General features: G+C 38.5%; 2 protein-coding genes across 2 annotated transcripts; one reads left to right on the top strand and one right to left on the bottom strand.

Annotated features, from left to right (window-relative positions):
* The first annotated feature begins 6,604 nt into the window (after positions 1–6,604).
* Positions 6,605–50,204, top strand: LOC123510936 (C-factor-like). The gene is made up of 6 exons (XM_045266439.1): positions 6,605–6,751; positions 13,553–13,688; positions 20,983–21,034; positions 26,246–26,436; positions 43,258–43,407; positions 49,727–50,204. Exons 2-6 carry the CDS (start codon positions 13,557–13,559, stop codon positions 49,949–49,951), a joined length of 750 nt encoding a protein of 249 aa, XP_045122374.1. The 5' UTR covers positions 6,605–6,751; positions 13,553–13,556; the 3' UTR covers positions 49,952–50,204.
* Positions 50,205–51,236: 1,032 nt separating this feature from the next.
* On the bottom strand, positions 51,237–52,562 carry LOC123510711 (uncharacterized protein K02A2.6-like). The gene has a single exon (XM_045266045.1). It carries the CDS (start codon positions 52,560–52,562, stop codon positions 51,237–51,239), a length of 1,326 nt encoding a protein of 441 aa, XP_045121980.1.
* Between the last annotated feature and the right edge of the window lie 19,527 nt (positions 52,563–72,089).

The following is a 72,089-nucleotide window of genomic DNA, read 5'->3' on the forward strand; positions in this document are numbered from 1 at the left end:
TTACAAGTTTATATTATTTTTCTAATACTACAATGTTAATTCATTTAATAGGAGGAACTGCCTAAGTTTGGTCTTGAATGATTGAAGAGTTGTTGCTGTCTTTATTTGTTGGGGAAGTAAATTCCAAAGGGAAGGGCCTCGCACATGGAGGGCGCGACCACCAGACTCGGGATACGGAGATCATACCTTTGCCTGGTGGAGCTGCCTGTTGCGTCATTAACTGTCGGGAGGTTGACAATGTTTTGTGGGTAGAGATTATAAAGTTGTTTGTACACTATTACTGCGGTATTGAAGAAAGAGGTGTTTTTCACATTCAGCCACTTCAATTCTTGGAAGATAGGTGTGACGTGGTCATATTTACGAGCCTTTCCATCGGCAACTCTGACAGCAAAGTTTTGTAGTTTTTGTGTTTTGTTTATAAGTGTGTTGTTTGTAGTACCCCATATAGTGTTGCAATAATTGATAAGACTCAAGACTAGCGACTGAATAACTATAATGCGAGTTGGTTTGTCAAAACAGTGTTTGATTCTATTAATATATAATAAGGTTCCAATAACTTTTCTAGACATTTCGTGTATGTGTGTGTCGAAAGTCATATATTTGTCGATATGGATACCAAGAGTTTTAACTTGTGAGGAGGGGTATATTTTGGTGTTATGGAATGTTACAGATGTGTCTTCTGGTATCATGGGAATGAGTTGTCGTGTTCCTATAAAAATACACTGTGTTTTCTTTGTGTTTAATTTGAGACCGTTCATAAGAAAATATTCTCTGGCTCTGTGTAGTGTTCGTTCGGCCTCGGAAATTAAAAGATTTAGTTGAGAAGGAGTACCTGTGTGGATGAACTGCGTATCATCCGCGTATTGGACAAGGTGACAGTTTGTGACGTAATCAGACAAGTCATTCACGTAAATATTGAAGAGTATTGGTCCTAATATAGACCCTGGGGAACACCGAATTTTATGGCAGCTTTTGAAGAGATGGTTTTGTTGAGACGTACTGACTGCGACCTGTCTCCCAAATAGTCATTAAACCAGAATGTATCAATTGCGACTTTTTTAGTTTTTCTAGAAGAATATCGTGACTGACACTGTCAAACGCTTTTGACAAGTCACAAAGAGTTAAAAGAGATATACGTTTTTTGTCCATGTTTTGATATATCTTGTCTGTTATAATTGTAAGGGCTGTGGTGGTGCTGAGTTTTGGTCTGAAGCCATGTTGACTTTCACTGAGGATTTTATTATCTTCTAAATATCTTACCAATTGGTCAGCAACGATTTTTTCGAGGATTTTTGAGAAGACGGGAAGGAGTGAGATCGGGCGGTAATTACTCGTGTCTGAAGGATCGCCACTTTTATGTAGGGGGACGACTAGAGCGTGTTTCCAGGAACTTGGCACGACACCTGTTACAATTGAAGTGTTTATTATGGTGGTTAGGTACTGAGCGATAATACTGAGAGAATCTTTGATGAAATGAAGAGATATATTATCTGAACCGGAAGATTGTTTTTCTTGTAAATGTTTAATAGTGAGTATCACAGTCTTAACGTCTACAGGTTGAGGGCGAAATAGCGTGTTTTTACTGTTATTTGTATTGTTGATGGTCACAGAGAGAGAGAGAGAGAGAGAGAGAGAGAGAGAGAGAGAGAGAGAGAGAGAGAGAGAGAGAGAGAGAGAATGATTTATGCTAGTCTACTTAAGGTAAGTTGAACTTTTGGAATTAGTAAGCTTTTCATTGAACATTAATGTGTGCTGTGTAGTTTTTTTTTCTTGCCTTGGGATCTAATGATTATTTTCATCTTGAATATTAACAGATGTCGGTGGGGACCTGAAGTGTATTATAAATCATAGGAGACCTGCTGCTGAAGTTCTATGTACGCACGAACTTGTACCATAAGAGGTCTAAATGTGCTCCAGGAAGGCATCGGTATATATCCAGTTCGTGCAAAGGGGGCGTGGTATTAAAAAGGTTAAGAGCAACTACTTTGTACGTGTGAAATATGAGGATTTGAGTAAAAATTGGCATTGAAATTTTAGTTTGGCTGTAAATCTGGACGAACTTGGCAATAGTACACCAAAGACTATATATAAAATTCATATATAGTCTTTGATAGTACACTCGCGAGACTTGGCAACCTTAGTGTTAGTAGTCCACCGGGATGGGGCCACGCCCCGTTAGTGGGATTAGGTGTCATGTTTCAAGTTGTGTCGGCGCCATGTAAGTGACAGGAGTGACATGATCTCTGACCAACATTTTCAACCACGCACTCAATGCAGGCTACTTCCCACGAGCATTCAAGGGTACCATACTACAAGTGATTCCCAAAGCAAATAAACCAACAACAGAGCCTGTAAACTACAGACCTATTTCACTCTTGGAAGTACTGGGAAAAGTTTTAGAGAAAATCATAAACGAAAGATTAAGGACACATTTAGAGGACAACAACATTCTACCAGTTACACAGCATGGTTTGGGGCCGTCGTGGTACAGTGGAACCATGCGTGCTTTGGGGTCCGAGGGGTCTCCAAGCGCACGGGTTCGAATCCTGTCCACGGTTTGAGTGCAGGTTGGGCTTCCTCACTCAGGACAACGGTTTCCTAGCGGGTGGGCTTTGAGATAGGAGGTACCCTAAAAAGTATCCCCTTTAGCCCATAAATTCCCGTGAAAAAGCCCACATGGTATAAAAAAAAAAAAAATAGAGGTACTGACACAGCATTAGCACTCATTTCTGAGACAATAGCAAACACAGCAGGAAAAAGGGAAAGATGCTGTATCGTACAAAGAGACGTGTCCAAAGCATTTGATAAAGTCTGGCATAACGGGGTCAAATATAAAATCAGTAACATCGGCCTTCCCACCACATTTACCACACTACTCTGTAATTTTCTAGACGAAAGAACAGCACGGATCTCACTTACGAACTTCACAGGCCCCTCATTCTCTATTCTAAGTGGAGTTCCACAAGGCAGTTCAATTTCACCAACATACGCACTCTACACCTACGATCTTCCTCAGCCAGCTCCAGGTTGCGTAAATATCATGTATGCAGATGATATAACGCAAATCATCACCCAACCTGGAAAATCAAAGAGAATGTTAGCAAAAAAAGCTGAAAGAGAAATAATCAAAATTAATCAATATGAAAAAAAAAAAATGGAAGATAAAAACTAACACGGAAAAATTCACCATCATTCCAATAGCCATGAAAAACACCACATCCAAACGGTACAAACGTCCCTTACTCTGAACAAAGGAAACATTCTTGGCATGAAAATAACCACCACAGGCATAAACAGTAACATCACACACAACAAACAGTCAGCTATGGCTGCACTCTCACTTATTAAAAGTTTTTTTTACACTCAACACCAAGATTAAGACACACCTAGTTAAAGCATGCGTCCTCCCCAAGCTAACTTATCCGGCTTACCCTCTCAATTCAATATCTAAAAAATCAATGCTATCACTACAAACCGTCCAAAACTCATCACTAAGATTTGTATATTCAGAAAGATACCCTTACACCAAAACTACAGAGGAGATGCATGAAATGTCTAACCTAAACGCAATCAATGTAACCCTATATAATAGAGGCATTAAAACAAAAGATAAAATGATCAATTTATCACAAGATGAAAAATTCATAAATCTAGTAACAAATAACGAAGAAAATAGTCACCTGTTGCTCAAGAAACCACATCTACAGCTAAGAGAAAACGCCCCAAGCCAGCTGTATACCAGGAACAGCCCTAACTAAAACAAAAACGGGAACGGTACTTCCCCTCACTCACCTGCAAATCACGAAGATATGTAATAGTCCAGCAGATCTGTGAAATATTCTGGTAGTTTTGTGCCTTTGATGATACAAGCATGAAATTTGGTACACAGTTATAGCATACCCTTAGGAAACATTTTTTGGATATAGGGACATTCCAAATCACCCTTATGGTCAAAATGGTGGCCATTTTACAAAATGGCTAACACGAATAACTAAACTCTGCCTACAAGATCAGCAAAGTCATATGTGCTTGGTGCAAAACACAACGTATTGAGTATAATATGATTATTATCAAGTAGTATGCACATGCTTTATTATCTATTTCATATTTGACTAAAAATATGCATCTACGGTGGCCCATGAGGGGCATAGATAATAGTTTACCATCGCAATAATGCATGGCTGGAATAAGAGCTCTGAAACATAATCATGCTAGAAGACCCAGCAGTTATCAACACTGTACGCGAGATCGAGAAGCTGGGACAAGAACAGCATGACTCCTACGTCCATGAGAGACTTGTCAACCAGACAAAGCCAATCACTGACCCAATTAAGAGAAACAACCTCTCTCTTTTCAGCCGACCTCCAGTCAGAGATAAGTCAAGAACATAGATGCAGGTGTCATCTCTGAAGAACGACTGCTCCCTGTTCTCTAGGTTGTTCATTGCGTCCCAGATACGTGATGGAGATATCAATGAGTTCTTCGCACACGAGAACCAAGCATGTCCCCCTGCACTGTCACACATGGGCAAGATGAGACTTGGAACAAAATCTGATCTGGTTGGCTGCTTAGAAGATCTGGTCCGTCCACAGGAGAATGCTGCTACCACTGCCGCTGCTGCTGCTGCTAGTCCAGCAGTTGAAGTCATCATACTTGATGGTGCAGCGATCATCAATATGCTGCCACCTGGCCCAGCAAAGACCTTCAACGACTATGCATCACAAGTATTCTTACCATACATCACATCTCAGCTGTAGCATACGAGCAGGGTGGATATTGTCTGGGATGAATACCTCACAGACAGTTTGAAGGCAGGCACTAGGAAGAAGCGAGGCAAAGGTATCATGAGACGAGTCGAGCCATCTAGTTCCATTCCTGGAAACTGGCAGACCTTTCTTCGCACAGATGAGAACAAGATGGAGCTGTTTGACTTCCTAGCCACCAGGATAGCAACAACAGACACAGACAAACAAGTCATCAGCACCCATCACAAAGATGTGGTTTGTACACAGGCCCGAGATGTTACTGGCCTTGCCCCTTGTAGCCACGAGGAGGCTGATACAAGAATGCTACTCCATGTTGAAGACGCTGTGAGGCAGGGATACAGCAAAGTGTCGATTCGCACAGTAGACACTGATGGAGTGGTTCTTGCAGTGACAGCAGCTGGACATCTGGACATTGATGAGCTCTGGGTTGCCTTTGGCACAGGAAAGAACTTCAGGTTCTTGGCCGCTCACGAGATGGCTGTGTCGAGGGTTGCCATTCTTCCATGCCCTTACTGGATGTGACACCGTTTCAATCTTCGGAGGCAGGGGGAAGAAAAAAGCATGGGAAACCTGGAAAGCCTGTGATGAGGTCACTGATGTCACTGCAGCATTCTGTGCCTTGGCTGCCTCGCCAACTTCTTCAGCCATAGATGACCACATGGATGCACTGCAGTGTTTTGTTGTTTTGCTCTATGATCGCACCAGTAGTCAGGAACATGTCAATGAGTGTCGCAAGCACCTGTTCACCCAGACTGGCAGATCAATAGATGCTCTCCCACCAACCCGAGAAGCCCTGAAACAGCACATCAAGAGAGCTGCTTACCAAGCCGGCTACTGTTGGGGCCAGATGATGGTGTCCACACCAGAGCTCCCATCACCCAGTGACTGGGGGTGGGTTCACACCGATAATGGCTGGGACATATACTGGACAACCTTCCCAGAGGCAACTGAGGCATGTCGGCAACTACTAAGGTGTGGCTGCAAAAAGGGATGCAGAGGACAGTACAAGTGTGCCAAGGCTGGACTCCAGTGCACAGCTCTATGTCTCTGTGGTGGGGAGTGTACGAGAGAGTAGAACCATGTGTTGGGACAAGAGAGATCACAGATGCTAATTACATATATGTTAACATGTACACATGCATCTATGCATATACTAAATTTTGTTACCTGGATCTAGAGGTTTCAATGTATAATTTTGACTATGTAAGTTGATGTTAGGTTATTTGCTGTCTCTTATTTGCTACAATAAATATTTAGTTGAATAAAACCACTGGTATGCTTCTTCAATAAGTAAATATGGTTGTATTCACATGAATCCTAAGTCGCGTACAACACAAAATCAGCTATTTTGTAAAATGCCTGCCATTTTGGCCCTGGAAAGAATCTGGAATGCCCCTATATCCAAAAATCTTTGTAAGATACTGCCCTAGCAGTGTGCCAAATTTCATGTTTGTATCACCAAAGGCACATTTTTTTTTTACATATCTGCCGACTATAAAGACATTAACCAATTAGCATCTGAAAAGGAAAAAGAAACTTATTAAAATCAAACACTCAGCTACAAATAACGCATAAAATAGCACTTACAATCACCTTTCTACAACTAGAAGCGAGTAATAAAAATAAAAATTAAAAGATTATGAACAGCAAGACGGTTTGCCCGTCACCTTTATTCAACTATATTTCTTTTCTTCCATAACTGTTCTTTCCCTCCTTCACTCTTCTTTCGCCCAACCTATCCTATCACCCCCACCACAAAAAAAAAAAAAAAAAAAAATGTCTCTGATACGGTGGTTCTGGTCCATATGCAACATCACCCGTTCCTCGGGGCCCCCGCTAGCTAGGGGCTGTTGCCTACCCATTGCGACGTCTCGGTTGAGAGCATTAGTAACGAGGCGCTGTTGCAAAGGCAGTCTTCGAGGCTCCGACAATCATCAGCCTGATTTGACCTGGGATCATAGGCACTTGCAGAACTGAACTATAAGGTGAGGAATAACTTGAAAAATAATACGTGACTATTTAAAAATCTCAGCTAGCCATGGTCTAAATCTTATCGATGAAGACGTTTACGTGTGTCATAAAGAGGGCTTCCAGAAGTTGGGTCAGTTCGCCACCGGGGGTGTTCTACCTCAACCAGTTCGCTCGCTGATAGTTTCGCCTGTGATGGGAGTGGTTTCGCGGATCTATCCAAATAAAGTCGTTCCTCCTGCGTTCCTTGTTTCCCGAGTCTCCCTTCGCAGCTCTTTCACTCGACTGACATGACGTGTTAATGAAAATATAACCAAAACAAAGTTAACCCTAACTTTAACATAACATAACCAAACCAAGCAAACTTAACCTTAATACGCTATTAGTGAGAAAGGTTCTGAAGAAGTCATATCAGTGGTGCGTGTAGCTTCAACTAGGTTATGCTAGCTCGGTTAGGTTAGATTTAGTTAGATTAATGTTAGGGTAAGGTTAAAAATTACAGGTACATTAGTTTAGATTATCATATTTTCATTCCAGGTGATGTCTAATAGCACTAGTTCTGTTCTAGTCTGAATTCGTTCAGGGGTTGCTATAAAATTACCATTAAAGCTAGTTGTGATCTCGCTGAATGTTTCCCTTTGTGTCTCACAACTCAGTGGGGCAGTCTAGTCTGCCCACTAAAGATGACTCTCCTTCACACAAAACTACATGCAATTACAACACACACACGCACACACACACACACATGCAGCAGTGGTATGGTCTCCGAGCTCTAAAAGGATATAAGAAAATTTGAGTGGATACAGAAGATTGCTGCAAAGATGGTGCCGAAATTAAAGGACCTCACATTATGAAGAACGACTGAAGGAAATGGGACTGCCAGCCTTACAAGATAGAAGAGAATGCGGGGACCTGATAACAATGTATAAGATAGTAAATTATATTGAAAAGATAGACAAAGAAGACCTGGTGCTGTTGATGGAAGAGGATGGATGGACAAGAGGACATGAAAAGAATATCAGGATGAGGGAGTGTGTGAAGGATATTGGAAAATACAGCTTTCCACACAAAACGGTGGAAAAATGGAATGCATTGGATAATGGAATTGTCACAGCACATAGTGTGCATAACTTTAAAGAAAAACTAGAGGAATGGAGATATGGAGACAGGACACTATGAGCCCTGCTCGAACCCTGTACAATACAACTAGGTAATACACCCTTAACTAGAAATAAATTATGACAACTCCAGAACCAGCCTCTGAGTCTCTGGAATAATTATTATTTCCTTGTTAGAGACCCATCTTTGAGTGCTGAACACACATCAGAAGTGATAACATCTGCCATGGAAGTCTGCATTCCTAACTTTTTCTCAACCTGAACAGTTTAAACCTTAGTTTAACACAGTCTGTTCTTGTGCTATACATGATAAAAGAGGTTGCCCACTAAAGGTATTTGAGCCTTCTATCACCTAATCTCATGGGGTTTATATTTCTGCCTGGAATCATGCCAAGTCTGTTCTTCAACTTGCCAAACACTTCTTCTTAAATAGAAAATGTCAAAATCCTTCAAACTCCAACTCCACTCAAGACTTCTGGCATCTGGCCAAAAACATTTCCAATAACTTTATTTCAAAATTTTTCTTCCTTTGATGGTACTACTGCTATCACATCTATCTAGAGGTAAAGCTGAACTCTTCTCTCAAACTTTTGCTAATAACTCTACTTTGATTGATTCTGGGCGTGTCCCTCCTTCTCTTTATTTCATGCCATCAATTCATTTTCTTGATAATGATGTTTTCCATGCCCTTGCTAGCCTAAACCCTTGGAAGGCTTTTGGACCTGATAGGGTCCCTCCTATTGTTCTCAAAAACTGTGCTTCTGTGCTTGTGCTTGCACATTGCTTGGCTGGACTCTTTCAACTCTGTCTATCTACTTTACCTTTCGTTCTTGCTGGAAGTTTGCCTACATTCAACCTGTTTTCTAAATAGGGTGACCATTTTAATCCCTCAAACTACTGCCCTAGCTATAACGTTAATCTCTTGCTTGTCAAAAGTCTTTTAATCTATCCTCAATAGGAAGATTCTTAAACGTTTGTCACTTCACAATCTACTATCAGATCACCAGTATGGCTTTCTTCAAGGCCACTCTACTGTTGACCTGGCTTTCCTTACTGAGTCTTGGTCATCCTCTTTTAGAGATTTTGGTGAAACTATTGCTGTTGCATTAGACATATCAAGAGCTTTTGATAGAGACTGGCACAAAGCTTTGATCTCAAAACGGTCCTCCTACGGTTTCTATCCTTTTCCCGGGAACTTTATCTTGGTTTTCTCTTTTGACTGTTCTATATAGTGCATAAATAAGAATTTTTTGGAAATAAAAGTAAGAAAATTGAATATTTTCAAATTAAAATGGTTGCTCTTTCTAAGAAATAGTGTATTATTCCTAATTTGCTTCCCAATTGTGGTGCTCAGACTGAATGAAAATGAATTTTTGTTTCTCATTTTGATAAATAAAGAGGTAAATAAACAAAACGCCCTTAGTGTGTAGTGTGCCAACCAGGGTAGGGCATTACTAGGCTGTAGTAAAACTAAATTGTACTGACCCACAGGTTTTGGCTGATAATCTGTGTAACATTGCCATATCTCTCATTACTTCAAGGAAAATGGAATAACAGTTCTCTATTCAATTTAATGCATGACTTTGCTATAAAAAAGGTGCAGCAGAGGGAGACAAGAGACATAAAGATCTCTGCAAGTGATTATGTCATAAATAAATTAGAGTTTACTCTCGAGATACCCGGTCTAACATAATGAGTGGTGAGAAGAAACTAAGATGAGACAGCATTTTATTTCTGTTATTGCCCCAAGCTAAACTTATTTATTGAAAATCATTGGATGGAAAGACTTTTCCTTGATCTACCAACACACATTAAGACGGGGAAGTGTCAGTGTGTCCTTTCATTGTGGCAACCAGATAGAAAGTGAGTTGATTTGCATGTGTGTGCCTGCTGACCTGACTCCCCTCTTCCGTCAGGGAAAATTCCACCTCTGGTTGTGTGGCAACATTGCCTGACCTGATATGCCACATTGTCACACATGTAGTACTGTTGAACCTCGATAACTCAGACCCTGATAAATCAGATTTCGCGATAAGTCAGACTCTGACCGACTCTGGGTCTAAAGTCCAAGTTGAACTGCTCAGGTTTTTTTTTTCAAAAGTTGTTTTCACTTTCCTGTATGTTGTTTTCTATTGACATTATAAAAAATCTAATCCCAACAAAAAATTGTATTTTGGTTGTAGTTTAAAAATGATACCAAACAAAAGTCATTAGAGTTTATATAAATTTTTGTGAAAAATTTTGAAGTGTAAAAAAAACATTTTTTGAGGTATTTGCTTCTAAAGATTTTTTAGAATTTCATCCTTGTTTTGATATTTGTGTTCATCTGATTGACATGAAGGTTTCAGGGCATTTCTGTCTGCTTCCTAAAAGCAGAAAGACGAGGAGACAGACTCTTCAGACAGTGTGGATGAAGCAGTCTTGGACGATGACTCAGATGATTTCATTAAGATATAAAAGAACTTTGTGTGAAATGTCAATGTGATACAAGAGCAAAAGTGGGAATAAAGTATGGATTGTGTCACAGTTGGTGATATGCGGAATGTGTGAGTTGGGTGGATTTGAGTGGGAAGTCTCACGGAGACATTGAGGCAATGGATGTTGAGCTTTTTGTGGTATATGCAACTCTAGCTGTATTGCTACTGTTTAATGAAACTTTACATGGAGATTTCTACATTTCTGTTTCAATTCTGTTGGACATTTATTTGTTTACAATTTTCAACACTAGCTACCTGTTTCTCTCAGTTTATCAATACATTGTGTAAAAGTAAAATGCCAGTTTGCAATCTTTTTTATTTATTTATTTATTTTTTATATTTTACTCCTTGACAGTCAAGAGGAATTACTAACTACTTAATGACAATGATTTTGACAGCTTGTAGGTAAAAACAAAGAACTTAAGGCACTTGGCTCGTAACCCGATATCCATCCCATATCACACTGACCTCCCACTGGCGCAATTCCCTCCTCCACCTAGCACATAAACTTGGCTAGTAGGTGCACTGAGCCATCCTAACTTTCCTTCACTTACAGTATCCTTTTGTTGGGGAATAGTTCTTCACATATTTCCCCAATCTACCCATCCATCTTACCTCCTAATCGTCCACAATGAGATACTGTATTTGATGGCATTTAGGTTAGAGATATACCGATACCAAAATTTTGGCTGATTCCGATACCGATACCGATACCACCTAATTGGGCCGATAACGATACTACTACCGATACCAGTACTACTACTTGTAGTGATTACTGCACTGGACACCAGGACGAGTTGGTGGATGGTGAGCGTTATCAGATGGGAGGCTTTGTTTTGGGGGATGCTGTAAGTCCTTCTGAGAACGTTTGTGAAATAGGAGCAATTCTAGAAGCTTTTTGAAGCCATTTGCAAAGGTAAATTACTCAGTAATTGGAATGAATATCTTAGTCTTCTGATTCTTGTCAGTTATTTTAAATTCTTACTTCTTACTCCTTTAGCGACAATTTGGTCTTGTGCATTTTCATTATTAATTTTATTGACGATATTTTGGCGATCAAAAATATTTTTAAAATTATTAAAATTGTAAAACAGACACAAAATATTAGCAAAAGAAACTCATTATGTTGTGTATGTTTCTCTTTAATTAAATCTGATTATTATCTGATATTAATTCATTAAACATTAGTAGACCATTTCAGAAAAATGAGCTTTAAATTAAATCTTTTCAATTAAATAGGAAAAAGTTAAGTTTATTCTAAATTTCTAGTGTATTGCTATGATCTTAAATAATTAATATGCAACAAATTATACACAATGCACATGATTACAAAACAAAATCGTTACTTTCTTAGTTATGGAATTTCTACATCCTTAGGTTAACACAAGTAACTCAAATATTAAACTTGCATTAAAATTAATATACATATATAATTCGAGCTTCCACCTATTCCAGTATGATATCTTGGAAAAGGCTAGCAATAGCACTGTTAATTATAAATCAAATAAGAATATGCTGTTATTTACAATAATGCAAAATGCCTAACTATATATATATATATATATATATATATATATATATATATATATATATATATATATATATATATATATATATATATATATATATATAAAATCATTTTGTTGGATTCTCAATATCTGAAGTTTGACATTCTTAGATTATAGTTAAAAAACATAAGCTTTTCACCTGTGTGAACTTTGTGTGGGTGGAGGAGCAGCGTCTGACTGAGAGACAGTGAGTCGTGAAAATGCGTGGTGACTCATGACCGACCGTGTGACAGGATGCCGGAGTTCAGCCTATACGCGTTTCATACACGTCCAATTTAGAGGCTGTGGCTTATTACCACAGAAAACAGTATTCTATGACATACGGTAATCACCACGGGAACTTAATACGCCGTACTATATTAATTTGGTATCATTAATATCTTATATCGAATATATCAGTAAGTAGGAAATTCCTTTTTGGTATCGGAGGTATCAGCATAAAATAAGCTGATACCGATACCGATACCGATACCCAAAAAATGGGCCGATACCGCCGATTCTGATACCGATACCGATGCGGTACATCTCTAATTTAGGTTGCATCTTTTTTTCAGTACTTTTATCTACCCTAACTTCATGCATCATTATTTTATTGCTGGTATTATTATGATTACCAGTATTCTATTGGCTCTGTAAGGAGACTGGCAAGTGAGTGAGCTTTTTTACTTTATATTTTTCTTGCCCTTGACCAATCCTCTTCTGTTACATAAAAAGAAAAAAAGATCACTTTAAAAACAAATTATCAGAAAATAGAAAATAATCTAACCTGTGAGGCTGTGATGCATGTTTATAAATATCAGCTGACTGCCACTCTGACTCAATGCCATATAACAGTGAAAAGTAACACCATGTTCATAATCATAACACAACACATCAACACCATCACCGTTATAGCAGCAGGTGGTAAAAGATTGAGGTATACAATCTCTCATAATTTACAAGTGGTAGATTATGCCAAGAAACTTGGCAATAGAGCAGCAGCAAGAGCTTTAAGGTCACCACCTCTGAAAAATATGCTAAGTGTCTAGCAACAACAAGAAGCATTTTATTCATATTGTAATTATACTTGCTCTTATTATGTTGTTATTATGATTCTTGATAAAAAAAAAGTTAATATAGTATAAAGAGAGGACCTCTGTATCACAGTAACATAATGTGCCACCAAAGACTAATACATGGAGCTTTGATGTACCAAAGAAATGCCAAAGGAAGTACTAAATTGCCTGGACAGTATGTTAAGGAAGGACAGAAGAGTGCTACTTGTGAGAGATCTAAACTGCAAACATGTAAATTGGGGAGAAATGGATGCAAACAGTCATGCTGGATGTTGGGGGGAGGAAGTGGTACAACTGGCAATGGTAAAGACATTGGACCAATGGTTGAAGCACCGTACAAGATATAGAAGGGAAGAAGAACCATCAATGCTGGATTTGGTATTCACAAATTAAAACTGGAGTCTTGTCCAAACATCAAACTTTACTGAGTTAATTAATGGAAATAGGATATATGAAACACAAGATGAAATGAGTGAACTTATGAATGAGAGCATCAAATCAGTATTTAATGAGGAGGGAGAGTTCATAGAGCCAAACAAGACAAAATGTATATTATGTATGAGAGAGATGATAAAAAATATTCTTTTCTTGTTTTATTAGCAACATGGTGGCACGTGCTGTGTTGGTGACGGGCAGCAATCGAGGCCTGGGCTTGGAAATGGTGAGGCAACTGGCTCGACACGTCACACCTCCAGATGTCATCATTGCCACCTGTAGGAATCCTGAAGCTGCTCAGGTAACTAATGTGAAAATATTAACACACACACACACACACACACACAAAAAAAAAAAAATTTGTACCAATAAGACAACATAGAGAAGTTGGAAAGCAGGACTGGTTTAACGATAGATGTGAAAAGGCTAGAACAAGAAAAGAGGATGCATGGAAGAGGTGGAGAAGGAAAAGACGGATTAAGCAGTGGGAAAGTTACAAAAGAGCAAGAAATGAATATGTGTTGATTAGAAGAGAAGAAAGAAAGAAACAAGAAAAGGATATAATTGATAAATGTAAAGACCAACCAAGGCTTTTTACAGACATGTGAACAACAACATCAAAAATAGAAAGTATTGAAAGTTTAGAAGTAAATGGAGTATGCAGTGAAGATCCCAGGAAATGGCAGAGGCTATGAATGGATGCTTTCGGAAGGTATTCACAAAGGAGACTGCTTTTGACAAACCACTGGTAATGGAACAGAAAGGGATTATGAAGGAGTTTCAAGTAACTGTGGAGGAGATCAAGAATATGATGGGGAGTTTAGAAGTGAGAAAAGCTGTGGGACCTGATGGGGTATCAGGATGGATTTTAAGAGAATGCAGGAGCAACTGGCAGAAAAAGTTTGTGAAGTAATTGATGCCTCATTAAGGGAAGGTGTAGTGCCCCAAGACTGGAAAAGAGCTAACATTGTCCCAATCTATAAATCAGGTAACAAGAGAGACCCATTGAACTATAGACCAGTGTCACTTACAAGTGTGGTAGCTAAGATGTGTGAGAGGGTGGTGAAGAATAGATGGACAGACTTCTTGGAGAAAAATGACATACTTTGTGAGTGTCAATTTGGTTTTAGAAAAGGGCGTTCATGCACGACAAACCTGATATGTTACTATTCGAGGGTGATAGATGTAATACAGGAAAGAGATGGTTGGGCTGATGGAATATATCTGGATTTAAAAAGGCCTTTGATAAGGTACCACACCAGAGACTGATCTGGAAACTTGAAATGGTAGGAGGAGTGCATGGCAGTTTACTAAAATGGATGGAAGACTTTTGGTAGGAAGAGAAATGAGAACAATAATTAAGGACAGACCATCAGAATGGGGCTTGGTGGAGAGTGGAGTTCCACAGGGATCAGTGTTGGCACCAGTAATGTTCGCGGTCTACATAAATGACATGGTGGATGGGGTGTCCAGTTATGTGAGCCTATTTGCAGGCGATGCAAAATTGTTAAGAAAAGTGAGATGTGACAAAGATTGCGAACTACTCCAGGAAGACTTGGACAGAATATGGAAATGGAGCTGTACATGGCAAATGGAGTTCAACACGACAAAATGCAAGAAAATAGAGTTTGGCAAGAGTGAAAGAAGAATCAGGAGTATGTACAAGATAGGAAATGAAGACATAAAACCAGTCATGAAGAAAAAGACCTTGGGGTGACAATTACCAATGACCTATCGCCAGAGAGACATATAAACAAAATAATTGGAGAAGTATTGAACTTATTGAGGAACATAAGAGTGGCGTTCGTATATTTAGATGAAGAAATGATGAAGAAAATAATTACTGCAATGATAAGACCGAGGCTTGAATATGCAACAATACAGTGGGCTCGAACTTAAAGAAACACATAAGGAAACTAGAGAAAGTACAGAGGGCTGCAACAAAAATGGTGCCTGACTTAAGAGATTTGACTTATGAAGACAGACTGAAAAGAATGCAACTTCCGACCCTGGAAAACAGAAGAAAGGGAGACCTGATAGCAATATACAGAGTGATGATTGGCATGGAAAAAATGGATAGGGAAGATCTGTGTATGTGGAATGAAAGAATGTCGAGAGGGCATGGGAAAAAACTAAAATGGCCACTTATAGGAGAGATGTGAAAAATATAGCTTCCCTCATAGAAGGGTGGAAGCATGGAATAGTTTAGACGTGGAAGTGGTCAGCAAGGAATATTCATGATTTTAAGAAAAAGCTGGACATTAATAGATATGGAGACGGGACAACACGAGCATAGCTCTTTTCCCGTATGTTACAATTAGGTAAATACAATTAGGTAAATACACACACACACACACACACACACATGTGAAGAAAATTCTGGAGTTAGAAGGTAAAATTGAAAAACTGTTTGAAAAGTATGAGGGCCTGGAAACGAGTTATGACAATGTAAAGAGACTGTGCCGATATGAAGAAGGAAAATGCAGCACTGAAAGAGGAAGTTAAGCTAATTAAAGTGAATTGCGAAAAATGTGGAGAATCTCTAGGAAAAGTGATGGAGAAGCAGGCTGAATGGAAAAAAAGTCAGGAAGTGGAAAGAAAGGAGGTAAATTACAAAGTTGCAAGTCTGGAAAAGGAAATCAAAGAGTCAGGGGAGAAAACTTTGGGCCTTGCTGAAATTATAGATCAACAGATCATAGAAGAGAAGATAGCTGAGAAAGTGGTGAAGGTTATTAAGTCAAATGAGACATTGGTGAGGAAACTGTAGACAAAAGAGATGTGTGGTGATATTTGGTGTGGAGGAGGATAAGACACCGAGTAAAATGGAGAGAGAAAAACATAAAAAAGGTGATAAATAATATCATTAATGTGGTGCAGGAGGAGGGAAAAGACCTAGTACAAGAAATAGAGGACTTCCATAGAATTGGAAAGTTCACAAGAGAAGGTATGAGGCCAATAAGAATCAAACTTAAGTCACAAAAGGATGTAGATGAATTGGTGGAGAAGTCATGGAGGCTAGCCCAGCAGGAAACAACAAGGAAGATTTGGTTGAGAAGAGATCTCGGTGAAAAGGAAGAGAAATGTTAAATGAGTTGAGAAAGGAGGCTTTGAAAAAAATGAAGAGAGGACAGAAGAGGAGAAGAAAGAGTTTTCTGGAGAATCTTGGATATGAGACTGAGGAAGTGGTTCATAACCCAGAAAAGTACAGCAAGAAAGGACTAAAGAAACTTACATATGAGCGAAATGTAATGTATTCCAACATAAATGGAGTGATATCGGGGATTTTAGAACTCAACGATTACTTGAGGACAAGAACCCAGATATTGTGGGTCTTACTGAAACAAAACTGAGAGAGGAGAAGACCTGATGATGGTTGGAGAAGGGAAATATAATGTTTGGAAAAGAAATAGAGTAGGTAAGATGGGAGGAGGAGTGATGTTGCTGGTTAAAAAAGATATAAAGGTGGATCAAGTGAAAAAAGGTATGGGAAAGGCAGAAGTGCTAAAGATCAGAGCAGAAACTAATGAAGGAAAAAGAGGCACTACATAGTGGTGTACGTACCACCTAAGACAAATGCATGGTCAGTACAGGAATATGAAGAAATGATAAGTGATACAGGAACATGTCTGGAAGAAATGTTGGGTGGCTGTGAACGAACTATAATGATGGGAGATTTTAATTGTAAAGAGGTGTGTTGGGAGGACTGGTCAATGGAAGGATCAGAGACAACATGGGAAATACACTATTGACACTGGCAATGGAAAATGTGTTAACTCAGTGGGTCAAAGAAGATACTAGGTTTGGAGGAGAGGAGCATCGTCAAGACTGGACTTGGTCTTTAGTACAGAGCCAATGGTCATTGAGGAGATGAGGGTGGAGTGCCCTTTAGCAAAGAGTGATCATGCAGTTTTGGAGTTCAAGGTGATAGATGAAGAGAAATCTAGAAGAAATGAAGAATATAAAGTGGGAAGATGGAATTATGCCAAGACAGATTTTGGAAACCTAAAGAAATTCTTTCAAGAGACAAATTGGATGAAATTCAAGAGTGCTAAGGAGCAAATGAAAAGTGGAAGGAATTTATAAAAATATACAAAGAAGGTGAGAAAAATTTGTACCAATAAGACAACATAGAGAAGTTGGAAAGCAGGACTGGTTTAACGATAGATGTGAAAAGGCTAGAACAAGAAAAGAGGATGCATGGAAGAGGTGGAGAAGGAAAAGACGGATTAAGCAGTGGGAAAGTTACAAAAGAGCAAGAAATGAATATGTGTTGATTAGAAGAGAAGAAAGAAAGAAACAAGAAAAGGATATAATTGATAAATGTAAAGACCAACCAAGGCTTTTTACAGACATGTGAACAACAACATCAAAAATAGAGAAAGTATTGAAAGTTTAGAAGTAAATGGAGTATGCAGTGAAGATCCCAGGAAATGGCAGAGGCTATGAATGGATGCTTTCGGAAGGTATTCACAAAGGAGACTGCTTTTGACAAACCACTGGTAATGGAACAGAAAGGGATTATGAAGGAGTTTCAAGTAACTGTGGAGGAGATCAAGAACATGATGGGGAGTTTAGAAGTGAGAAAAGCTGTGGGACCTGATGGGGTATCAGGATGGATTTTAAGAGAATGCAGGAGCAACTGGCAGAAAAAGTTTGTGAAGTAATTGATGCCTCATTAAGGGAAGGTGTAGTGCCCCAAGACTGGAAAAGAGCTAACATTGTCCCAATCTATAAATCAGGTAACAAGAGAGACCCATTGAACTATAGACCAGTGTCACTTACAAGTGTGGTAGCTAAGATGTGTGAGAGGGTGGTGAAGAATAGATGGACAGACTTCTTGGAGAAAAATGACATACTTTGTGAGTGTCAATTTGGTTTTAGAAAAGGGCGTTCATGCACGACAAACCTGATATGTTACTATTCGAGGGTGATAGATGTAATACAGGAAAGAGATGGTTGGGCTGATGGAATATATCTGGATTTAAAAAAGGCCTTTGATAAGGTACCACACCAGAGACTGATCTGGAAACTTGAAATGGTAGGAGGAGTGCATGGCAGTTTACTAAAATGGATGGAAGACTTTTGGTAGGAAGAGAAATGAGAACAATAATTAAGGACAGACCATCAGAATGGGGATTGGTGGAGAGTGGAGTTCCACAGGGATCAGTGTTGGCACCAGTAATGTTCGCAGTCTACATAAATGACATGGTGGATGGGGTGTCCAGTTATGTGAGCCTATTTGCAGGCGATGCAAAATTGTTAAGAAAAGTGAGATGTGACAAAGATTGCGAACTACTCCAGGAAGACTTGGACAGAATATGGAAATGGAGCTGTACATGGCAAATGGAGTTCAACACGACAAAATGCAAGAAAATAGAGTTTGGCAAGAGTGAAAGAAGAATCAGGAGTATGTACAAGATAGGAAATGAAGACATAAAACCAGTCATGAAGAAAAAGACCTTGGGGTGACAATTACCAATGACCTATCGCCAGAGAGACATATAAACAAAATAATTGGAGAAGTATTGAACTTATTGAGGAACATAAGAGTGGCGTTCGTATATTTAGATGAAGAAATGATGAAGAAAATAATTACTGCAATGATAAGACCGAGGCTTGAATATGCAACAATACAGTGGGCTCGAACTTAAAGAAACACATAAGGAAACTAGAGAAAGTACAGAGGGCTGCAACAAAATGGTGCCTGACTTAAGAGATTTGACTTATGAAGACAGACTGAAAAGAATGCAACTTCCAACCCTGGAAAACAGAAGAAAGGGAGACCTGATAGCAATATACAGAGTGATGATTGGCATGGAAAAATGGATAGGGAAGATCTGTGTATGTGGAATGGAAGAATGTCGAGAGGGCATGGGAAAAAACTAAAATGGCCACTTATAGGAGAGATGTGAAAAAATATAGCTTCCCTCATAGAAGGGTGGAAGCATGGAATAGTTTAGACGTGGAAGTGGTCAACGCAAGGAATATTCATGATTTTAAGAAAAAGCTGGACATTAATAGATATGGAGACGGGACAACACGAGCATAGCTCTTTTCCCGTATGTTACAATTAGGTAAATACAATTAGGTAAATACACACACACACACACACACACACACACACACACACACACACACACACACACACACACACACACACTTAGTGATCATGTTTGTACATTAGAAATACAACTCCTTTAGAACATATGAACATGGATTAAAACTGTTAACTCCTCTCTACTGGGTTGATGAGAAAAAAAAAAAAAAAAATGGTTTAGTGTTACTCGTAGTATGAACAAGCTTAAGAGAATAAAACATTAAGCATGGAATTTATGGATAAAAAACAACAAAGAAGCAAAAAACAATGAACAATAACCTAGTAAGAAAGTGATATGTGAAATGAGAAAAGAACAGAAAACTTGAAACTTGAGCACAATGTAATATTCAAATGAAAAGATAATCTGAACTGTTTTTTAAATCATGGATTCCCAAGCTTTTCTCCATGATACTGTTTAGTTTTTTAAACTATTCAGTGTGACCACAAGTCAGTGTTTAAATATGTACACTTTATTGAACCTTGGTTACTGGACACCTCCCTTTTTGAACAAATTGGTTTTCAAACAAAATTTTTTAATTCATAATTGCTTTGGTTACCATACAGTAATTTGGTTTTAGAACAAAGTTACTTGTTTCAAATATGACAAGACAAAGCAAAACTTAACATGCCATTTATTACTAATTTCTACTTTCTAAAAATATTTTCATTAGTTTTATATATTTTGAAAAGACACAATGTAAGACATACATTCAATCTATGAAATATGTAAGTTAAAATGTGAATTGTTTAAGTGTTGGCTCCCTGCTTGATGAGGCAGCCTTCCTATCCATATTTTCAGCAAAGTGACAAGTCAACTCATGGGTTTTTAGTATACAAATGACAGTTGTGATGAGGGAATTAAGCCATGCTTTCCTTAACCTAACTCCATGACTGCCTCCCTATCCCCACTCCTTTCTTTCTACATTTCTCATACCCTATAAAGCATTCCTCATTAGCTCTTGAATAATTTAGAGACCAAAAGCACAACAATAAACTCACCCTCAGCTCCTCACCTGATGTGATCTGCTGATTGAATCAGAGGTGTGTTAACCCCTCTAGAATTTCTTTTAGATTGCTATACATCTGCTTTTAATTCATGTCTGATATATAATAATCCTTTCTTGCTTCAGACTCAAATGTCTTCTTTGCATCATAAATCATTCCCATTTACAGTGTTCTTTTACTCTCTTCCCAACACCTGGTCCATATGTGTCTTTCTCCAGGCTTACTTCTTCCATTTTTCAACATATCCAGAACATTGTATTATGTTTTGCCTTTTGGTTAAAATTGTTCTTAAAATATGTTCATTTTTACATATTAATTTTTCACCATATACATAGGGTTTTATATTTCTCAGGCACCAAAGTTTCATTATATTATATCTTTTTTTTTTTCTTCTCATGATCTAGGTCCATAAAATGGAACTGGTACCACACTGTAATTAAATGGTAATAAATTTTTCAAATATGAAAATATCTCATGCTCATTTTTTTTTCAGGAGCTTCAGCAACTCTCTAAGAGCCACAAAGAAGTTAATCTATTGAAGCTTGGTAAGTGTCATTTGATAAAAATGTATTAACTAGTTGGCATGCACCAACACTCTAAAAAGTACCATTATGGCCCTACACTAGAGGAAGTGCATGCATTCTGTTGTTGAGATGTGTTGATACTCATATTAAAAGCTTTGTACACTATCCACCAACACCATCCCTCTCTTGAGAATGTTGTTGTTGTTGTTGTTGTTGGTGGTGGTGGTGGTGTTAGGGCTGAAAAGATCTTTAGATCCTTATGACCCCTGGGGTAGTTCTATGTGGGTATCACAGACGTGGTAGCTGGCCGGTCTTCCTCAAGAAGGCACAGGTAAGGCGAAGGATAGCAGGTTGCTGGGAGGGGTGGATGCCTTAGGCCACCAGGAGGGTGGGCAAATCGAGTGTTGTGATGCCCAGAGTGGAGAGCTGGGAGCATAGTGCACTGTGGTGGGAATGGAAGAGTGGGCAGTGGAGCAGGAAATGTTCAATGGTCCCAGGGGTAGTCCTACATCAGGGAAAGATGGTTGGTGTTGCAGTCGAATGGTCCCACTTTGGCATAGCTGTAGGTGTCTGCATCCCGGTCAGCCCTTCTGCAGATTACCTCCCAGTCCCCCAGATGGAAGTGAGGCCCCTAGAGGCAATGTTGTTCTCTTACAAGGTCACAACGAGTGCTGAGCCGTTTTTTTCCTCAAGGAGGTACTTACCCAGGTCGGAGGCATAGAGGGCCTGGGAAATGCATGAGTTGGTAAACACCCTCGCCCCGGTGGTGGCACAGAGCAGGAAGGAAGCCTGTACCTTCTCTGGTTGATGGTGGTCGTTCTGGCTGGTGCGAGGCATTTTGTGGGATGCCCTGGGTGGAGAGGGAAGCACTCACTTGGTGGCAGTGGTGAGGAAGATTGGAGATGGAGAGATGGTGGTGTCCATTTGATCGTCATCATCAGTGATGGTAGCGGTGTGAAAGCACAGGAACTCTGTCTCCTTTCTTGAGAATCTTTGATTTAGTGTGGCTGCATGATGATGTGTCAACTCTGAGAGCGAGCAGACTGTAGCTCGTGAACTGGCAGTTACAGTAACATAATTCCAGTGAACCAAGAATGCCACCCTGCATTTCATAGAAATTCTGAAGGAATATTCTTGCTTATGGAATGTAAAAAAATAGAAAAAACAACGAATTCAAAGTGAAAAACATCAGAAATAAAAGTTTTGAAATAATTTTTAAAAATTTTGTTCACAGTAGCGCACATCCTCCCTCCATCTAAGCTGAGTGGTGACTGATGCCATGTACGTGTTACTGCATTAGTGTATTTTTTTATTTATTTATTTTTTTATGCAAGAGAGGAAGCTGGCCAAGACACAAATCTGTACTACAGCCTACACAAGAAATTGAATCCCTTTGTGTGATATTAATTTCTGTTGACATCACTGCCAGGAGAAAAGAGCACATTAGGCACAGGTTTCCTACTGCTAAACAAAGATGTAGTATTGTTGTTTGAGCTTTCCTCTTTTATTGGTATGGCTGTAGCTTCAGACCCTACTGTGGAGTTGGCTCCACTCAGGTTTAAGACTTAGATATATTTTGTACCTGATAACTTGCTCACCATCATGGGAATTGTAGTTCATCTATTCTCTTGGACAGTCATGCTTGGGACTTATTAAATGGTTAATTTATGATATTGGTTCACAAACAGTCATTATGATTCTGTCTCCACCAACTAGAATTAGTTTGTGATGCTTCCCTGACTAGTTGGGGTGCAGTAGTGGGGGATACCAAGACTGGGGTTCGCTGGGCTCATGAAGAACTAGATCATATTAATTGTTTGGAATTAAAGTCTTCCTAATGAGCATACAATCTTTGCTAGGATAACAGGGGATCTCATATCCATCTCTGTTGTAATAGTGTTACTGGAGGAGGTAGAAGACACCTGTGGAAATGATAATTACTCCCAGCGAGGTCTAATAGCACTGGTTCAGGGAGTGGTGTGAACTTACCATTAGAGCCAGCTGTGACCTTTGTGTCACAAGAAGCAAGGGAGCAGTCACAGTCTACCCTCAAAAAACAAATTTCTTTCTTCACACCAAACTAGATGCATCTAACTACTCATACATCATTCTTTATGCAAAAAAAAAGATAAATAAATAAAATAAATAAAATTTACCATCCTTGGAGTTCCCTTATAATTATTATCTATTTAACTTGTTTCCCCAGTGGGATTTTTTATCACAGTTTTTTGTTGCCCTTGGCCAGTCTTACATGAAGAAAAAGGCCTGGTTTGATTGGTGTGGCAATACAAAATGTAAGCTGTTGCCAGACACGTCAGAGTTTTTCTGTAGGTGGTGGCCTTAAAGCCCTTGCTGCTGCTCTGTTGCCATGCTCCTTGACATAACATACAACTTGTAGTTTGTGTAGCTGGATCTTTTTCGTCCTTCTGCTGTGAAGGTGAGGGTGTTGATGCGTTTTGTTATGATTGGATCGGATTGGATAGCGGCGGATAGCCTTTGCAATGTTCCTCTTCTTGTTGTTTATGTCTTTTGTTGTTGGTGATTTATTTATTTTTCCTGTTTTTCATAAGCAACTTTTATCTATTTTCTTCTTTTCTTTCCCTATCAATTTTGTGATCATGAAGTGGCTGTTACTTGTCACCGTCAGATGGCATTGAGTCAGGGTTCCAACTGATCAGCTGCATCACGGCCTCACATGTTAGATTGCTTTCATTTTTATGAAAATTAGTTTTTAAAGTAATAATCCTGGTAAGAATAACAATATCAGCAATAAAATAATGATGCATGCAGTTAGGGTGGGTAGAAGTACTAATTGTAAACTAGGTTAGTGAGCATCAGGGAGAAGATAAGCCTATGCAAGGCAATTTTTAGAGCCAAAATTTTGGGAAAAAGGTGCGTCCTATATGCCGCCAAATGTGGTAAGTGTTTTAACTCTAATGGTGAGATGTCTCTAGCTTTTGTTATTTTTGTTGATAAAAACTACAGAAGATGCTGTAGTATTTATGTACCAGCCTGATGTTCATACATCTATTGTTTCAAATCATCAATTTCTATATCTTTTTGATACAGGTTCAGTTCCTGGGTTTCTTCACTCTTATATGCCATTTCAACTAATTTTAAACTGTGATCCTATTGGAAAATTCCTTGCCTTACTTCTTGGTGATAAGAATACCTCAGCCTTCTTCACCTGTGTCTCTGAATATGGCAACTCTTTTGGGAGTTCGCTGTGGCTCACAAATGCCATACAAAACTTTACCATCTGGGAATCCAATCTGTAACCCAGCTTAGTGGATTTGTTGTTTACATCACAGCTATCCCTCTATTTAAGCCAACTATTAGTAGCATATGCACTACTGCTTCCTTACCCTAGGTAGTGTAGTGTCTAAATGGGTTTAAGTACTTAGGGTTATGGAGGCACAGGGATGTTAGTTAGTGTTACTGAGCACAGGTTGTGGGGACACCAGAGACTGAGGATGGAGAAAGACAGGCCAGGTTCTGCAGATTTTCATATATACTTAGTCTTTCACTTGTACAAACAGTATGTAATATAGTGAGGGTTTTACCCATATCACAACAGCTATAAACTCACACTGTCTCCTCTCATTCACAGCCCTGTCATCTCACCATCACTCACTAACCATCACTCATTTGCAGTCACCTTCTCACATCAATCTCCCTTGGGTCAAAGTGCCGCCTCGTGTAGGGGACTGTCACACAAACTTAGCTAATCCCTTGCTAACTCAAAGTATATGAAGGTACACTTCAGGTGAAGTCTTGAATTATCTTAAGTGTAAAGATGAACATGCATTGCAGAATTATCTATCTTATATATGTAATGTATTAGCACCATTAATATGTGTCAATCTCCTACTTCGTTATCAAGACTATCACTTGTCAAACCTAACCTTATTTGAGGTGTTTGCAAACATGCTTGAACAGTGAAATATATCTGATCCCTTACAGGTCTCAAGCATTAACATTGGCTTATCAGTAACCTCTTGTGATGTGGGTGACTGCCCTGTCCTCTCCTACATGTTTACTTGGAAGTAACACAAAGTTTTTTTGAGTTGTGGCAAAATTACAGAACAATCCTTATAGTACTGAGTTGGACCATTGTAATACAATCCATGCAGTAAAAATGGCTTGCAGTGTAATTATTGAGGTCCCAAAAGGCTCTACTTACTTAATAATGCTATTATTGCTTGACTTAATCTTTGGTATGCACTGGTGAGCAATATGAAAAACAAGGTTGTACATGTAGACAGGCTATTACAGTACTAAGTATTGGGAAGATATACCTGGGACCAGGTCAGAGGCTTTGACCAGTGGAAGAATGGAAATGGATACGGTCTTTGGTGAATGAAATGTGTCCTCTGGCAGAATTCTTCCTTGTAAGGATCTGGAAAGTAAAGTGAGAATAAGGGGAAAGGATAGAATTCTTTCTGGCAAGAGTCTGGAAATTATGATAAGAAAAAAGGGAAGAAGTAGTGTCTGGTTGGAAACCATAGTGACTGAGAACACATGTAAGAAGAGCAACATGTGTGATTGTGATGTTGAAGCAGTAGTAGTAATAAGTTTATTGGTCAAAGACAACTAGAAATGTTGATAGATGATAAAATAATGAGCAGATTACTATGTCTTACTTCTAGATAGTTAATTGTCAAATAGAGTATTTAATGGATATGTTACGGATGGATTTATTTAAGGGGCAGTGGGGGAAGTGATGGTAAACAAGGTAACATCTGAGTCTACTTAAAAGAGGAAGATCAGAGAGCAGCTAACTGCCTAACTTTTCACTGCTTCTGTCTACTTGGCAAACTCTACAGTCACCTGCATGTCTATTCATTGGTTTTCATCCTCTTTATTAGTATTTGCTACAATCTTAATTTTATTACAGCCAGAAAGAACAAGCACCTGGTATCTGGCATCAACATGTTAATATGAAGAAAAAAAAAAAGATATTAAACAATTTAATGTAAACATGCAACTTTTTAAGCTTTTGAACTTGAATCAAGGCACCAAAACACTAAAGCCATGTTATTCAGATGTAAAAGACCTAATAACTCTGTCTTGCAGTGCTGAAAGAAAGTTCAAAACAACCTTTAAAAAGCATTCCTATTACAAACACTGCAGTAGCTTTCTCATTCACTTCATTATTTTAGATTTCCTGTTAGACTCAGTCTGGATTTAGTAAAGATATTTATGATGACCTTGATATTGATTGTGTTTCAGATGTAGCAGATGAGGGAAGCTATGCTGCAATGGTGAGGAGTGTGAGTGAGATGGTGGGTGACCAGGGTCTCAACCTGCTCATCAACAATGCTGGTGTAGCTCCAAAGTCTACCCGCATCACTCAAGTGAAGTGGCAACAGATGGTGGATACGTTCCTTGTCAACTCTGTAGCACCAGTTATGCTTTCTAAGGTACTCATTGCTCATATGCTTAGAATGTAAAATATATTGATTGTGAGGTAAAAGGTATGCTCTACCTCTGGGTCACAATCTACCTGCTCATCTTTGTAGTATATCTGATTCTAGATAATGTTGCATATTTAAGGACATTTTTTATACATCACTTTGCAGTATCATATATTTTCATAATATGTAGAGTAACATTATAACATTGTATTCTTTGTAGCTTTAATGAAAGAAAACCATTTTAAGGTTGGAAAGTGTAATTGTTTCTGCATTGGCAAATATGTAATGATTCATAAGTGATTTTTTTTTCAACAATCTCAGCCGTCATTGTAAGGTTGATGAAAAGTATTTCTCTGACATTTATGATGAGTAGGCATAAGCATAGGAATTACAAACAGACTCAATTTTTTTTTTTTTTTTCTATGAAATCTGACATAAAACACTTTCAGAATATTACACTGATTATAAACAAAGCATGCAATCACAACTTGGCACTATGACATTGGGTTTCTACTACAAAATAAGATATTTACCTCTGTCACCTTCCTGCTTGTCTTTGAGTGGTGTCATTTAAGTTATGAGTGTTACCTGGAGGCGATACTGTACGGGGGCTGGATTCTCTAAGGAGTTACGAATCTCATAAGTGCTTAAGAAATGTATATGCTAAGAGCAATTTAGTGAAATCTATGAACTTACGTACCTCAGATGTTAGGAACTTTCTCAGTACCTATGAACATCTTTTCTCTACAACACAAACCCAGAGATGTAAACAATGATGAAGCCAGAGGTCATAAAACGTACTGTAGATTGAAATATGGAGCTACAGGTGACATTAACACATGACAGTGGCCAGTGGTGTAGTGAGAGATAAATTTGCATGGGGTGAAACTTGAAAATGCTGCCCCTGAAAATAATGAAAATGTGAGATTAGGTATAATTTACTTGTTTATTATGCATATATATATATATATATATATATATATATATATATATATATATATATATATATATATATATATATATTATACTTACATGAACTTTAAATCAATATTTTCATGCCTTTAATTTTGCAAAGTCTAAAGTGACAGTCTGAACATTAGTGTTCTCAGTAGCCTCACTTGTACCATCCCTGAGAAATGTGCCACCTGGGTCATTCGTCTCACTGGCCTCCCAGTCACTATGCTGGTGACAGTGGCCTGAGAATGGATGAAAGACTATACAGTCATATCTCAAGATATGAGTTTAATTTGTTCCGTGATGGAGTTCGTGTCTCAAATTGCCTGTATCTCAAAACAATTTTCCTCATTGAAATGCACTGAAATCCCATTAATTTGTTCCAGCCTCCCGAAAAGAGCACCCCAATTTTTTTTACATGTTTTTAGGTAAGAAAAAGATATGTATAAATAACAATTATTGAATGGAAACATGATAAAAAATAATGAAAGAAAAATAGATAGATAAGCCAGTTTTATTAAGTATGTTTATCTTGGAGGGATACATTCCATGGGACATTATCCTTCAGCATCTTACTCCCCCATCCTCACTTTTCAAGTATCTCTAGTTCTTTAGTAAATACCAAGTTCAATTGTGATGGCTCTTCATTTCCTCTATACCATGTGCTATCCTTCACCCATTGATTGAGTTAGGATATCGTCTACTGCTAGATTCAGTAATTTGTCCCCAAGATGTTTCTCCTCCCTCAGTTGTCAGGTCTTTCAAAAATATCTCTGCAATTAAAGTCACCCATCACTTATGTTTTTACTCTTTTCAATTAGTCTCTGTAAACATTTTCTGGTATCATTAAGCATGTTCTCCATATTCTTAATTTCCCCATGAGTTTGTTCTGGGTGGGACATAAACAATGGCAAAGTTCTTTTTTTCTTTCTCCTTGAGTTCTTACTTATGCTTTCAGCACTTCAGCACTCCCTTTCCCATAAGTTATTTCATCCACCTGCAGCTCTTTCTTTACAAGTAACATCACTCCTCCTCCCTTTTTTGTTTCTCTATTCTTCTTCCATATATTGTAACTATTTTTTCCCCAATATCCAATACTTCAAGTCCTCCATACAGTTTTGTCTCAGTTAATCCCATGATGTCAGGCTTGTTATATCTTAAATTATCATTCAAGTCTATTTTTCTTTTTGTCTTTAAAATATTATTTACATTTGTGTATGTGACTTTTACTACTCTTCCTCTTTTACAGTGATACTTATTTCCCTTTTGTTCTCCTTCCTTGTGTACCACTTCCTCAGTCTCATGTCTTTGACCTTCCAGTAGTAGGTCGTCCTCTCCTCTGCTGTTCTGTTTAAGTTTTTTCTTTGACTGTTTCCCATAGCTGCCTGAGTTTAGCTCTTTCCTCATCATTTAAATTGTGTCTTAACGATACATTTTTATACTTTTCTTTCCTTCCCAGCCTCCATGATCCTGCCAATATTTCCTCAGCGCCTGCTTGTGATCTTCTTCTAATCTTTAACGGATTTGTTTTTCTCTCCTCGTATTTCCCTACTCTATGATTTCTTCAGTTTCTTCACTCAATCTCTTGCCATCCTCTTCATCATCCTTACCTCCATCACTACTTTTTCTGTCTGCTTTGTCTCAGTATTCTTCTCTTTTTGTGTCTAATTGGCATAACTTTTTCCTTTAATCCAAAGATGACAACGCTTTTTTCTTTTCCACAGTATCCCGAACCAAATTTTCCTTTTGCTTAATTACCTTTACTATCACTTTGGCAACCTCCTGTTCCCTTTTCTTGGCTGATTCTTCTATAATACTTTTAAAAATTAACTTCCTGTTGATCCTGGTCCATCTTCTAATGATTTTGCTTTTCACTTATTTTCCACACTTGATCTTCATTTTCTTCCATTTTCTTTTCACTTGCACAAACTTTGTTCTTCAGGTCATCATAGTTTTTCTTTAGCACTTCTGTGTTTGCCTTCATGATCTCATTCTCCTTTATGTTTTTTAGGCTAGCCACTAGTTCTTTTACTTGATCCTCCAGGTGTATGACCCTCTTCCTCAATAGACTCTCTCTGGTGTTTCAGTCATCAAACCTGTCTTCCAGTCTGAAGCCTGAGAAATAATATTTAGGAAATTCAAATCTACCACTAGTTGTAAATAAAAACTCCTCGCTTTCATCCATTTTCTATCTCACTTTGTTTCTTGCTTCTTTTTCCATGTTACTAACATTTTAACCCTGCCACCTAGATGGGACACCACTAAAACATAGCTCTTACTTTTAGTTAACAATCTAAGTAAAAGATATTCTTGGTGGCTTGAAATAATATCAGAGCGTGGTGTGGACGTCTGTCTCGTATGATCTTGATTTTGTGTGTGTGTGTGTGTGTGTGTACACAATTTACCTAGTTGTATTGTACAGGGTTCAAGCAGGGCTTATAGTGTTCTGTCTCCATATCTCCACTTATCTAATTTTTCTTTAAGGCTATATATATTTTATGTGCTGTAACAACTTCATTCAATGCATTCCACTTTTTCAAGGTTTTTCCACCATTCTATGTGGAAAACTGTATTTTCCAATATCTTTCACACACTGCCTCATCCTGCTTTTCTTTACATGACCTCTTGTCCTTCCATCTTCTTCTGCCAACAGCACTAGGTCTTCCTTGTCTATCTTTTCAATGCCATTGACTATCTTGTACATTGTAATTAGATGTTCTTGTTCTCTCTATTTTGTAAGGTTGGTAGTTCCATTTCCTTTAGCTGCTCTTCATTAGTTCCAGCACTATCTGTGTAGCAGTCTTCTGTATCCATTCTAATCTTCATATATCTTTTATAGAACTCAGAGACCACACCATAGCTTCATATTCCAGCTTTGGACGTATCATGCTTGTGATGATTTTTTCATCATATCTTTATCCATAGATTGAAATGCCACTCTTATAATAGTCATCATTTTATATGATACACCAAATATCTTGCTTATATGCTTTTCAGGGTTCAGATTTTCCTGTATAAGCGCTCCCAGATCTTTTCCTGTTTAGTCTTCAAAAGAAGACTGGTATGGGACATACCAGTCTTCTTTACTCTTTCTTAGTTCCATTATGTGACATTTCTTGGCATTGAACTCCAATTTCCACTTCTTACTCCACTCATAGATCTTGTTTATATCATCTTGGAAGAGCAAACAGTCCTCCTGGGTTTTGATAACTCTTAGTAGCTTTGCATCATCAACAAATAGATTAATGTAACTGTTTATCCCATTGTGAATGTCATTTACATAAATCTGAAACATAATGGGGGTTAACACTGATCCTTGTGGCACTCTGCTTGTTATTTTACCCCAAGATGAGTATATATCTCTGATCATGGTTCTTTTCTTCAAATATACCCTTGTCCATTCTAACAAAGTTCCTCGCAGTCCTCCTATGTTCTCTAGTTTCCATAGTAGTCTTCCATGAGAGACTTTATCAAAAGCCTTTTTTATGTCCAGGTATTCTGTGTCCACTCATCTATCTCAGTTATCCAGTCCTTCTATTACCCTTGAGTAGAAGCTTAATAAATTTGACACACATAACTGTCCTGTCCTGAACCCAAATTGTCTGTTTGTTATGACTTGTTCTTCTTCCGGATTTTCAACCCATTTTTCCTTGATGATTATTTCACATAACTTTCCCATAATGCTTGTAAGTGACACCAGTTTAATTTAATGGCTCAGTTGCCTTTCCTCCTTTAAATATCGGTATTATGTTGGCTCTTTTCCATTCTAGTGGAACTTTCCCTTCATTTAGTAAACTTGTAATTATATCGCATATATATTCTTTTACCACCCAACCTGAGACGCCATCTGACCACATTGCTTTTCTGACATCCAAATTATCCAGTAATCCTCTAATATCCACTCTGTGTACTGTGATTTCCTGTAATCCTTGGCTATAGTCCTATTTGGTTCTGTAAAATCATCTTCTACGGTGAACACTATTTTGAAGCTCTCATTCATTATTTCATACATTTCCTTTTCTGATTGGTATGTCCTCCCTTCTTTAATTATTTTTTTTATTGTTTCCTTGTTTTTCATTTTGCATTTATAAATTTGTAGAAAAGCTTGGGTTCATCTTTGCTATTACTCACCACATCTTTCTCAGAGTTTCTTTCTTCCTCTCTCTTTACTCTAATATATTCATTTCTTGCATCCTTATATTGCTGTCTGTTATTGTCATTTCTGTGCTTTATGAGTTTCTTCCAAGCTTTATTTTTTACCTTTTTCACGTCTGTGCATCTAACATTGTACCATGCGCAGTTTTTTTTAATATTAAAAGGTACATATTTTTTACTCCATTATATTTCTGTAAGAATATTTCATACTTTCCTTGTACATATTGTCCTTTCGCACATAATATTTCTCCATTCATTGTCAGCAAAAAAGTTCCTTAATTTTTCAAAATCCACTCTTGCATAATTTAATCTCTTTTTTGTAGTCCTCTGTGTAAGTTATCCCATTGTCCTCCTGTGTTTCCAGCTCTGATGTCACATAATCACTTCTTTCCATTGGACTGAGGTATTGTATGCTGGGAGGGGCTCTGGCTTCTTTGTGAATACTAGGTCAAGTAAGGATGGTTCTTCTCCCCTGTACCTTGTTGACTCCTCCACCCACTGGTCCATTGTATTTACCATAGTCAACTGTAACAATTCTTTGCTCCACTGTCAAGCATTGTTTATTACTTCCATCTCTCTCCAGTTTTTCTGTTTTTTTTTTTTACAGTTAAAGTCTCCAACTAAAAGTATTCTTCTATCTCTTCTCAACATATTATCTAAGCACTTAACTACCTCTCTTTGTTTATCTTTGTTCCTCAGTTCCCCATGTAATATTTGTCTTAGATGGCACATTTGTAACTATGATTTTTCTTTTTTTTTAATTCTTCTGTTTTGATTGTTACTCCCATTACTTTTACCTTGCCCTCACCATATTTTGAGAGAGAGTGTGTGTGTGTGTATTTACCTAGTTGTATTTACCTAGTTGTAGTTTTACAGGGCCTGGGCTTTATGCTCGTGTGGTCCCGTCTCCATATCTACACTTATCCAATTTTTCTTTAAAACTATGTACACTCTTTGCTGATACCACTTCCTCACTCAAACTGTTCCAAGTCTCAACACATCTTTGGAAACTAAATTTTTAACATCTCTCAGACATCGTCCCTTCCTTAGTTTCTTACTATGCGATCTTGTGCTTCTAAAGTCATATTCTTCTCTCAGGATCAGTTTCTCATTATCCACTTCATCCATTCCGTTAATCAATTTATAAACTTGTATCAGATCCCCTCTCTCTCTCTGCTCCAAGGTTGGTAGATCCATTGCCTTTAGTCTCTCCTCATATGCCATCCCTTTAAATTCTGGAACCATTCTTGTAGCCATTTTTGTAGTCTCTCTAATTTTCTTATGTGTTTCTTTTATGGGAGTCCACACAACTCCTGCATATTCCAATCTAGGTCTTATTTTAGTACTTATCAATTTCTTCATCATTTCCTTGTCCATATAGTGAAATGCTACTCCAATATTCCTTAGCAAATTATACGTCTCTCTGAAAATTCTATCAATATGGCTAATCGGTTGATTATTTTCTTCCATTGTCACTCCCAAGTCCTTTTCCTTTTTTACTTTTTCTAGTTCTACTCCATCTCCCATCTTATAGATTCCCACTGGTCGTCTTTCACTTTTTCCCATTTCCATGACATGGCTTTTGTCCACATTGAATTCCATCTCCCATTTTTTGCTCCATTTCCAGATCTTGTTTAAGTCTTCCTGTAGTATTTCACAATCCTCTTTTTGTTTAATGACTCTGCACAGTTTCGCATCGTCCGCAAACAGATTTATGTAGCTGTTCACTCCCTCTGGCATGTCATTTATATATACGAGAAAAAGTATTGGTGCCAATACTGCCCCTGTGGCACTCCGCTGTCTACTGTTCTCCACTTGACTTCATATCTTTAACTATCGTCCTTATTTCTCTCCCCCTTAAGTAATTCTTCATCCATCTCAATGTGCTTCCTTTTAAGTGTGTGTGTGTGTGTGTGTGTGTGTGTGTGTTTACCTAGTTGTAGTTTTACAGGGCTTGGGCTTTACGCTTGTGTGGCCCCGTCTCTATATCTACGCTTATCTAACTTTTCTTTAAAACTGTGCACACTTGTTGCTGACACCATTTCTTCACTCAAACTGTTCCACGTCTCAACACATCTTTGTGGGAAACTATATTTTTTAACATCTCTCAGACATCTTCCCTTCCTCAGTTTTTTACTATGCGATCTTGTGCTTTGAATGTCATATTCCTCTCTCAGGATCAGTTTCTCATTATCTACTTGATCCATTCTATTCATCAATTTATAAACTTGTATCAGATCCCCTCTCTCCCTTCTCTGTTCCAGGGTTGATAGATCCATAGCCTTTAGTCTCTCCTCATATGTCATCCCTTCAAGTTCTGGAACCATTCTTGTAGCAATTTTTTGTAGTCTCTCCAACTTCCTTATGTGTTTCTTTTTATGGGGGTCCACACAACTCCTGTATTTTCCAATCTGGGTCTTATTATAGTAGTTATCAATTTCTTCATCGTTTCTTTGTGTGTGTTTCACTGTTTGATCTGCTGCAGTCTTTGACGAGACAGCCAGACGTTACCCTACAGAGCGAGCTCAGAGCTCATTATTTCCGATCTTCGGATAGGCCTGAGACCAGGCACATACCACACACCGGGACAACAAGGTCACAACTCCTCGATTAACATCCCGTACCTACTCACTGCTAGGTGAACAGGGGCTACACGTGAAAGGAGACACACCCAAATACTGTATCTCCACCCGGCCAGGGAATCGAACCCCGGTCCTCTGGCTTGTGAAGCCAGCGCTCTAACCACTGAGCTACCGGGCCTGTGTGTGTGTGTGTGTATTTACCTAGTTGTATTTACCTAGTTGTAGTTTTACAGGGCCTGGGCTTTATGCTCGTGTGGCCCTGTCTCCATATCTACACTTATCCAATCTTACCTTAAAAGTGTGCACACTCGTTGCAGACACTACTTCTTCATCTAAACTGTTCCACGTCTCAATACATCTCTGGAAACTATATTTTTAATATCTCTCAGACATCTTCCTTTCTCAGCTTTTTACTATGCGATCTTGTGCTTGGATGTCATATTCTTCTCTCAGGATCAGTTTCTCATTATCCACTTGGTCCATTCCGTTGATCAATTTATAGACTTGTATCAGGTCTCCTCTCTCCTTCTTTGTTCCAAGGTTGGTAGATCCATAGCCTTTAGTCTCTCCTCATATGTCATCCCTTCAAGTTCTGGGACCATTCTTGTAGCCATTTTTTGTAGCCTCTCCAATTTCCTTATGTGTTTCTTTTTATGAGGGGTCCACACTACTCCTGCATATTCCAATCTGGGTCTTATTATAGTATTTATCAATTTCTTCATCATTTCTTTGTCCATGTAGTGAAATGCTACTCCAATATTCCTCAGCAAATTATATGTTTCTCTAAAATTCTATCAATATGGCTTACTGGTTGATTGTTTTCTTCCATCGTCACTCCTAAGTCCTTTTCCTTTTTACTTTCTCCAGTTCTACTCCATCTCCCATCTTATAGATTCCCACAGGTCGTCTTTCACTCTTTCCCATTTCCATGACATGGCTTTTGTTCACATTGAATTCCATTTCCACTTCTTACTCCATTCCCAGATCTTATTTAGGTCTTCTTGCAGTATTTCACAATCCTCCTTTTGCTTTATAACTCTGCACAGTTTCGTATCATCCATAAACAAATTTATGTAGCTGTTCACTCCTTCTGGCATGTCGTTAATATAAATGAGGAAAAGTATTGGTGCCAATACTGACCCCTGTGGCACTCCGCTTTCTACTGCTCTCCACTTGGACTTCATATCTTTAACTACTGTCCTTATTTCTCTCCCCCTCAAATAATTTTCTATCCATCTCAATGTGCTTCCTTTTAAGCCACCCTTCTCCTCTAACTTCCACAGTAATCTTGCGTGTGGCACTTTGTCAAATGCCTTTTTTAAATCCAAATAGATGCAGTCAACCCATCCTCTCTCTCTTGTACTCTATCAACTATTCTAGAATAGAAACTCAATAAATTAGTTACACAAGACCGTCCTTTTCTAAAACCAAATTGGCTATTTGATATTAATTTGTTGTCTTCAAGGAACTCGATCCATTGTTTCTTTATTATTCTTTCACACATCTTGCATATTACACTAGTTAGTGATACCGGTCTGTAATTTAAAGGTTCTTCTTTCCTTCTGCTCTTATATATGGGAACCACCTCAGCTCTTTTCCATTCTACTGGCACTGTTCCATTTTCTATTGAGCATTTTATGATGTTGTATATAGGACTTGCTAGTTCTTCCTACATTCTTTCAGTATTCTGCCTGAGACTTCATCTGGTCCCATTGCCTTCTCTTCATCCAGTTCCTTCATTAACTCTTTTATTTCAAGCTTGGTTACTTTAATCTCTTTCATATAGATTGTCTCTCTATTACCCTGTGGCCTCTCAAATTTGGATTCTTTAGTAAAGACCTCCTGGAATTTTTATTTAATAGTTCTGCCATACTTTTGGGTCTTCCACCATCCCGTTCTCTCCTTTTAACCTTTCTATTGTTTCTTTTGCCTAATTTTTCCATTTATGAATCTATAGAACAATTTTGGTTGCTCCTTACATTTTTCGACAATATCTTTTTCAAGTTCTTTTCCTCTTCCTTCCTCACCTTAACATATTCATTTCTCGCTGCCTTGAAGTTTTCCTTGTTTGTTGGATTCTATTTCTCCTCCACCTTTTCCATGCTCCATCTCTTTTCTCCTTTGCCCTAGCACACCTTGCATTAAATCAATCTTTCTTTCCTTCTTCTTTTGGTCTATATTTTGGGACATATTCCCTGACTCCTGTTTTGTATATTTCCAAAAATAAGTTATATTTGTCTTGCATTGTCTCTGAGTTTTCCATCTCCTCCCAGTCTACGTTTTTAAAATAGTTCTTGAGATTTTCAATATCGGCCTTTCTGTAATTTATTCGGTCTCCTTTGTATGAATCGTCTCCATCTTCCTTTTTTTCTTCTATATCTATTTCTAATATTGCATGGTCACTCTTTCCCAATGGGCACTTCTATCTTATATCGTCATTCATTTGTATACCCCTTGTAAAAACTAGGTCCAATCTCGCCAGCTTGTCGTTTCCTTTGAATCTTGTGCATTCCTTTACTCTCTGGTCCATCATATTGTCTATCATTAGGTTTAAGAATCTTTCTCCCCAGGCTTCTTCCCCCATACCACTTTCATAATTTTCCCAGTCCACTTCTTTACAGTTGAAATCTTCTACTAATGTGTGTGTGTGTGTGTGTGTGTGTGTGTGTGTGTGTGTGTGTGTGTGTATTTACCTAATTGTATTTACCTAATTGTAACATACGGGAAAAGAGCTATGCTCGTGTTGTCCCGTCTCCATATCTATTAATGTCCAGCTTTTTCTTAAAATCATGAATATTCCTTGCGTTGACCACTTCCACGTCTAAACTATTCCATGCTTCCACCCTTCTATGAGGGAAGCTATATTTTTTCACATCTCTCCTATAAGTGGCCATTTTTAGTTTTTTCCCATGCCCTCTCGACATTCTTTCATTCCACATACACAGATCTTCCCTATCCATTTTTCCATGCCAATCATCACTCTGTATATTGCTATCAGGTCTCCCCTTTCTCTTCTGTTTTCCAGGGTCGGAAGTTGCATTCTTTTCAGTCTGTCTTCATAAGTCAAATCTCTTAAGTCAGGCACCATTTTTGTTGCAGCCCTCTGTACTTTCTCTAGTTTCCTTATGTGTTTCTTTAAGTTCGGAGCCCACTGTATTGTTGCATATTCAAGCCTCGGTCTTATCATTGCAGTAATTATTTTCTTCATCATTTCTTCATCTAAATATACGAACGCCACTCTTATGTTCCTCAATAAGTTCAATACTTCTCCAATTATTTTGTTTATATGTCTCTCTGGCGATAGGTCATTGGTAATTGTCACCCCAAGGTCTTTTTCTTCATGACTGGTTTTATGTCTTCATTTCCTATCTTGTACATACTCCTGATTCTTCTTTCACTCTTGCCAAACTCTATTTTCTTGCATTTTGTCGTGTTGAACTCCATTTGCCATGTACAGCTCCATTTCCATATTCTGTCCAAGTCTTCCTGGAGTAGTTCGCAATCTTTGTCACATCTCACTTTTCTTAACAATTTTGCATCGTCTGCAAATAGGCTCACATAACTGGACACCCCATCCACCATGTCATTTATGTAGACCGCGAACATTACTGGTGCCAACACTGATCCCTGTGGAACTCCACTCTCCACCAAGCCCCATTCTGATGGTCTGTCCTTAATTATTGTTCTCATTTCTCTTCCTACCAAAAGTCTTCCATCCATTTTAGTAAACTGCCATGCACTCCTCCTACCATTTCAAGTTTCCAGATCAGTCTCCGGTGTGGTACCTTATCAAAGGCCTTTTTTAAATCCAGATATATTCCATCAGCCCAACCATCTCTTTCCTGTATTACATCTATCACCCTCGAATAGTAACATATCAGGTTTGTCGTGCATGAACGCCCTTTTCTAAAACCAAATTGACACTCACAAAGTATGTCATTTTTCTCCAAGAAGTCTGTCCATCTATTCTTCACCACCCTCTCACACATCTTAGCTACCACACTTGTAAGTGACACTGGTCTATAGTTCAATGGGTCTCTCTTGTTACCTGATTTATAGATTGGGACAATGTTAGCTCTTTTCCAGTCTTGGGGCACTACACCTTCCCTTAATGAGGCATCAATTACTTCACAAACTTTTTCTGCCAGTTGCTCCTGCATTCTCTTAAAATCCATCCTGATACCCCATCAGGTCCCACAGCTTTTCTCACTTCTAAACTCCCCATCATATTCTTGATCTCCTCCACAGTTACTTGAAACTCCTTCATAATCCCTTTCTGTTCCATTACCAGTGGTTTGTCAAAAGCAGTCTCCTTTGTGAATACCTTCCGAAAGCATCCATTCATAGCCTCTGCCATTTCCTGGGATCTTCACTGCATACTCCATTTACTTCTAAACTTTCAATACTTTCTCTATTTTTGATGTTGTTGTTCACATGTCTGTAAAAAGCCTTGGTTGGTCTTTACATTTATCAATTATATCCTTTTCTTGTTTCTTTCTTTCTTCTTCTAATCAACACATATTCATTTCTTGCTCTTTTGTAACTTTCCCACTGCTTAATCCGTCTTTTCCTTCTCCACCTCTTCCATGCATCCTCTTTTCTTGTTCTAGCCTTTTCACATCTATCGTTAAACCAGTCCTGCTTTCCAACTTCTCTATGTTGTCTTATTGGTACAAATTTTTCTCACCTTCTTTGTATATTTTTATAAATTCCTTCCACTTTTCATTTGCTCCTTAGCACTCTTGAATTTCATCCAATTTGTCTCTTGAAAGAATTTCTTTAGGTTTCCAAAATCTGTCTTGGCATAATTCCATCTTCCCACTTTATATTCTTCATTTCTTCTAGATTTCTCTTCATCTATCACCTTGAACTCCAAAACTGCATGATCACTCTTTGCTAAAGGGCACTCCACCCTCATCTCCTCAATGACCATTGGCTCTGTACTAAAGACCAAGTCCAGTCTTGACGATGCTCCTCTCCTCCAAACCTAGTATCTTCTTTGACCCACTGAGTTAACACATTTTCCATTGCCAGTGTCAATAGTGTATTTCCCATGTTGTCTCTGATCCTTCCATTGACCAGTCCTCCCAACACACCTCTTTACAATTAAAATCTCCCATCATTATAGTTCGTTCACAGCCACCCAACATTTCTTCCAGACATGTTCCTGTATCACTTATCATTTCTTCATATTCCTGTACTGACCATGCATTTGTCTTAGGTGGTACGTACACCACTATGTAGTGCCTCTTTTTCCTTCATTAGTTTCTGCTCTGATCTTTAGCACTTCTGCCTTTCCCATACCTTCTTTCACTTGATCCACCTTTATATCTTTTTTAACCAGCAACATCACTCCTCCTCCCATCTTACCTACTCTATTTCTTTTCCAAACATTATATTTCCCTTCTCCAACCATCATCAGGTCTTCTCCTCTCTCAGTTTTGTTTCAGTAAGACCCACAATATCTGGGTTCTTGTCCCTCAAGTAATCGTTGAGTTCTAAAATCCCGATATCACTCCATTTATGTTGGAATACATTACATTCCGCTCATACGTAAGTTTCTTTAGTCCTTTCTTGCTGTACTTTTCTGGGTTATGAACCACTTCCTCAGTCTCATATCCAAGATTCTCCAGAAAAACTCTTTCTTCTCCTCTTCTGTCCTCTCTTCATTTTTTTCAAAGCCTCCTTTCTCAACTCATTTAACATTTCTCTTTCCTTTTCACCGAGATCTCTTCTCAACCAAATCTTCCTTGTTGTTTCCTGCTGGGCTAGCCTCCATGACTTCTCCACCAATTCATCTACATCCTTTTGTGACTTAAGTTTGATTCTTATTGGCCTCATACCTTCTCTTGTGAACTTTCCAATTCTATGGAAGTCCTCTATTTCTTGTACTAGGTCTTTTCCTCCTCCTGCACCACATTAATGATATTATTTATCACCTTTTTATGTTTTCTCTCTCTCCATTTTACTCGGTGTCTTATCCTCCTCCACACCAAATATCACCACACATCTCTTTTTGTCTACAGTTTCCCTCACCAATGTCTCATTTGACTTAATAACCTTCACCACTTTCTCAGCAATCTTCTCTTCTATGATCTGTTGATCTATAATTTCAGCAAGGCCCAAAGTTTTCTCCCCAGACTCTTTGATTTCCTTTTCCAGACTTGCAACTTTGTAATTTACCTCCTTTCTTTCCACTTCCTGACTTTTTTCCATTCAGCCTGCTTCTCCATCACTTTTCCTAGAGATTCTCCACATTTTTCGCAATTCACTTTAATTAGCTTAACTTCCTCTTTCAGTGCTTCATTTTCCTTCTTCATATCGGCACACTCTTTCATTACATTGTCATAACTCGTTTCCAGGCCCCATACTTTTCAAACAGTTTTTCAATTTTACCTTCCAACTCCAGAATTTTCTTCACATAAGCGCTCTTCTCCATTATTCCTTGAAATCCTGTGAAGTCTGATTCATCTTTCGAGTTCACGGCCGCCATGTTGCGCAGATGTAAACAAACCAGCTGATGGCTCAAACGCAGGCTACAGTTTATATTTACCTTCCTGGACATTATTTTGCTAATCAACAGTTAACATGACTATATGGAGACGGAACAAACATTACCAGCTCCTTTCCCACCTTGGTTACTCTTAGGCAATGGTAACTGTAGAATTAGAGATGATTGCTCTGGAGCTCAGCGACCACATCCGCCATCGACGATGTCCCGTGTGTGTGTGTGTGTGTGTGTGTGTGTGTTTGCCATGTATGTTAGGCGTTCTGAGGCGTCTCGCCAGTATTTCTCACCCCTCCAACTGCTAACTCTGTACAAGGGCCATATCCACCCCTGTATGGAGTACTTTTTGCATCTTTTGGGGGAGGTTCCACTCACATAGTTTAATTAAATAGGATGGAATCAAAAGCTTTTTGTCTCATCAACTCCCCTCTTCTGACTGACTGTCTTATGCAACCTCTTTCTCACCACCGAAATGTTGCGTATCTTTTTTATCTTTTATCGCTATTTTCATGCTGATCTTGCTAACTGCATGCCTCCCCTTTTCCTGCAGCCTCACTGCACAAGGCTTTCTTCTTTCTCTCACCCCTATTTTATCCAGCTCTCTAATACAAGAGTTAACCAGTATTCTCAATCATTCATACCTTTTTCTGGTAAACTCTGGAAGTCCCTGCCTGCTTCTGTATTTCCATCTTCCTATGACTTGACTTCTTTTAAGAGAGAGGTTTCAAGACTTTTGGCTAATTCTTTACTATTCTTTGAGGGAACTTGCATTCAAGTGGGCCTTTTTTTTATGTTTTGTTGCGCTTAGCAAGTTTTAGAGGGCCAGCCAAGGGCAAAAAAAAAGAAAGTTAGAAAAAAGCCCACTTGAGCGCTGGCTCTCCAAAGAGTACAAAAAGTGCCAAAACCGTCAGCCAGAATTAGGGGAGCAAATGCCTCGATACCTCCTTCTTAAAAGAAGACAAGTTGTAGGAATTTGGAAATACAGATGCAGAGAGGGAGTTCCAGAGTTTACCAGTGAAAGGGATGAATGATTGAGCATACTGGTTAACTCTTGCATTAGAGAGTTGGACAGAATAGATGAGAGGAAGAAGAAAGCCTTGTGCAGCGTGGCCGTAGGAGGAGGAGAGGCATGCAGTTAGCAAGATCAGTAGAACAGTTACCATGAAAATAGCGATAAAATATAGAAAGGGATGCAACATTTTGGCGGTGAGAAAGAGACTGAAGACAGTTAGTCAGACGAGGGGAGTTGATGAGACGAAGAGCTTTCGATTCCACCCTATCAAGCAAAGCTGTGTGACTGGAATCCCCCCAAACATGCGAAGAGTACTCCATACAGGGACGGATAAGGCCCTTATACAGAGTAAGCAGTTGGAGGGGCGAGAAAAACTGGCGGAGACGCCTCAGAACACCTAATTTCATAGAAGCTGTTTAAGCAAGAGATGAGATGTGAAGTTTCCAGTTAAGATTATGAGCAAAGGACAGACCGAGGATATTCATTGTGGAAGAGGGAGACAGTTGAGTGTCATTGAAGAAAAGGGGATAGTTGTCTGGAAGGTTGTGTCGAGTTGATAGATGGAGGAATTGAGTTTTTGAGGCATTGAAAACTACTAGATTTTCTCTGCTCCAATCGGAAATTTTAGAAAGATCGGAAGTCAGGCGTTCCGTGGCGTCCCTGCATGATCTGTTAATTTCCTGAAGAGTTGGACTTCTCTGAAAGAACGTGGAAAGATGTAGGGTGGTATCATCAGCGTAGGAGTGGATAGGGCAAGAACTTTGGTTAAGGTCATTAATGAATAATAGAAAGAGAGTGGGTGACAGGACAGAACCCTGAGGAACACCACTATTAATAGGTTTAGGAGAAGAACAGTAGCCGTCTACCGCAGCAGCAATAGAGCGGTCGGAAAGGAAACATGAGATTGCATATGTATAAGTATATTTGTTATTTATGATATTTAATTGTTTCTCATTTTATGAAAATTTTGTGAATATTACTTGTAAGATTTATGTAAGGAGTATATATACAGTACTTTTTTTTTTTTTTTCTTATTATCCACTGAAACTACCACTTGTCAGTAGACTATATCTGTCGATAGTTAGAACTTTAGCATACAAGATGTTGAGTGATTTTCAGAGTAGACGAAAAAATTGCATCTGATATATCTCAGCTAACAAGTCTCATAGTTCATCTTTTGATACGAACAAATACAAAATGCACAGTGGATGTTCAACACCTAACTCCCTTTTGGCCAGGGAAGTGGAACAAGGAAGGAAAAAGATAAGTTTTTAGCAACAATGACCATACAACTTTTGTGCCCTAACTGTTGTGTCCAAGTTGAGACTATATGAGTATATCTGGGAGTGCACTAGTTTGAGGTGGTACACATGAACCAAAGGAACAGATCAACTCATTTTGTATTGTGGAGAAAAAATTTTTCATCTTTCTTTTGATGGGTCAGCAAACACTACTAACTGTATGTCATATTCATGGCCAGGTACCTCTTTTATCAAACAAACATCTTTGCAAAATAACAGGTCATCCTTAAATAAGGAAAAATCCTGGAAAGCAATTACAGTTTCAAACTTTAACTATGGAGATAATTTCACAACAGATGATTTTTCCATTTTCAGGCATTTTTACCCATGCTGAAGATTGCAGCCACCCAGGCAGAGGGTAGTGGGCTGTCTGTAAAGCGAGCGGCCATCATCAACATCTCCTCAGTGCTTGGGTCCATAGAGAAGAATGACAAAGGGGGTATCTATCCTTATAGAGCTAGCAAGGTATATATCTTTTAAAGTGCTTGTTACATATCCTCTCACTATTCTGTGATCCTGAGATTGTAATCCCATCTTGTAGTTAGTAACTGAGAATGCTATGAGTGATGAATACTTTACTGATTTAGACATAGTTTAAAGTCTTTAGTTCAGCTGCTTAACAGAGAACTCTCAGATTCTTACTCTCTTATCCTTCTATTAATTGCAAAGTTCCACTGTGTTCAGCAGATTTTTTTTTTTTTTTTACCTCTGAAACTTCTTCCTTTTTTATTTCCATTTATACCTCTATTCTCTAACTCTAACTTCCTCTACTTCAGTCCCCCTTTTAGGAGGAGGCAGTAGAATTCTGTCGATATGATAACTTTTCCAAGTGAGGTCCCAAGCACTGGTTCATGGTGATCTCACTGAGTATTTCTTTTGTGTCTCAACACAAGGGGACAATCACAGCCTACCCTTGAAGACAACTATCTTCCTTCACACAGAACTACATGCACCTTGCTACACACACACATTTCACTCCCCTTCTGCAGGAGGCAACCACAAATGTTCCCAGGTCAGACTGCTTTACTGTTATAGACTCTAAATATTTTGACATCCCTCTGAACTTCAATAACATTGCAAAATTTGCAATCTTAGATCTAACTTTCAAGCTTTCACCTTTTTTTCTAACAGAAAGATAGGTGTCTGAGGCAACTGACTGTAGTCCCTTTTTTTTTGTTCCCTTGTATTTCCTCTACCCTCATTTGCATTCTAATGCTGGATGTTACACTATCTACACAATGACTTGACTTGCTCTAGTCCCACGCTCTTGAATTTTCCGAATTTTCTACCATACGGGGACAACTTCAAATTCACTTTTTGACTAAATTTATCTTTGCTGTGTACCTCTCACCTAATGCCTTTAACTTAGAAGGTGCAGTATGTTTGGATGGCATCATAGTGGTTTAAATAAAGTTGAAATTTAACACACACACAAAAAAAAAAAGCCAGGTAAAACTGTGGGGTAAGGTCTTCTTCCCTTTTGCTACCAGGCCCCTCCCCAACACCAACAAACTTGGGGACTTGTGGAAAAAATTGGGTTTTTTGGATAGGGAAAGCTAAATTGGACCAAATTTTGCAACTTCAAAAAAATTTAAGAGGACAAATTTTGCTAAATTGGCAAGAAATTCCTAAAATACCAATAAAATCTAATTTAACAAATTAAGCCCAAACCTTAATGGAACCTAACCTAACAACATAATATAACTTAACCTAACCTCCCATAGCTTGACCCAATATGGGGTCTACACATTCCACCTCTCTCATGGTCAGTTGCAAATCCATATTATTGGAAGTGTCTTTCTTAACTGAAAACTTCACATCTCATCTCTTTCTAAAACAGCTTCTATGATGCTAGGCATTCTAAGGTGTCTCCGCCAGTTTTTTTTTGCCCCTCCAACTACTAACTCTGTATAAGGGACTAATCTGTCTCCTTGTATGGAGTACTCTTCACATGATTTGGGGGTTCCTCTCACACAGTTTCATTGAGTAGAATCAAAAGCTTTTAATTTTATTAACTCCCCTCATGTGACTGACTGTCTTCAGTCTCTTTCTCACTACTGGAATATTGCATCTCTTTCTATCTTTTATCACTGTTTTCATGGAAATTGCTCTTCTGATCTTGCTAACTGCATGCATTTTACACATAAAAAAATAATGTAATCACAGAAAAAAAGTCACTGGAAAAATGGAACACTGAACAAGGGTTATAATGGTCCTGTCCTGTCACGGTCGCCAATTGTTACGTTCACTGGTTAAACGGGTAAGATTGACATCGGGGAGCCGGTGAACAATAACAATAAAAAAAAAAACACTGCAGGTTCAACTGGTGAGGAAATGCAAAGGGGGCACTTTAAAAAGCTATTTTAATAACCCATAATGAAACTGACACACATAGATATAACATGAGACATGAAACACAGATATATAACATGAAACAGGAAAATGACATACACATATACATATAACACAGTAATAAATACAACAATAAAGAACCCAACTTAATACCTAACAATAATCCTAATCCTATATGGAGGCAATGTGCAAAACACGGGACGAGGTGAAGTGATACTTATGAGGTGTCGCAGTGGTGAAGAGTTGGGTGATGGTTGATCCCACGGTAGTCCCAAGAGGCGTTGTGTTCACTGGTTGAGGCCTGGACCTCGACTTGACTTTCCAGAAAGCCGAGCTTGCTTTAACACTTCCGCTGGAGTCGAATGGGGCCGCATGAATCCAACTTCGGGACAGTAGCGGGGCTTCATGAGATGGTGACGTGGAGGGTTCATGAGACGGTGGCGTGGAAGGTTCACGAGACGGTGACGTGGAAGGGGAGGCGGAAAGGTGGCAAACGAGGTAACAAGCGGAGGAGGGGATGGTAGTGGAGTATGTTACGGGCGGGCGTAACAATATATATATATATATATATATATATATATATATATATATATATATATATATATATATATATATATATATATATTTTTTTTTTTTTTTAACGGGGGTGAAAGGATAGAAAGCTAGCTAAAGAAAAAGTGGGTGGGAAGAGAAGTGGTGAAAGAAAGTATGAGAGAATAAAGATAGTGGGCTTAACCACTTTGCTATTTTTATTAGTTAAGTTTCACATTTATATGCACATATACACACACACACACACACACACACACACACACACACACACACACACATATATATATATATACACATACATATATACATACATACATATACATACATATATACTCATACATACATATATAATAGAACAAAATTCCAACAGCCATGCAATTCTCAGTCAGTCACTCAGAAAGTCACAAATGCACAGGCAGAACCACAGCTTGCCCTGACACACAGACTCGGGAGGAAGGTTATCTGACACACTACAAAAGAGAGAGAGAGAGAGAGAGAGAGAGAGAGAGAGAGAGAGAGAGAGAGCTTATCATATGTGCAAATCCCAATTGTGTAACTTAGTGTGGCAGTCTTCCTCCAGAGATACACATCTAAGCCTTAATAAATTGACTGCCACGTGCTGTGACCATGAGTTGACAATAGTATACAACAAATAAGAGAAGTCCTTTGTGGACTATAAGTTTATACATACATCTAATGATTAATGAAATATGTTTGCAATATACATAATAAATTATTTAAATGTAAAGCAAAGTAGGAAGAAAATTAAATGGCAAAATTAAAGAAGAGAAAAGTTGAATTTCGAAGTCCTTGGAACATCGTAGTCATGGCCGTCGTCCTGGTAGTCGTCGCCGCCATCCTCGTCGTCCGTATCTTCGGAGCATCATCTCAACTTCTCTGAGGAAATTAAAAGAAAATTAATTATGTCGAGTTATTATTGCCTGTGGTTCCTCTGTGTTAATAATCGTGCTACTCTTTGGAAACCACGAATGTTTGTTGTTTTGATCAGTCACAAGTTCTTCGTATAGTGCATTTTCGGTCATTCTTATTGTTTCCCATGTTTTTAAGGCTTATATATATATATATATATATATATATATATATATATATATATATATATATATATATATATATATATATATATATATCACGTCGATAGCTTGGGGTCCTGGCAACAATCTCCAACTCCAAAGTTGCCGTCGCTCACCTCTCGGTTCTTTTTCTTCAATAACAGAAAGTGCAAATGCAATTCCAGCACGAAGCACAGGTTGAGATATAAGCAACATGGTTTTTGTTCTGGTTTGTTTTGATTAGGCCTGGTCTTGGTTGTTGGGGCATTTGCGTAGCATAGCGAAAACGCAGGCAATCTGTGTGTCATAATGTTCCTTATTTCTCACCAAGAAGCATGGCCTGCGTTCTGTGTATCATAGGTCAGTGTGATACCCCCTTTAACATGGGAGAGAACTGCCGGCTATGGGAAGAGGACAGTCCACCAGCTATCTACATAAATGGGTACTCATTAGGCAATAATATCATACAACTGATCGTAAGCTAAGTAGAATTTTGATAAAAAAAAAAAAAAAACCTGGGAGATTGAGATGTGGTGATTGAAGCTTGGTGGCGACGATGTTGTTAACAGTTGTTTCTCAGACCTGTTCGTTCACTGAGACTGTTATTATCGACGCGATAAAGACGAGTTTCTTGGATTCCACTCCTGGGTTTGGTTCCATTCACAATGTTTGGAAAGAACGATATTTGAACGAAAACCTATATATTTTTTGTTTTTAAAGTCAATTAGTTCACACAAAACTAATAATAATAGATATTTAGGCAATATTTATGCAAAGGTAATGGCAGACACCTTCGCAGTGAAGGTAAATCCTGCCTGATTATTGCCTTTTTGAGATGTAGGAATGCAGCATTCATTGTTAAGAATATCAATTTCTCCTGGAATGTATCCTTTAATTGACGAAGGTGGAAGGTATTGTTTAAGAATCTGGCTGAGAGCATCTCAGTGTAGTTCCCTCCGAGAAGCAGCGTGGGTGTGCGCGACGTCATCAAGTCGAGTCAACCCATATTAAATAGAATAAATCGCTTTATTTAATCGTATTTCCTTAGATATGAAGATATGTTAAATCAAAATAGCATTATTCAAACTCGTGTCAATGAGAGTTGAGTGTGTTTATATCCTCTTTTAGATAGACAAGTTTGAAGGCAAGGGAAACCAAGTTTTTGCTTGCCTTTAACCTCGGCTATCTAAAAGAGAACATCCTTTCTGGCTAAACCAACATGATGTATATATATATATATATATATATATATATATATATATATATATATATATATATATATATATATATATATATATATATATATATATATATATATATATATATATATATATATATATATATATATATATATATATATATATATATATATATATATATATATATATATATATATATATATATATATATATATATATATATATATATATATATATCCCAATTTACGTTCCTGAAGGGATTACATAATGTAAAAAATCACAAAGTAAACATGATTACTGAATCAAACTGTACAGTTACAAACCAAGTCTGGAGCATTACATTCAGCAGACATTCTTATTTGCCTCTGGACACTACGATGAAGGAAGACTTTTATACAGAAAACATGCCTTGATTTATACCTTAACGATGATGTCATCAAAAGTTTGAATGATATCAAATAATTTTGAAAAAAAAAAATATATATATATATATATATATATATATATATATATATATATATATATATATATATATATATATATATATATATATATATATATATATATAGGTGCGTAGTGTAGTGTCGCAGACGCACCCATAACGAACCAAAAAATTAGCAAAACAGTGTCAGAAAAGCCCAATAAACCACAACCCAGCAGAAACCAAAATTTCTAAAAACGGCTAAATTGGTCGGAAAAACCGCAAACCTGGCAACTCTGCACCACATGTTCAAACTTTGTTCCGTAATGTCACAATGTAAACAAAACCACTAGCAGCTGGACAAGGCCAATGTGTTGGCGTTGTTTTTCTGATAGCAGCTCCACCTGCTATGTACCCAAATCTTCCTGATACGTCTAGCACATGGCTTTGTCACCCGAATATATATATATATATATATATATATATATATATATATATATATATATATATATATATATATATATATATATATATATATATATATATATATATATATATATATATATATATATATATATATATATATATATATATATATATATATATATATATATATATATATTTATATATGACTTGAAAACAGGGCGTCTATATACACCACGGTATATATATATATATATATATATATATATATATATATATATATATATATATATATATATATATATATATATATTTATATGATATATATATAGCGTACACCACGGTATATATATATATATATATATATATATATATATATATATATATATATATATATATATATATATATATATATATATATATACCGTGGTGTACGCTATAGACGCCCTGTTTTTCAAGTCAATAAATAAATATATATATATATATATATATATATATATATATATATATATATATATATATATATATATATATATATATATATATATATATATATATATATATATATATATATATATATATATATATACATATACATACACACACACACACACACACACACACACACACACACACACACACACATATATATATATATATATATATATATATATATATATATATATATATATATATATATATATGTGTGTGTGTGTGTGTGTGTGTGTGTGTGTGTGTGTGTGTTCATTGATATTTTTTTCTTCCAGGCAGCACTGAATGCCATCACCAAATCGTTAAGCAATGATGTCAGGGATTCAAACATCTTGGTAAGCAGCGTTTGTCCTGGATGGACACAAACAGATATGGGTGGCAAGAATGCCGCTCTTACTCCAGAGCAAAGCATATTTAATGTTCTACATCTTCTTAGCACTATGAATGAGACCCACCATGGACAGTTTTACCAGTATGATGGCGTCAAACTGCCCTGGTGACCATCTCAACATTATTATCATCATTATTAGCTAAATTTCCCTTATATATTTCATATAAGTAATTGTTACTAACTTGTAATATATGACATGTAAAAAGAATTACCTATTAGCTATAATTGTAACATATTTGATATTAATTGTGTAAATAATACAAGACTATCAGTTGTAGAAGTGCCAACCAACAAATGTATTGTGTACATCATTGGTCTTTTTTTTATAACATGATGTATATTAATATACTTAATGAATTTCAGTCTTTTTTTTTTAATATTCTAATGGTGTAGTCGAGGGAAATGGTCAGTGGTAATGGAAACATCAGTCAGTTTCAGTTTAGCAAGAGTATCTCTCAATACAGTAAGTTGAATTATTTTTGGGGAAGGCTATTCCGAGTTATCCAGAAATCCGGGTTACCTAAGGGATTTCTTTTTTGTTCACATTTTAAATGCCTGTTAAAACTAACAGTTGAAATGGTCTGTGTAAGCCATTACATAAATAGGTATTACACACACACACACACACACACACACACACACACACACACACACACACACACACACACACACACACACACACACACACACACAATGATAAGACCCCAGACTTGAATATGTAGCAGTGGTGTGATCTTTATATATGCAAAAAGGACATCAAGAAATTAGAAAGAATCCAAAGGACAGCTACAAAGATGGTGCTACAGATGAAGGACTTTACCTATGAAGAAAGATTGAAGGTGTGGTGTGGACAAGAAGACATGGAGATGAGTCTTAGTCGTCACGGAGATACGTAGGTTCATAGAGAAACACCAAAAGAGGCTGGTTGGTGTATTCTGGGGCCAAGAAGTACAGAGGCGAGCAATGTGGGTAAGCCGTGTGCCGCGGGGACTCCTGCCACTCATGGTGCTGGTGCCTGGTGTGAGAATCGGTAACTATACAGTGTACTGTCTCACACGAGGGCACATTTACTGTGTTCCTACCTAACGTGTACATACTGTACTTCACAAGTATTGGTACATACATAGGACACATTGTCAATTATATGTATCCACACCTCCCTCCCCCCTCACACTCGTAGTGTAGTCTTGGGCGGACTCTTTTTCCTTGAGCCTAGAAGAACGTCGTGGGGATTGTGGGCACATGGCCGCCCAGCTGGGCACATGTGCCCAGCGGCACATGGCCGCTGGGGAGGCAAATTTCGACGTCCTGGGTTCTGCCGTAGCCCATCACCACGCCAACCTTGTCCCAGCGGCGGGAGGTCGGGTCCTGGATGTGTACCTGCTGACCAACACTCAGCCTGGGAAGGGTCGGGCGTGTGAATTGTATAGGGCCGTCACTTGGCCTACACGGGCAGCGGCTCGGCGGTCACAGTCCTCTTGCTGTGCTTGCCATTCCTGTGAGAAGGAGTCTGGGTGGGCAGGCAGGCATAAGCACAGTGGACGGCCATAAAAAACCTGTGCTGGGGAGCGTCCTGTGAAGTTCGGGGTATTGCGAAGTTCAAGCAGGCCCCGATCAAAGGCTTCACAGTCGATGTCTCCAGAGGGTGCAGTTTTCTGGATCAAGTGCTTCACAGACTTGACCGCAGCCTCAGCGTGGCCATTAGACTGGGGGTGGTGTGGTGACGACATAATGTGGTACATTCCCCAACGCTCCATGAACTTCTGGAAGTCCAAGCTAGTGAACTGGTGTCCGCCGTCTATGTGGAGGCGGAGGGGAACACCAACTTCCCTGAAGAACCGGCAGAACATCCGGATAGTGTGGGGGGTGGTTATGTCATGACCACAAGGAATGACGACAGGCCACCCTGAGAGTCGGTCCACAATTACTAGGAAGGACTTCCCTGCCACCGAGAAGAAGTCTGCGGAGACTGATTCAAAGGGCCTGTTTGGGTGGTCATCTGACATCAGAGGTTCTTGTTGCTGGCTGGGCAAGAGGATTTGGCATGACTCGCAGGCTTGTACAGTGTTGCGGATGTCAGAATCGATGCCCGGCCAAAAGACAGTGTGTCGTGCCCGTCGCTTAGTGGACTTCACACCTCTATGGCTATCATGGAGACTAGCCAGGGTGTGGCGGCTGAGGACGGCAGGAACCACAACTCGCTGGCCATACAGGACGAGCTCTCTGTCAGCAGAGAGGCTGTCCCACAGCTTCCAGTAGGGCAGCACTGAGTTGGGCAGGTCGTACCGATTCGAGGGGAACCCGGAGGTCGCGCACTGTAGGAGCTGAGAGTACGTGGAGTTCTCACTCGCAGCGCTCCGAAGCTCTTGTAGGGTCCGATCAGCGTCTTGGCGTGAAGGGTCCACTGCAGTGACAGCGCTGACGGTGTTGATGCTAATGAGAGCTCTAAGGTGGGCCAAGGCGTCAGCACAGATGTTTTCATCCTCAGGTGTGGGGTGGTCAACTGGGGCTCTGGACAGCGCATCAGGGATGCAGAGGTGTTTACCAGCCCGCCACACAGCTGTGAACATGTAAGGTGAAAGCTTCTCCTTAAGATGCTGGAGGCAGGGTTTCTCTATGGCGTCTAGGGTGTAGTGGTTCAGTATTGGAACCAGAGGCCTGTGGTCAGTCATCAGGGTAAAGTGTTGCAGACCAATCAGGTATGGTTGACACTTAGACATGGCCCAGACAATAGCAAGGAGCTCTAGCTCGATGGTAGCGTAGCGGGTCTTGGCGTCAGTGAGAAACCGTGACCCACACTAGACCAATCGTAGACTTCCTCGGCCATGATCCTGGAGCAGAGCATATCTTACACCATTGAGGCATGAGGCGTCTGTCTGCAGGATGACTGGCAGGGTAGGATCAAATGATGCAAGGACTGGAGGACTGAGGAGTGCGAACTTCACATGTCAGAAGGCCTCGTCATGGTCTGTTGTCCAGAGGAATGACCGTTTGGGGCTCATCAGGGGTCATAGAGGCTGGGCTGCAGAAGCGATGGCTGAGGTAAATTCTGCCAGTTGATTTACCAGGCCTATGAAGGACCGGAGGTCCGTCAGGTTGGAAGGCGTCTGGAAGTCGCGGATGGCCTTAACCTTAACGACTTCTACCACAATGCCTTTGCCCGAGAGGGTGTACCCACAGAAGGAAACACAAGGATGGGCTACCACAATTATTTCCTTATTGAGTGTGATCCCGGCACCTAGTGAGCATCTGGTTGATTCTCTGGAAATGGGTGGAATAGTCCTTGTCAAAGAGAAGAATGTCATCAACGACCTTCACACAGTTCTCCACACCATGGAGCGCCTGGTCACCATGGAGGCAGAAGGCGCCTCCGGTGGCAGCGAATCCCATGGGGCCTTGGCAATGGTAGAAACGTCCGTATGGGGTGATGAAGGTAGTCAGGTGCCGGTCTTCTTCAGCGAGCTCCATCTGCCAGTAACCACAGAGGGTGTCTGCGGTGGTAAAGTAGCGGGCAGACGGGTTGACACTGCAGATGGCAGCGAAGGGTGAAGGGTGGGTTGGACGAGAGACCTGACTATTAAGTTTAGTGAGGTCGATGGTGATCCGGACACCTTGAGACTTGGCAACAACGACGAGAGGGTGGCACCACTCTGACGGTTCGTCGCCAGCAGGTTTTTATGATTCCTTGCTGTACCATGGAGTCAAGTTCCTCCTTAACTTGACTCTGGAAAGCGAAAGGAATTTGCCGAGGGGTGTGGATTGCGAAGGGAACAGCATCCTTCTGCAAATGAATCCTCGTGGGTTGGCTTGCCATGGGCCTAAGGTCTTCCTTGGAGGCGAGCACGTCCTGAAATTCCCGGAGGAAGTAGTCTCTGGCTGCTGCAGCGGACATGTTGGCTGAAAGGGCAGGCTTCTCGCATCTGAGAGCATGTGTCACTTCCAAAGTAGGTTTTGGGAAGTTGGAAGAGATAATGGCCAACTCCAGACAATGGCCATATGAAAGCAGTGGGATCTGAACACCTTCATGTACCTGGATCTGGGCGAGGCAAGACTTCTTACCTAGGTGGAGGGTAGCGGTAAACGACCCCAGTGCGGGTGACATCGGAGAACCATCTGCTGTGAGGGTGGTAGATGTAGGCATGGGGTGAAGGCTACTTCTGGGGATCTGGAGGAGGTCCAGGTACTGAATACCAATCACAGTGACGTCCACGCTTGTGTCAGGTACCATGGGGAGCCGTGAAGTGGCGTCACCGACAGTGATACTGACACTGATGGGTTTGGGAGTCTTGTTATGGTGTGGTGTTGCTGAGTCCAGACGGTGGCAGCTGCTTTTCCCTGGTTGTGGCTGTCGGAAGGAGGCTGGAGATCCGGTGTGTCCGGCGTCTCCTGGCACATTGGAATGGCAGCACTTGTCGTAATGCACCTCAAACGCACCCTGCGCTACACCCATCGGCGGCTCCTGTACATCTACTGTTGTCTCATCATGGGTGTGTTGCACTTCCTCTGAGTGTTCGTGAAACAGTGACCCATCCGTGGTGTCAGGAGTGGCAGTGAGAAACACTCAGGGAGAAGAATGGAACCAGCAGTAATCGTGGCTCCAAGGAAGGAAGAATAAGCTCCTGTGTTCCGCGTGACGTGTGTGCGTACGTGCGTATATGTGTGCGTGCGCTCAGCTGAGCGATCACGCTGCCAGGTTTACGATGAGTGCTGGCAGCCGTGGCGGTGAGTCAGCCTTCCTAGGCGAAACCAGTGCTGCCTGAGGCGTGACGCGAGGAGGCCTGTGCTGCGCTCACTCCCCTCAGAGCCGCTAAACCGGGTTTTATGCCAGCGAACGATAGTCATAAGCACCGGAAAAAACACCGTAGCAAACACCAAAAGCACCGCACACTAGTCTAGCACTGAAACACTGGCACAACACTGCATAACACAATCACTGAGGAGGGTGGCGGCGAGGCGATGGCGGGAGAATGCTTGGAGGACGCCGGTAGTCTTGGTCTTGTAGCAACTCACTGCGCCATGTGGTGTGGATGAGAAGACGTGGGGATGAGTCTTCATCGTCATGGAGATACGTAGGTTCACAGAGAAACACCAAAAGAGGCTGGTTGGTGTATTGTGGGGCCAAGAAGTACAGAGGCAACCAAGGGCCGCCGTGGTACAGTGAAACCATGCGTGCTTTGGGGTCCACGAGGTCTCCAAGCGCACGGGTTCGAATCCTGTCCACAGTCTGAGTGTAGGTTGGGCTTTCTCACTCGGGGCAACAGTTTCCTAGCGGGTGGGCTTTGAGATAGGAGGTACCCCAAAAAAGTACCCCCTATAGCCCATAAATTTCCGTGAAAAGCCCACATGGTATAAAAAAAAAAGGTGAGTAAGCCGTGGGCCGTGGGGACGCCTGCTACTCATGGTGCTGGCGCCCTGGTGTAAGAATCGGTAACTATACAGTGTACCGTCTCAAACGAGGGCACATTTACTGTGTTCCTACCTAACGTGTACATACTTCACAAGTATTGGTACATACATAGGACACACTGTCAATTATATGTATCCACAGAAGGAAATGGGATTACCAACTCTGAGTGATTGATGGGAGAGAAGAGTTCTAATAATGATGTTTAAGATACTAAACTGTATGGAAAAGACAGATAACCAAGAAGATCTGGTACCAGTGCTAGAAGAAGGAGATAGACGAACGAGAGGACACTCCAAAAAGATCATGAAAAGTCAATTTTCGAGGAACATAAGAAAAGGTTTAGTTTCCCACATAGAATGGTTGAGATTGAAACGGCTGAATGAAGAGATTGTAAAAGCAGAAAATGTGCATAAATTTAAGGAAAAGTTTGATAAAAGTAGATCCGGTGACAGGTCACTATGAGCCCTGCTCAAACCCTGTAATATACAACTAGGTAAATAAACACCTATATGACCACTAGAGTCATCTAGGCAAGTCATCTGAATTTTTTCAACTGCAAGAAAGAGGAACCCATCCTAGAATGTGATATCAAGGTTAGAGCCACACAATTTATTGCCCTGTTATCCCTTAAATTAGGGATGATGAAGGGAAGCATAGAGACGCAATATTTAGAAGAATCTTAGAAAAATAAGAAAATGAAAGAGAGAATGAGAAGCTTAGTACAGTTGAGACACTGAATAAACTGAAAAAGACGTTTGGAAAAAATGTATGATGACATCCATAAGAAATAAATTTTGAATAAGGCTAAAACAGATGAAAGGGTTACGTAAGGTCAATGAGTTTGATGAGAAACAAAAAGTTTCGAAAAAGACCAAGAAGAAGAGTACATAAATTTTAAGAAAATGTTTTTAGGAACAGGTAACATTGAAGGACCCAGGACTTGTGAAAATAAAGTGAAAATAGATATGGAAGAAACGCTTGAGAAACAACAGAAAAGAAGAAGGCTATTGTGGTGTATTGACTAAAGTAAGAACTCATATATTTAAGACAACAGGGAAAAGAAAAACAGAGTTAGTGGAAGAAACTCTGGTGAAAGTACAAAACGATGACAATTTCATCAGCGAAATTGAAGAGAAGTTCTTGATCGGTAAATATATTAATGGTAAGAATCGTTCACTTAAAATAAGATTCAGATCTCAATACAGTGGTGCCACGCGATAATAGGACTTGCAGTAATGAATTTTGATCAATAGTGGACTGATCACACACTAACTTTTTTTTTCTATTTTTGGACTGTCATGGCAGTTTTTTCTTTTTTTTCTATCTCTCTCCCACGAATCCATAGTTCTCGAATGGCCACGTGGACAATACACATATGGCACGATAAACAAGTAAAAAATGGCGTGCTAAATAGCATTTTAACTTTTGTTCGTCTACAATTTACTAAACTTGAAATAAGGCGGAGAGTGGCGATTGTTTGCCGGTCGGGGTCACCGGAGTGACGGTCATGGTGACTTGGAGTCCTAGGCTGGTTGAACATGCGGCTTCCAGAAGTGAAATGCTAGTTATGCATTTCTGTTTGAATGTTGTTGGGTAAACAAGGATAAAGACACTGGCACACTGAGAGAGAGAGAGAGAGAGAGGTCTACTGGTGTGAATTGCTAGTTATACATTTCTGTTTGAATGCTATTGGGCAAGCAAGGATAATGAAAGTTCCACATTGAGAGAGAGAGAGAGAGAGAGAGAGAGAGAGAGAGAGAGAGAGAGAGAGAGAGACGGTTTTGAAGACTTGTTTTGTAATTTCTCTCTCTCTCTCTCTCTCTCTCTCTCTCTCTGTGTGTCCAAGAAATACTTGTTCACGCTACAGATTACTGCCTTGGATTGGCTATGAGGATGGCCATATGGCGAGTTTGCAGCAGGTCAATACTATTTAGTAAGTATTAGCACTCGGCAGGGTCGCACTTCTCTGCTAAGGTGTCACATTTAGGATGGAGGAACACTTTTCTATGGAGAACACACCTTAATTTTTACCTCAGTGGTAATGTGGAATAAAAGTTAAAAGGATTTCAGAATTAATTTCGGAAACACCAATTTATATATATATATATATATATATATATATATATATATATATATATATATATATATATATATATATATATATATATATATATATATATATATATATATATATATATATATATATATATATATATATATATATATAGAGAGAGAGAGAGAGAGAGAGAGAGAGAGAGAGAGAGATGAAGACAAACGGTAAGAAGGTGGAGAGGCGTTAGAGAAAGAAGGCAAGCCTGTGATCTATGGAGAGGTGACAATAGTGTTGAGGTAGTGTACTATGACAGACCATTCCTTGTCTTCCCTCCTTTGTCACCTCAACAGTGTCTTTCAGGCAGTCATTAAATGCCACTGGACCAAATGGGAATTGGCCATTACAGGAAACGGGAAGCTATATCTTTAATTCATCTATTCTTGGTAAGACAAATATTTATTACTCTACATTCTTTATATGATAATGAACTCTTATTTCAACATTAGTGTAAAAGAAGATGGATTGAATTATCAGTTTGTTTTTCATTATTGAAATAAAATAAACTACCTAAAAAATGGAAAAGGAAAGTTTAAGGGTCTAACAGACAAACTGCTCTCAGTAACAGACGATCCCTCACCTCCGAAGTGTTCGTTATCGCGAGGCACCACTTTATGTATTGTTGGAAAACGTATTACAAGTCTTACAAAAAGATATGACACCACGTGTGGTTATGCAGACATACAGACAGACAGACACCACCAGCGAAATCATTAAGGCAGGATTCAGAAAGAAAAGATGTCAAGTAGTGAATTACAAATGCCAATTATAGTTCAAAGTTTACTGTTAATTTTTTTTTTTACTTCAGTCGACATAGGAAGAATTAAACTAGAAAATACATTCAATTCATATGAAACTTTCATTAAGGTCGATCAAATCCCCTTTAGTTTCATCAGCGCCGATCATCTTGTTATAACTAAGTATTTGAGACGGGGGAATAGCTGGACCCAATTGGGGTGTAAGGTGGGAGACTCGTTCCGTGGTTCTCAGAATCGTCTCTTTCCCCTCACGTACCACAGGTTGGTGTCTTTGCTCCTAGAAATTAGCATAATTCTTTTGATTATGTTATTCATATATTATAACTTTGCCGTGTTACTAATACAGAATCGTCTTATCCCTCTCACGCACCACAGTACTACTGTCTGTCTGATCCATTTGTGTGTTATTTTCTTTTCTTTATTGAGTAAGATAGAGAAGAATGTGAAGAGTAAACTTATTCATAATTGTGTATAGAGTGTGTTTCGAGGCGGGAAGGAGGCCATCTGGTACTTTACTCAGTGGGATTAATTCTGGAAAGTGTTTGCATAAAAGAGCTGTCAGTTCATTCCTAACATGATAGCTGATGTGACACCTTTTTTTTACATGTTTCTGGAATAATGCTGAAGGATCTTTGTTGAATATGAAATACTGTTTCATTCTATTCACCTCTTTATCAAAATTATTCTAAGAGTTACATACCGTCTTGGAATTATGTCCAACATTCTTCATTTTTTCCTTACCTCTTATCTTTCTGCTATTGCTGTCACCCCATCTCCGTTAGGCTTCTTCGATCAAAACTGTATATCTGTATCTTGTCCTATTTCTCCAATTCTTCCTCAGGATCCCCCAAAGCAGAGGTGTGTGGCATTTTGCCTCTACCAGTTGGGGGGACCTGAAAAGGTATTATGCTGATTTTATTTGGAATGATTACTTTTTCTCTTTTGGAGACCTATCTCTGTATGCTGAACGCATAATGGAGGTGGTAGTATCTGTCATGGAGGCGTATATTCCTCATTCCTTTTCTCAACCTCAACCTTCTAAACCTTAGTTTAACACAGCCTGTTCTCGTGCTATACATGATAGAGAGGTTGCCCACAAAAAGTTCGTGAGGCTTTCATTACTTGAATCTCATGCACTTTATATTTCTACCTGGAATCATACCAAATCTGTTCTTCAACTTGCCGAACACTCTTTCACGAATAGAAAATGTCAAAATCTTTCAAAGCAGAACTCTTCTCTCAAACCTTTGCTCACAACTTCACCTTGGGTGATTCTGAGCTTGTTTCTCTTTCTCCTCCTCCCTCTGACTATTTCATGCCTACAATTAAGGATCCTCATAATGATGCTTTCCATGCCCTGTTTGGCCTAAATCAACGAAGACTCGTGCACCTTATGGGATCCCTCCTATCGTTCTCAAAAACTGTGCTTCCGTGCCTTTATCTTGCCTGGCAAAACTGTTTCAATTATGGCTATTGACTTTTACCTCTCCTTCATGCTGGATGTTTACCTACATTCAGCCTGTTCCTAAAAAAAAGGTGACCGTTCTAATCCTTAAACTACCACCCTATTGCTTTAATCTCTTGCTTGTCTAAAGTTTTTGAATCTATCCTCAATCAGAAGAGTCTCAAACATCTATTTGATTGCCAGTATGGCTTCCACCAAGGCCGCTCTACTGGTAATCTTCTGACTTTCCTTACTGAGTCTTGGTCATCCTCTTTTAGAAATTTTGGTGAAACTTTTTTTGTTGCGTGAGACACATCAAAAGCTTTTGATAGAGGCTGGCACAAAGCTCTGATTTCAAAACTGTCCTCCTACGGTCTCTATCCTTCTCTGTGTATCTGTATCTTAAACATCCTTTCCAGCCGTTCTATTGCTGCTATGGTAGTCGGTCAATGTTCTTCTAAGTCTATTAACACTGGTGTTCCTTAGGGTTCTGTACTGTCATCCACTCTCTTCCTATTATTCATTAATGATCTTAATCAAACTTCTTGCCCTATCCGCTCCTTCGCTGATGATACCACCCTACACTTTTCCACATATTTTTAGAGGTGATCCCATCAGGAGGTTAACAGACCACGCAGGGACGCCACAGAACGCCTGACTTCTGATCTTTCTAAGATTTCTGATTGGGGCACAGAAGACTTAGTAGTGTTCAGTGCCTCAAAAATTCAGTTCCTCCATCTATCAACTCGACACAACCTTCCAGGCAACTATCCCCTCTTCTTCAATGACACTCAACTGTCTCCCTCTTCCACACTGAATATCTTAGATCTGTCCTTTACTCATAATAATCTAAACTGGAAACTTCACATCTCATCACTTGCTAAAACAGCTTCTACGAAGTTAGGCGTTCTAAGGCATCTCTACCAGTTTCTCTTGCCCCTCCAACTGCTAATTCTGTGGAAGGGCCTTATCCGTTCTTTGCATGTTTGGGGGGTTCCACTCACAGTTTTATTTGATGGGATGGAATCAAAAGCTTTTCGTCTCTTCAACTCTCCTCCTCTGACTGACTTTCTTCAGTCTCTTTTTCTCCTCCGGAATGTTGCATCCCTTGCTATCTTTTATCGTTATTTTCATGCTAACTGATCTTGCTAACTGTATGCCTTCTCCCTCCTCCTGCGGTCTTACTGCACAAAGCTTTCTACTTCCTGTCATTCCTGTTCTGTCTAATTCTCTAATACAAGAGTTAACCAGTACTCTCAATCATTTTTACCTTTCTCTGGTAAACTCTGGAACTCCCTGCCTGCTTCTGTATTTCCATCTTCCTACGACATGACTTCTTTTAAGAGGGAGGCTTCATGATATTTGCCCCAGACTTCTGGCTAACTCTACTAACCTTTTAGGGAACTGGCAATCAAGTGTGCCTTTTTTTTTTATTATCCTTTTGTTGTCTTGGCCAGCTTTCCCTCTTCCATAAAAAAGTATATATATATATATATATATATATATATATATATATATATATATATATATATATATATATATATATATATATATATATATATATATATATATATATATATATATATATATATATATATATATATATATATATATATATATATATATATATATATATATATATATATATATATATATATATATATATATATATATATATATATACAAAAGGCCTGATAGAGTAATGTTTTAACCGAGTTGATTTTGTAAATGTTAGGAACATAGGATGTATAGTTAAGTCCTAAGTCAGTAAGAGTTTATTTTCCTATATACATCTGTGACTAGACCACATTCACTGTGTTTTGATTAACACATCCAAAAGAAAGTAGGTAGTATAATTTTCTAGCTCTGTTGTAAAACTGATATTTTTATGTTGTGAATTTGAATAATTCTGGAACTTTTTTGTGTCATTCATCTTAGGAAATCAAAATAACAGTCTACTACATATCTTTCATGAACGATAGGGTTGAATTTTGTGGGACAGTTTTTAAGCCAAATAGTTTAATTGAAATAGGAAGTAATTCTTCAAAGTAAAATTACTTCCATCAACTTGTTGATATAACTTGTTATTGAAAATACATCCTAACTCTTTTGCTGCTACGTCCAGGAATGATTTAAATTGTGGAACAGTAAGGCTATAAAGTAAGTAATTTGGGATTATTTAAGTTCGTAACAAAAAAAATATCAGTTTTTTACAATAGAGCTAGAAGAAAATAAACATATATATATATATATATATATATATATATATATATATATATATATATATATATATATATATATATATATATATATATATATATATATATATATATATATATATATATATATATATATATATATATATATATATATTGTTACGTACGCCACTCTAGCTGTGACTATCTGCTGCTGCTCACTGAGGAGTGTGTTGGTCTGGCACGATCGCCAGTTTATTACTGTACAGTTAGTGGGGGATATAACACTCCACAGGCCCCCCACCACTATCAATCACAGCAGCCGTAACACTCAGGTTCTTTCAAGGTCGCCAACAGTGTATAACTTCCCCCACTGTAAGGGAATCTCCTTAGCAACTCCTTCTCCTCCTGTACCCAACCAAGTAGAATTTATAAATGGTAGATGTTATGTGTAACAGGGCGAGGCCTTAATACCCCCTAGAGAAACCGCCCACAAGGACAATTCCACCCACTTCTCTATGAAGTATTAATGCCTCTCCACACGCCTTGCCCACAGACGGTGATGAATCACAGACTGGGACAACACGCGCAGTATATATTACTATACTATCTATTACTACGACAAGTGCTTCTTAACACCTGTCAGACTGACCTAGGCTACGACTACTACAACATATGATGTGTACGCCACATCCGGTGGTGTACACACAAGCCCAGACACCACATACGGGTGACAACAGCCATAAAAGGAGACCATATACCCGTCACAGACAAGTCTGACGGACGAGAACTATGCACACCTGGCCGACAGCATGAAGCCTCTCAGCCTTCACTATAACCACTACAATACAGTATACCACTGAAGCTATACAAAAGATGATGGGGGCACACAGCCGCCCACCAAACCCACTGGTGACCACGGCCACCACAACAACAACAAAACGAGACAATGCGTGTCTCTCCCACGCGTTGCTGCCACAATACAGGACGGACGCAAAACAAGTGCAGCCAAGCCAACTACACTTCTCATAGAGCAACAAGCCCGTTGCTCTAACAGTCACGGTCTACCCAGTAGCAAGCCAGCTACTCAAAGGAGGGCACAACTCCCAGACCAATGACTACTGAGTACCTCTTAACACACAGTCCAGCACACGTGTCTCTTCCTGTGCCCAGAGCGCACGTGTTACCTCAGCTGAAGACTGGCTGGTACTGACTCCTCGCTTGCAACGAGAAGAGGGAGAGGGAGGTGGGTTGTCTGCTCAACAGAACAGCCCGAGGGGCCGCACTGGGTGGCGCCATACAATAGGCACATAATATAATGATAAATTAAAGGAAATTATGACGGTGTCCTTCACAATATATATATATATATATATATATATATATATATATATATATATATATATATATATATATATATATATATATATATATATATATATATATATATATATATATATATATATATATATATATATATATACAACCCCTGTTTAACGAAGGTTCACACAACGAAATTTCGCTATAACGAAGGTTTCATTTACTACCATCTGCTCGTTTAACGAACACCAAACTCGCTTTAACGAAGTTTTATCCAGGTAATTTTTTCCAAATTTGAAAGCCCCACTGTATCATGCAAGCTGACAGGCTTTTGAATACATCAGGAGCTGCTGGTACTAAGGCCTGCCTCAGGAGAAATCCTGAGACACCTGTAGAATAAAGATCAAGATCAAGCCTCTCGTGGACAACACAGGCTCTGCCGATACAAAGGCCTGACTCAGAAGAAATTCTGTGTCACCTGTAGCATCAAGATCAAGATCAAGATCACACGCACCACTCACTGCCCAGTCAAAACATAACAGCGTCACCAGCAGCTCATCTTCCTTAGTTCAACTTACCACCAAAACACCCTGCAATGTGGCCTAACGTTCCTAAGAAGACCAGGAAGTGTCTTACTCTCGAAGTGAAGCTGGGTATTATTCACAGACAAGAGAAAGGCCAGAAAACTAATAACATTGCTTCCCACCATGGCTTGACTCCATCTACTGTCTACTATTTTCAAGTCAAGAGACTCTATTAAGAAGGCTAGTGAGACCTCATCTTCCTTGCAAGCTAAAAGAACCACCAGAACTCGTGACTCTACAATGGATAAAATGGAAAGCCTTGTGGAAATGTGGTACATAAGTTTTGTATGCAGTACCATGATGCGCACTTTGTTTACATTCCACAGGTTGCCGGTTAGTGTATTTCCTGTTTCACTCCCTCCCTTCATAAAGTTAAGATCATCAACATTATAAAGTTACGTACATACATACATTAGTGTACATTATAATGACTTAAATTAAACTACCTAAATGTTTAACTTCATAATTTTTACTTTCATTAAACCTTTTACTGTACTATGATGCACTCTCACTTTGCTTACTCTCAATGGAAGTTCAAATCAGGGGTTAAACTTGTTATAATCGGTTCGCTTAACGAAGTTTCGCTTAACGAAGTGTTTTTTAGGAACGTAACCCCTTCGTTAAACGGGGGTTGCCTGTGTATATATATATATATATATATATATATATATATATATATATATATATATATATATATATATATATATATATACACACACACATTCAACTCTCGATTAACATGGTTATGTTCTTGAAGACGTCGCTTTATTCAAACAATTTTCCCATAAAATAAATGGTAATCGGGGTGTGGGGTTATGTTCCTGGCCACTGTGAAAGTCTGCCCATGTTGGGGATTATTTTTTTATTCAAACTTTAAAAAAAATGTAGACACATCACTAGGTCACGGAAACAATAAAAACACATTCTCATTTTATCAGCTCTGATGGTTCGCAATGTGCTCTCCCTCACTCTCGGTGTCTTTTCTCCCCTAGCATAGCGATCTAACACTTCCGATTTCTTTTCACTGAATACAGTATTTCTTGGAATCACTTGGAGTGATCTACTTAGTGTTAGGACTGACTGGTGAGGAGGAGGACTGTGAGAGCGCCTGTGAAGTATCAGTACCACAAAGTAAAGGTAATCCTCATGACATGATTGTATATGAATACAAAGATACGATATCCATTATAGCAAACAATAAAGGGGCGGAAACACAAATATTGTGGTGAAAGCAAAACACAAGCTAAAGGGGGTGACAAGAGCAAAAAAAGGTAAGGCTTGTAAAAAGCTAATAGATTTTTTTTTTTTTTTATTTATTTATTTATTTATTTATTTATTTATTATTATTATTTATTTTTTTTTTTTGTGTGTGTGTGTGTGTGTGTGTGTGTGTGTGTGTGTGTGTGTGTGTGTGTGTGTGTGTGTGAACATAAATGTATATATGCGATAGTAACACCTTGAGTTTTACTGGCAACCTGGTGGCAACCTCGTTACCATGGCAAAAATGTCCCTCCTTGTGTTTGTGGATACCATTTCATGGCCAGAAGTTTCTCCACTCGTAAGTTTCTTGGATTCCGGCTCACTGCAGTTCCCACCAAAAGCAACCTGGTTGCGTATGGCGTCATTAAATCGAGTTAACCCGTGCTAAATTAAATAAATCGCGTTATTTCCCTAGATATCAAGTCGTATTAAATTGAAATAACATTGTTCAAACTCACTTTAATCAAGAGTTGATATATATATATATATATATATATATATATATATATATATATATATATATATATATATATATATATATATATATATATATATATATATATATATATATATATATATATATATATATTATATTATATATATATATAATCATAAGATTGCACATTATATTAGATGATCAATGTCCATTCTAAACTAATGATTTGAAAACGAAAATCAAAGACAAAATTCAACACCAAGCTATGATTACCTACCTTATCATGACAAATTAACACACACTAGTGTGTGTGTGTGTGTGTGTGTGTGTGTGTGTGTGTGTGTGTGTGTGTGTGTGTGTGTGTGTGTGTGTGTGTGTATTCACCTAGTTGTATTCACCTAGTTGTAATTTTACAGGGCCTGGGTATCATACTCGTGTGGCCCCGTCTCCATATCCACACACATCCAACTTTCCTTTAAAACTATGCACACTCCTCGCTGACACCACCTTCTCACTCAAACCATTCCACACCTCCACACATCTTTGTGGGAAACTATATTTCTTCACATCCTTCAAGCATATTCCCTTGGCTATCTTTTTACTATGCGATCTTGTAGTTCTATTTAAGTTTTCCTCTCTCAACATCATTTGCTCATTATCCACTTCATCCAGTCCATTCAACAGTTTATAAACCTGTATTAAATCTCCTCTTTCTCTTCTTTGTTCCAAGGTAAGCAAATTCATTTCTTTTAATCTCTCCTCATAGGTCATTTCTGCCAATTCCGGAACCATTTTTGTTGCCATTCTCTGCAATCTCTCCAACTTCCTTATATGCTTCTTTTTATAAGGGGACCAAACCACTCCAGCATATTCCAATCTTGGTCTAATTACCGTACTAATTAATTTCTTCATCATATCTTTATCCATATAATGGAAGGCTAATCCAATATTTTTATCAAATTATACGTTTCTCCAAACATCTTATCAATATGAGCCTCAAACTGCCCATGGTCTTGTATTATCACTCCCAAATCCTTTTCCTTTTCCACCTTTTTCAACACTACTTCTTCACCCATCTTATATGACCCTCTTGGCCGTCTTCCACTCTTCCCATCTCCATCACATGACTTTTGCTCAGATTAAATTCCATTTGCCACCTCTTGCTCCACTCCCAAATCTTATCCAGATCTGCCTGTAAAATTTCACAATCTTCTTCACTCTTCACACACCTACACAACTTCGCATCATCCGCAAACAAATTAATATAACTGTTTACTCCCTCTGGCATGTCATTAATATATACAAGGAAAAGTATTGGTGCCAGCACTGAGCCTTGTGGGACTCCACTCTCCACCACCAACCAGTCCGACTTTGCATCCCTTATTACCGTTCTCATCTCCCTCCATCTCAAGTAGTTTTCCATCCACTTTAACACTTTTCCTTTCAGTCCTCCATAAATCTCTAATTTCCATAACAGTCTCATGTGAGGTACCTTGTCAAAAGCTTTCTTTAAATCCAAATATACACAGTCCATCCATCCTCTCTCTCTTGTATTTTGTCAACCACTCTTGAATAAAAGCTCAGTAGATTTGTTACACATGACCTCCCTTTCCTAAAGCCAAATTGATGATCCGATAATAACTTATGATCCTCCAGGAACCGTATCCAATATTTCTTTATCACCCTCTCACAAATCTTACCGACCACACTTGTTAGAGACACAGGTCTATAGTTAAGAGGCTCTTCCTTACTGCCTCCCTTATAAATGGGCACCACTTCAGCTCTTTTCCACTCTACTGGTACTTCCCTGTTTCTAATGAGCACCTTATAATATCATATAATGGATCAATCAATTCTTCTCTACACTCCTTCAATAATTTTCCTGAAACTTCATCTGGTCCCATCGCTTTATCATCTTTAAGTTCCTCCAACATTTTATATAACTCCTTTTAGGTATCTTAATGTCATCCATGTGCACATTTCCTTGTACATTCTGAGGCTTTACAAACATTGTTTCTTTAGTAAATACTTGCTGAAACCTATTATTTAGCAATTCCGCTATATTCTTAGGGTCATCTACTATCCCTTGCTCTCCTTTTAATCTTTCAATGGACTCTCTCTTTTAAGTTTACCATTTATGAACCTGTAAAACAATTTTGGATGTTCCTTACTCTTGTCTACAATATCTTTTTCAAATTTTCTTTCTTCCTCCTCCTTACCCTCACATACTCATTTCTCGCCACTCTATAATTCTCCTTATTTAGTATATTCCTGCTCTTTTCCATCTTTTCCAAGCCACATCTCTCTTTTCCTTAGCCTTAACACAAGTTGCATTAAACCAATCCTTTCTTCCTTCCTCTCTCGGTTTATACTTTGGTACAAATTTCATAACTCCTTCTTTATAATATTTCATAAAAATCTCATATTTTTTTGCACTTCTCTGATTTGTAACATCTCCTCCCAATCTAATTTTCTGAAATAATTTTTCAAACTTTCTGTGTCCATCTTTCTATAATTCAATCTACCACTCCTGTATGTCTCGTCCTTCCTTCGCTGTGTTGTTGCTATCTGCATTTCCATAACCACATGATCACTCTTTCCCAAAGGACATTTGTATTGTATATCTCCACATAGGTACACTTCTCTTGTTAACACCAAATCCAGTCTAGCCGGTTCATCATCTCCTCTATATCTAGTATTTTCCTTCACCCTCTGTTCCATCATATTTTCCATCATTAGATTAAGAAATCTCTCTCCCATGCTTCCTCTCCAACACCACTTACTAGATTTTCCCAATCCACCTCCTTACAATTAAAATCTCCTACTAGTATCACCTTTCTTTTTCCAGATAATACACTTTCCAAACTCTGTAAAGTATCCTTGATCATATTGTCGTATTCCCTTAATGTCCAAGAATTTGTTTTAGGAGGTACATAGGTCACCATGATTATTAATTCTTTTCCATCACTTTTTATCCTTATGCTTATCACTTCTGCGTTGTTCTTCCCATACCAAACCTTATCCACATTTATTTCTTTCTTCGTCATAATCATAACTCCTCCTCCACCTTTACTCTCTCTATCCTTTCTCCATATATTATATTTATTATCCAAATTTATCTTTGTTTTTTCATGCAATTTTGTCTCAGTCAAACACACTATATCAGGCTTCTCCACCATCATATAGTCTTGCAATTCCAATCTACTTGACAGTATCCCATCTATATTAGTATACATTACGGTCCACCCACTGCTCCCTCTAGGGGTTCCTCCGCATTCCTTCTTTCCACATACCACTTTCTGACTCTCTCTCCTATAACTCTCCAAAAACTTTTCTCTTTCCTCCTCAGACCGCTCATCATTTTTCCTTCTCGCCTCTTCCAACAATTCCTTATATCTTCTCCTCTCTTCCTCATTTCTATTCTTTCTCACAAACACCTCTTTACAACCTTCTATCTCTCTTAACTTTGATGTTCTATATAGGATATCCTCCGCAGATTGTTGTGACTTCAGTACTACTTTAATCGGTCTGCTCACTCTCTCCTTATACGGACCCAGTCTATGGATCTCTTCCACTTCTTCTTGTAGGTCTTTTTTTTCATCATCATTTAGATTTTTGAACAGATCTCTTACCGAGAGTGTGTGTGTGTTTGTGTGTGTGTGTGTGTGTGTGTGTGTGTGTGTGTGTGTGTGTGTGTGTGTGTGTGTGTGTGTGTGTGTGTGTGTGTGTGTGTGTGTCAATTTGTCATGATGAGATAGATAATCGTAGTTTGGTGTTGATTTCTGTATTTGATTTCCGTTTTCAAATCATGGGTTTATATAATGGACATATGCCATAGAGTGTAAGCTTATTTATGATAGTATTATAATCGTGAATCATATATGCTAATAAGTTTGATATAATCTTTAATCTTGATAAAGTAACATTTCATGTGGTGTGTGCAATTTCTTTTTTTGTTAAGTCTTTGCTTTTTTCTACTTAAGTATTTAATGTTGCAGTTACGAGATCTTACATGAATTTTCTCCATACTAAACTCCACATAGTATCTTGGTATAAAATGCTGCTGATTTTGGAATTTTCATGGTTGACATGTCATATTGAGCACTTATGTATGTACATTTAGGCTGCCTGTTATTCAAAATTAAATATTTCGTTGTTTCCGTGATAAACCTTTGATTTAAAACTTTAAAAAAAGAGTGGAACAAGAAACTGCTTTAAATGAAAACCTTTGTGTTTCTGCTTTTGAATTATTTTCTCTGTCCTTTGTCTGGTAACCGTGAGTTATGTACCGGTGCTGCCAATCACAGTCACTCAATGGCGCACCGTACGCCTTAGGGCCTGCGCGCTTGTCGGTCCGTAAGCTATAATAAATCTTGGCCATCAGGATTTTGTTTCAATTGTGTTGGTCTACTGGCTCCTTCACATCTTGCAAGTAAGCATTACTTTTAGTAAATCTATAGTTTGCAGTTACTCATGAGATAGATTATGAAATATTAGAAGTACCTAAAGCGTTTCTTTGGTGTAACTTATAGCTTTTGTTCTTGTTCTTGTTATTTTTGCTATTGTTTTCGAGGTTGCTGTTACTGCTGTTGTTGTTGTTGTTGTTGTTGTTGTTGTTGTTGTTGTTGTTGTTGTTGTTGTTGTCGTTATTATTATTATTGTTGTTGTTATTATTATTATTATTATTATTATTATTATTATTATTATTATTATTATTATTATTATTGTTATAAGTATTAGTATTATCATTTTTATTGCTATTATAATCAACATCATCATCACTATCATTATCAGATTGTCATTCGCCTTGTCCTGCTGTTACAGCGAAGTGATACTTTCACAAATGATAACCTGTATGGAGTGTTGGTCAACATATTGAGGATGCTCATGTGTTTCCTGTTTGGTTGTTATTAATCTCTCTCTCTCTCTCTCTCTCTCTCTCTCTCTCTCTCTCTCTCTCTCTCTCTCTGTGTGTTAAACTATAAAAATTTCAACGTGAAAGATTCGCTCTATAATGTTAGTGATTTTCATTATTACCATTATTATCTTAATCTTTGAGTAGGATATGTGCTACGTAGAACAGTAGCTCCCAAATTAGGTGGCGGCTCCTCCACGTGGCGTGAAGCTAAAACAAGATCTTGAAGTCATTTTCCAATGAATCATTGTTTAAGTTAAAAAACAAAAGATTTAGTTAGTATAGTTAACTTTGATCTTTTCTAAAGAAACAATCCATAGGAGTCATATATGAAGCAAATTTGTATAAGGAATACTTTAGAGAACTGTTAAAAGCAGAAATCTTGAGGTAAAAAAATAATAAAATAAATAAATAAATGAATAAATAACTAAACATTTTGTGCTGGTTACATTACATCTAGATTAAGGTGTCCAGTTTTTGTAGTCTTATTACAGGAAAGCTTTAGTTGTATTGAAATCACTATAAAACAACTGACTAAAAGGATATAGTGGATAAGGGATATTCCTTACGAAACGGGTCTGATGCTTTCACATTCACATTTCTTAGAGAGACAAAATAATTAGGAGTGGAGCTGATAGAAATCTTCAAATTATTATTATTTATGCATAAGGGCAACATAATCAAAATACTAAAAATATAAAAGATATATGTCTTGACACGCCCCTCTTGAAAGAATTTAATTCATGGGAAATAGGAAACGCAGAAATAGGAAGGGAGGTCCGGAGTTTATCGGAAAAAAGGATTAGAGCATTAGTGAGATGAAAAAAAAAGAGATTAGTGTGAAATGTCTTGTACAGAGAGACTACGACAAGAAGGAAGGCATGCAGTTAGCAAGATCAGCAGTTAGCATGGAAATAGTAATAGAAGATAGCAAGAGATATAACATTGCGGATATGAGAGCTTTTGTTTCCACCATGCCTAAAAGAACCATGCCAGTATAACTCCACCATACAGTATATATGAAGTATACTCCATACATGGATGGAAAAGGCCCCTATACAAAGTCAGCAGGAGGATTCATAAAATCTGTTTAGCTAAAATTAGATGTGAAGTTTCCAGCATAGACTATAAATGAAGGATGGACTGAGGTTACCTATTATAGAAAAAAAAGAGGTAGTTGGAAGCCAATGAAGAAAAAAAGGTATAGTTATCTGAAAGATTGTGTTGATTTCATAGATAGAAGAATTGCTTTTTGAGGCATTGGACAATACTAAGTTTGCTGTGCGCCATTCAGAATGTTTAGAATGATTGGAAGTCAGACACTGATATATATATATATATATATATATATATATATATATATATATATATATATATATATATATATATATATATATATATATATATATATATATAGTGGTACCTCGCAATATAGGCCACTATATATATATATATATATATATATATATATATATATATATATATATATATATATATATATATATATATATATATATATATATATATATATAGTGGTAGCTCGCAATATTGGGCAGTAACGGATTTCGCTCAATAACGGACTAGTCAGACACTAATAAATTTTTTGGACCATAATTGCATTTTTTTCTTTCTTCCTTATGAATCTATAATAACTTGCTTTGTTCGTCTACGATTTACGAAACTTATAATAAGGTGGAGAGTGGCGATTACTTGCCTGTGGGGGTGATTGGAATAATACTCATGGTAATTTGCGGTCCCGGGCTGGTTATGGCCAAAGCCTGCTCGAGTGAAATGCTGCTTATGCATTTTGTTTGAATG

This window comes from Portunus trituberculatus, chromosome 30, assembly GCF_017591435.1.
Source record: "Portunus trituberculatus isolate SZX2019 chromosome 30, ASM1759143v1, whole genome shotgun sequence".
In the NCBI taxonomy this organism is placed as follows: Eukaryota; Metazoa; Arthropoda; class Malacostraca; order Decapoda; family Portunidae; genus Portunus; species Portunus trituberculatus.

Excerpts from the sequence above, each read along its gene's own strand:
- LOC123510936 (XM_045266439.1), top strand. The coding sequence starts at position 13,557 with ATGGTGGCACGTGCTGTGTTGGTGACGGGCAGCAATCGAGGCCTGGGC. Across the intron at positions 26,437-43,257 it reads CACCAGTTATGCTTTCTAAG|GCATTTTTACCCATGCTGAA; the intron begins GTACTCATTGCT and ends TTCCATTTTCAG. Across the intron at positions 43,408-49,726 it reads ATCCTTATAGAGCTAGCAAG|GCAGCACTGAATGCCATCAC; the intron begins GTATATATCTTT and ends TTTTTCTTCCAG.
- LOC123510711 (XM_045266045.1), bottom strand. The coding sequence starts at position 52,562 with ATGTCTAAGTGTCAACCATACCTGATTGGTCTGCAACACTTTACCCTG.